At 41.7% G+C, this 72,089-nt stretch overlaps 1 protein-coding gene across 1 annotated transcript; it reads right to left on the bottom strand.

The window, feature by feature from the left end:
• Positions 1-45,579: 45,579 nt before the first annotated feature.
• Positions 45,580-47,992, bottom strand: LOC147460401 (uncharacterized). The gene is made up of 5 exons (XM_086511481.1): positions 46,619-47,992; positions 46,362-46,450; positions 46,140-46,176; positions 45,922-46,073; positions 45,580-45,825 (listed from the first exon to the last, which is right to left on the bottom strand). Exons 1-5 carry the CDS (start codon positions 46,868-46,870, stop codon positions 45,786-45,788), a joined length of 570 nt encoding a protein of 189 aa, XP_086367607.1. The 5' UTR covers positions 46,871-47,992; the 3' UTR covers positions 45,580-45,785.
• Positions 47,993-72,089: the final 24,097 nt, after the last annotated feature.

Genomic DNA, 72,089 nt, shown 5'->3' with positions numbered 1-72,089 from the left:
CCCGGATTCCTCTTTTGGTACTCCAAAAGTTCTGACTCTGTTCGCTGGGATCACCTTGGTGACCTTTTCCAAGAGCCAGTCGTTGATGGTTTGATTGGAGTCGCCTGAGACAGACAGGTCCAATCGGGTAGCCAGCAGGTAGAATAACTCCACCACCCTCAACTCTTCTCCCCAACGTATCTTCTTCAAATCGGTAGCCAGGCATCCTAGCTTCCGAGCGTTGATGTAGTAAACCCCTCCTACAAGTGTCCAATCAAGTCCCCATCCTCTATCGCTGCGAGTGGAGTGTGGCGGATGAGCCTTCATCAGTATCTCCATGACATCTCGCCTGAACTGGTAAACTGGGGATCTTCGAGCTTGCTCATAAATGAGCTCAAACACTTGGAACTTCCGATATTCTAGCACAGGGTCTTCCTGCAAAACCAATGCAAGGAATTCGGATCAGCTACCTATATACTTTCAAATCCTTTTAAATGTTCAAACAATACGACTTTATTTCTCAGCCTAACCTAGGCTCTGATACCAGGTATGAGGTCCCCAACCCGCCGTATCAAACGGAGGATCTGATGGTGAACCTGGTGGCCACTAGATCTATAACGGAAGCAAACAAAGTGGTTCAGGGTTCAACTAGCAGACGATCTCTCATCACAAAGTGAATCGAGTTCGAGCCTACTAGCAAAGAGATCTAGCTCCACCTCGCAGGGGAAGCGTACTTAAACTATCTAGCGATCCTAAGACCCACCTTCCAAGAGGAGAGAAACCTCGACTGCCTTTTCCCCATGTTTCAGAGGCACGTACACTTGAGACTTCGCCGCTCTAGGGGCAATGAGTATTAGTAGTATCGATTTTAACACTATGGGGACAGAGAGTTTCCGACCAATCGGGACCACCCTTCTCATAGGCATTGGCAACCTGAGCCAAGCCCCCACTTTCCACCCCCACACTCACACTTCCTTATGTGTCCTAATTACTACCACAATGGTTGTTCAACATAAAGATTCCTTGATTAGGTTCCGAATCACATTGTTCATTAAGACAACCCTTCAACCAGTATTGCAAACGGCACCAAGACAATATTCTAGTAAAAATTCTACTCAAACTTATTCATTAAAATTCCAATGTTCTGGAGGTACAACATCCCACCTCCAGCGAGAGTGTACTCCTCCCGTTGTCGCCTAGCTACCCATACAACTAGATATGTCCACCGCATAGAAAGCACGTCATGGAGACTCCCAACACATAGAAAGCAAGACGTGGGTTCCCACCGCATAGAAAGCAAGTCGTGGGTATCCACCGCATAAAAAGCAAGTCGTGGATTCAAGATCCCTTAACGAGGAACTCTGCCCCCTGTGATCAGTGGGGGGTCATGACTGATTCAACATTGGAAATAGAATGAACATGTCGAGCTAAATTTTTCCTAGTAGACATTCTTTTCTATTGCAAACAGCATACCCATCAATCATTTCTTTCCTACTTTAGACTTTAATGTACAAATGAATTTTATGCTGAGGTTTCCGTCAGATTTCTCCAACATTTTTGGGGATATGTTCATTCCTAGCTAAACGTGTGCAATGTTAAATTAAACAACTTGAATGAAATTATGACCTACCTCTTCCATTTCTTCGTTCAATGGCCCGTGAGATGGCCGGTGTTTGTTCGTCCATGGGAGCTTTTCCCTTTCCGTTCACATTGCTCGTTCCCGCCTCGCAGTCAGGGGCACCACCGAAGCGAGTTCTCTTAATCGGGGCCATTTTACTCACTACCTTAAATGATAAATTTGAAGAAAAGAGCTAAAGTCGGAGAGCATCATAACAAACCAATTGGCATATTAGAATCATTAAAGAATCCTCCTTATGCAAGAGATTATTTTTCCTTCGAGACCTAGCAATTTTAAGGTTAATACTTTACTTGCTATATGGGAACTGGCTCTAAAGTTAATCACTTGGCTTAGATGATTAAGAGATTCAGAATTTTTACTAATTGATTTACAAAAGAGATGAAGTAAGCAAACTCAATCATTTTCCTAGAGCAATTGAAGATGTAGAATTACCGCAGGCATGTGTGATAGAAAATTCTCTTCTTAATGGCCTAATGACGGTTTAATTTTCAGCTTTAATCACATCTTAATGTGGGATAAGATTGAGTCTAATTTAATTACAATACTATTGAATGATAAAAGAGAGAATTCCATCAAATCTACATTATTACTATCTGACAATCTATTAACTATGCTGCCTAGAGAGAGAAATATTTCCTAATCATGGATTAATCCTTGATTAAGGATGATGAATGGCTGCATAATTTAACTAATTGAATGATGATTATGTAATGGAGTATAGCTATGTAACTTAGAGAGCAGCTATTGGGAATTATAGCTAAGATTAAGCATAGTAGACGAAGAATATGGGAGAATAATGATAAGAATTAAGAAGAGCCGTAATTAAACCATAATTACCGTGATTAGGGGCTGAGAATCCTCTGATTTTTCTGATCAAATGAATCCTCAAGATGAGAATTTCAGCAGAACCTCCCTCCTTGCTTCTCCTTCAAAAATTGTGTGTGTGTCGGCAGCACCTCCCCAAGGTGTGTGTAGGTGTGTGTGTGTGTGTGTGTGTGTGTGTGTGTGTGTGTGTGTGTGTGTGTGAGCACACCTTTAAATAGGCCTCCTCAAGCTGAAAATTGAACCTGCTTGCTATTTGCATGTGGGAGCTACTTCAGTTAAGCATGGCAAGTCCAGTTGCCTACCCACCAAGTGTTCAATTGGCTTGGTTAATTGACTCTCACACTTAGTAGCAAGCTTGGAAACTCTCCCAAGACTCCCACAAGGACAAAAGGCGCCCCCTAGCTACTAAAGCTGACCTGGAGTGGCCTTGAACCTGTTCCCACACAGCCTTGGGCCCCCGGTACCATGAGCATGAGGATGATGAAGCATATTCCAAAGTGTGGAGCCATGTTTAAAAGAGGGATCCTTCTCACTCCTTGACGGTAGTGTACAATTAACCTCCACACATAGCTCTCCTTTATCGAGTAATGAACTACAGCAATGGAAGCATTTCACCATTGACAATGGGTACCTACTCCATAAGGGGAGAGTTTGTGTACCGAGGGACACAGACATTCGGCGCCAAATTCTTTATCAATGTCATGATAGTCCAAGGGCAGGGCACCCGGGGATTAGAAAAACTTATGCTCTCGTACAACGATAGTTTTAGTGGCTAGGTATACATGTCTTTGTTCAAGCTTATGTCTTGCATTGCCAAAAATGTCAAGTTAACAAAGCGGAGCGCCTGAAAGCAGGAGAACTCTTACATCCTTTGGAGATCCCTAATGGAAAATGGGAAAGCATCTCTATGAAATTTATTGTGGGTTTACCAACTACTGTAGGAGGTCATGACTTGGTATGGGTGGCCGTAGACCGATTGACTAGACTATGTAAGTTTATTCCAACCAAATCAACGATAACGACACCAGAACTAGCCAAGTTATTTGTGGATAATCTATATAAATTGTATGGTTTGCCAAGTAACATTGTCAGTGACCGTGATCCCAAGTTTAACAGTCACTTTTAGAGAGTTGTGTTTAAATGATTGGGTACACAATTGAACCTCAGTACAACTGATCATCGAGAAACGGATGGTCAAACTGAATGAGTTAACCAAGTGCTAGAGGATATTCTAAGAGCATACATCAGCAAAAAACAGTCAGACTAGGAAGAATACTTACTTATTCTTGAGTTTGCCTACAACAGTGCTAAGCATGTCGCAACAGGCTTTAGTCCTTTCATGCTCATGTATGGGTTTGAACCTAGGTCACCAGTTACAGTGGGGTTGGCAACCAAAAAACTCCAACAGGTTAAGGATTTTCTCCAAGACCACATGAATATGCTGAAATTTGCTCGTCAGAATGTCTGACAAGTACAGGATCGGTATAAGAAGTACACTAATGAGAAACGTCGGCATGTTACCTTTGAAGAAGGGGAGGAAGTATTTTTACGTGTGCCAGAACATTCAGAAAGTCTGAAAACTGGGCCAACACCTAACTTATCTCCCCGATATTTTTGGCCTTTCAAAATACTCAAGTGAGTAGGTGATCGTGCCTACAAATTATTACTACCTTCACATTCTCGTATTCATCCGGTGTTTCATGTAAGCCATTTACGTAAGTGGTTACATGGGGACGACAATGTCATTGACCAACAGATTTTGGTAGATTTTATTGAACCTCCTACCTTACCGCATGAACCTGAACGTGTTCTCCATTATCATGAGTTGCATACACATCATCATGTATGTCAACAAGCCTTAATCAAGTGGAAAGACCTACCGGAGGAAGGTGCCACTTGGAAAAACATTAGTGTTCTAAAGAAGAAGCTCCCCACTTTTGTTTTCGAGGACGAAAAATCTTCTTAAGGGGGGAGTAATGTCAAAACATCGGCAAGGCCGAACTAGACAAGGGCAGGGCCGGGTTAGGCACTGTGGAAAGGGATTCCAACTAGGGCAATGGGCCAGGGGCTATGCTATATAGTGGGTGGTTGGGTGGTGGACTCCTAGGTTCTAGTTCCCCTTGTCTAACACTTAAATTTCCCTAGCTCCATCCTCCTAATCTCTCTTAGTCTCGAGAATGGGGAGTGGTCAATTTAGGTCATTATCATCCAAGGAAGCATAAACATTGGCTTGTTCATCTACCTCAATTTAGGTCATTATCATCCAAGGAAGCATAAACATTGACTTGTTCATCTACCTCAGTTTATTGTTGTGGATATAGGTGGGTTGACGGTTGGCCCATGAAAATGAGTTGTAGGGGGAGTTCTTGCTTGGGTCAGGTTTCTTCCTCTAGCTCTGAGGTTTTTAGATTGTTCCCCTTGATTGGGGTGATTCTAAAAGGCTTCTTAGAATTATCAGTTTTAATCCTTCACGTTGTCTCTTTGCTCATTTCCTTACTTTATGGATCAGTGGCAAAAGTTTGTTTTATCAATGGCCATTCCTCATCTTCAAAAACCAATTGAATATGCAAGGAGAGATTTTGTGGAGCCATATGAACGTGTGCTCCTTGGGGACTTAATAATTATGTTACTATCACGCGAGTGTAGCAGAAGGGATTATTTATTTTCATTTTTTCCCACATTGTCACATACAAAAGGATACCGTAAGGTGAAATTTGGAAAACAAAATACGGACTGAATAGGAAAAAAGTGTATTTTATTTGTCAAAAATTTACAAATAGATAGTTTTAATAATAATCATTGAATGCACGTGATATGAACAATTTATACATAGTGACCCCTCCCCCCAAGGCGTGCTCTTCCCTCACTTGGATTCTTTAGTAGCACAAACCAAATGGTGGACGTTCTGAGGCATAATAAGGGTGATACTTTGGGGTGGGGAGCACTTTTGAAACAATGATTGCTTGGCTATGGTTATTGAAGCTATGGGTTTGAGTCCTCGATATTACTGTGTGATGAGGTCAATACATCGCGGGTTTCCTGAATGAGTCTTTTTGCTTGCATAGTACCTTCCTCATCAAAAGATATATCTTTACCCTCACTTTGGTTTACCTCTTAGAGGTTCCTTTAACTTCCCACCTCATACTAGAGACATTAGTGCAACAATTTGACAATGAATTCTTCCTATGGATGAAAGGCCTAATATGTACTCTGCTTGTGATAGTTGCTTTCGTGATTATTTGATGTATGGGCTTATTGACTTGTAAAAAGTCTATCTTTCTTTTATCTTTTAACAAGCTCATTGTATATTAAGATCTTGGTTCTTGTCTTAAGTCCTTCCTTCTTTTATTTCTCTTGGCAGATACAATAAAATTTGTTCTTAGTTTCATATTTGTGGTATTTTTGTAGAAGTCCTTGAGAGAAATAGAAATGTAGCTAAATTTATTTATATGTTTATTTTGCAATTCCATACAGCAACTCGAGTAAAGGATAACACTAATCTTGCTATTATTTACAAAAAAAATTGCACTACAAAAGGTTGCATTATTCGAGTGACACAAAACATAACAAGATGGAGCTTGTATTCATTGATTACATCGGCTAGGGAAGATTAATAGGATCACAAAAGGAGAAAGCACATTACAAAATGTAAGGAAACTGAGAAATAAGACATTCCTAGTCCTCCTAGGAATCATCATCAGTGGGATGACCCTTGCAATGGACCAAGACCTCCTGAACCATTTTGTGTAGCAGCTTAAGCTCATTCATGTCTAAAATTTTCTCTAGCTCCATCCTCATACTGTCTCTTAGTCTCGAGAATAGGGAGTTGTCAATTTCAATCATTAGCATTCAAGGTAGCATAAAGATTGTCTTGTTTATCCATCTCATCCTTTATTGCTGATCTAGGTGGGTTGACGGTTGGCCCATGAAAATGAGTTTTAGGGGGAGTTCTTGCTTGGATTGGGTTTCTTTCTTTGGCTCTAAGGTGATAACATTCATCTCATATGTAGCCCTTAACACCCAAATATTTCTACCTATCAATTCAACTATCAAATCAAAGGCATCACACTAAATTTGAGCTCTACCTTCCAGGGTCAGTTGGTGAGAGTTCTTTAATTTACCATTGGTTCAAGGTCACTGACAATGTTTTCCTAGTTATGACCAAGCACAACCATCAGTGTGTTCCCCAAAGATGAGTGTATTTACTAACTACACGAGTCTCTTGTTTCCAAGTTTTGTCCCCAGTTCGTAGATCAAAATCCCTTCCTCTATTCTTCAGTTAATTTAATAAACAACATGTAATTGGGTTCATTGTGTGTATGTGTGTGTGTGTGTGTGCGTGCACTTGCAAGGGCTCAAGATCTCTCTCCTTGTCTATCTCATTTGTGTGTGTGTGTGTGTGTGTGTGTGTGTGTGTGTGTGTGTGTGTGTGTGTATGTGTGTGTGTGTGTGTGTGTCTGCTTGCAAGGGCTCAAGGTGTCTCTTCTCGTCTATTTCATAACATAAAGGTCATCCCAAAATGATTTCATAATGTTTTGTTTCCAAAATCTACAATGGAAAAAGTATGTTGATTTTCAATCCTACATGACATTTCAACCTCAGACAAAAAAAGAGATTATTATCCATAGGCTTGAAATTGCACTTTTTGTGAAGTTTTGATGTCATTTAGGTCTTTTACAAAGGATTTTGAGTATTCTCAGCCACAAAAACTCAAATTTTCATGCATTAATCATAAGGGAGATAATAATCTCTTTTCCAACCAAAATTTGAAAATCTTCATCAATGATAATTTTGACTTACCACAATGCTTATACAGTTGTGCCAAGACCCATTTGTGGCCTAATACACAGTATTTGATGGACTTTTAAGCTTACCTTAGGAGTGTGAAACCTAAAACTCTAAAATCTTAAGGAATGCTCATTGATGATCATTTAGAGAGAGAGATAGGTAGGAAATTCAACGAGTTGTCTCACCACCCGATCGGGACACACTCCCATGAAACCCCAATTCTAGGGCCTTGAATGAACCCGAGCTCAAAATATACACCAATGGTTATCAGTAGTAGCCAAAAAGGACCATCCCCCCTATTCTATCCCATAAGTAAACACCTTCGTCGTCCTTTTTCCAAACATGTAAGACAAATTCCACACTTAATCTTATATCTTATGCTAGGGCTATCCATGTCAAATCTTCTTGATAAATTTTTTAATCCTAGTTGAAATTTTCATTAGGTCCATTCAATTATAATCCCTTAGTTCCTATTTCCTTTTAATGTCTACTCAAACAAGACCTCAAGAAATACAATGAGTCTCTTTGGAGGTTAAGAGTTTGTCTCAACGTAAGTTTCAAGTTAACCCCGTCCTGGAAAAATATCATTTGTTTTTCTTGCATCATTTGTCATCCATGGGACATCTTCATGGAAGCAATGGGAGTTTTATGTTCAAGCAACACGGTCGTCACTTTTGTGAAGATCCCCTTACTCCTCCCCTCCTCTTCGTAATTGCAAAACAAATTTGAAAGTATACAAACTTGAAATGAACAATGCATATACTCTCCATGATGATCTTTGCTTTAGTGTGGACCATGAATTGCAAATATAGAATTTTAGAATACACCAACTTGTAATCTTAAGGTAAATATTTTCAAAACTTTCTCTTCTTTCCTTGATTATGAAAGAGTTGATTGATTGATTTGGCAACAATAGAACCCTTCAATGAATGGTAGTGCAAGAGTAAAAATGCACAGGGTGAAAGGATGTTGAGTGTCACACTTTTTCATGTCCCGCACAATGCTAACTAGAACAATTCTGACATATGCTAACTAGTACAATAACACGAGCTACATCTCCAAGATCTATGATGTATGATATATCGATAGAAAGGTCTTGGAACAAGGAATCCAAATGTACAACCTCCGATAAATTTTGGTATTTTTTTTGTAAAAAATTTACTGGACGCCCAAATCTTTTAAGATGTCTAACTTGAAAATGCTAACTATCACAAAAAGCGCGACATGTTAACATGCTTTCACCGGGCATTCTTAAGAGTGGACATGTGGTTAGTCTAGAAAGAAATGCACATCCAATGAAGTATGAATGATTATAAAGTTCTTCTTTGATATGAGATTTAAGCATAACTCACTACCATGGAGAGGATTATTTTTGCAGCTAGGAGTGGTTTAAGAATTTGGGGTTTTCCCCAATTCCCATGTTCCATTTGCATCAAGTGTATCCATATCTTCATCCATAGATTGTGTCATTTTTCATCTTTGACACCATCCTCAAAACATGTGGGTTCTACCTCCTCTATAATCTTTGCCATAAATGCACAATGATGAGCCACATAACTGTCATAAGTCAATCTCTGCACACGATTTCTTACTCTTTCTGACCTACATGGTACACGATCACTTCCAGGTTCTTTGTCTCCTGTTTGCATCCTTCTTGCTCTCAGAGTTTCACAGAGGGTATGCCAAATTCCTCATCTAAATTTTTCTTAGAGCCACTATTATCACCATCATCATGATCATCACTCAAATTTGGCAGCTTAGGGACATCATCAATTTTTTCCTTCACTTTCCTTAATACATTTGAAGAGTTAGCAAAACTCACTCTTTCACACGGCCTGCCACTCCACAGATTCTCACCATGACTTGCACTAGGTGACCTTATGGCCCACTCAAGACTTGTGACTGTGCACCTATATTTTTTGTAGCCACATTCTCTTTTACATCAGGACCCAAATTATCTTTTACATCAACATACCAACTTTCCATTCATCAAAAACAACATCCTTGCTCACCCTCACTTTACCCGTTATAAGATTGTAACACTTGTACCCTTTCTGCTCAAAAGAATAGTCAATGAACACACATTTTTTGTTTTAGATCAAGCTCACTTCTTAGCTCATCTGCACATAAGTAATACATCCAAACACTTCAAAATCTGACACATTTGGTTTCTCACCACAAAATATCTCCTCTGGTGTCATATCATGCACTGCAGTAGTAGGGGTGTTTTTCATAATGTACACAACTATAGCAGCAGCCTCATCCCAATAACAATGAGGCATATTCTTTTCATTCATCAGTGTTCTAGCAACTTTTGCAATGTGCCTATTCTTCCGCTGAGCAACACCATTTTGCTGTAGAGTATACCTGCATGAGAACTATCTCTGAATTCCATTCTTTAAAAAAAAACCATTGAGTTCACTGGAGAAGTATTCTCCCCCTCCATCTGACCGTTGGCATTTTACATATTTTCCAATCTATTTATCAGCCATAACCTTAAAACCCTAAAAGTGTATAAACACATCATGCTTTTGCTTCATGAAGTAGACCCATACATTCCTCGTAAGGTCATCAATGAAGCTCACATAATATCTGCACCTACCCATAGACACAGTCTTTGTCGGACCCCAAACATCTGTATGCACTAAAATTAATGCATTCCTTCTTACATTCTTATAGCGAGGAAAAAATGTTTTTTCTTTCTTTCCAAACTGACAGGCTTCACAAACCTTTTGCATTTTAGCAACTTCGAATGTTGGCAACCTTGTAACTATCTCTTTAGTTTGCATCATTTTACGTCTCTCCTAATTCACATGACCAATATTCTTGTGACACATCTTAGTATATGCAACAACTCTTGCACCCCATGCAAACATGGCAACATTCACCTCAGACACATTTACTCCAAAAAAACGTTCTGCCCACTTTCTTTCCTTGTGCAACTAGCCTTCCATTATTCTTTTGCTCTTTGACAAATAGACCATTGGAGTTAAACCTAACATGCAAACCCTACTCAACCATTTTCCCAATAGAAACCAAATTCTTTGTAATGTTGGGTACATGAAGTATATCAACTAGGTACTTCACTTTACCATCTATCATAGACTATTCACATTTCCTGTATGCATAATGGGATGTGAAGTATCATCCCCAATTTCTACATAACAAGGACTTTCTAAAGTTTGCATTTCCTTAAACCATTCACTATGACTGGTCATGTGATTCAATGCATAAAAATCCACATACCGGACATTATCACTGGATTTTACCACATTTGCAGACATAGTACTCAACATGTGCTGCACCAAAAATAGCCTCTCAAGCTCATCTACATTTTTGCTGGTAGTTGCATAGCTATTTTGCTACCTTCTGTCTAAATAGTCACATTTAAAGTGACCATGTCTTTCACAACCCCAACATATTTTATTTTCATGCTGACCTGCATTATTGGGTTGCACATTTCCATGAACTCTGGGACTCCCCATGTGTGATGACCCTGAATGTTATTTTGTTGTTGTGTTTGGTAGTTGCCTCTTCCACAGACTCCTCCATAGCATGCACCATGTCCTCTTCCTCTTCCTCTATTTTTGAAAAGGACCTGTTCATAATTGTCTCTTATCTATGTAGCCGAGTCTTCCTCAAGCTCCTTTTCTTTCACAATCAATAAGGACACCAAATCTATAAACGAGGGATTATTCTCTTGAAGATGGATACCAGTCTTGAACTACTTAAACTCTGGACCTAAGACTCCTAGACACACTTCAAATTTGTCATCATCATCAACTGCAACACACATTGATGCAAGTGACTCATATATGCTCTTTATCTTCAATGAATAGTCATTGATGGACATATTTTTCTTTTGCATTGTATTCATCTCAGTCTTCAACTAAAACTTCCTTGCCTTTATGTTGGTCACATCCAATGACAACAGGGTGTCCCAAGCCTCCTTTGGAGTCTAATAATCTTGTATATGCCCAATCATAGTGTCCTATACACTCACAAAGATCCATTACATGACCTTTTGAGCTCCCTGGTTCCAATCTCTAAACATCTTTATCTGTGCAGCAATTAGACCTTCCTCTAGTAACAGTGGTGTTATCTTATTTTCTACATCAATGTAGTCCCAATAACCATAAGGAGATTGGTCATTCAGAAATTCCAAGCATGGAAGTTGTTCTTATCTAGCTTCTCACTAACAATATGGTTAAGTCCACTATTGTTGGATGACGTGTTTCCAACCAGCTTGTACTAGGTCTGATCTAAGCAGCCTGCTAAATGTAGTAAGCTACCACCTGTAACCACAGTATGCATACATACACCTGTTCCATCCCAAACAATCTCTTTGAACATTGCAGCCAAATCAAAGCTTTTTGCACCTCCCAAATGTAGATGTGCAAAATCCTGAACCTTAGTGTTTTGGAATGCGACCATACTCTAACTTCAAAATAGTGGTCAAAACGTGCCCAAAATGAAACTCTGGTTGCGAAATCTCAGTCCAAAGGATTATATAGAACCCTCAGATGCACACTCTCTAGAAGGAAGTTGTGTATGGGTTTCCTAACCTCACTCTTGTCTTATTACAGACATAGCAATAACCACAAACATAACGCTCAATCCATGGGACGAAGTTGACTTGACTAGTGCATGGAGGCTAGAAGAGGGTGTCAATCTCTTGGAAAACAACAGACAACTCGCATCTAACACAAGCTACACTCAAATGACCTAAGACATCAAAAGCTAGCCACTAATTGCCAAACAAACATGACCGTTACAGCATCAAATGACATCCAAATGTTATGAAACTTCTAGGACAAGTATATAAGACGTAAGCGTACATGCTTATGGTTTCAAATATCACTTTTGATAAAGTGAAAAAAATGCAATTATTAGCAGCAGGTGAGATTTTGACCTAGTCGTTTCTGACCCCGAATGCATCTAAATGACTAGAAATGATGCCCCAATACCCTGCCTATGCTTATTTTGTGATTTCCTAGCTTAAATTCTTACTTATGATGAAATTAGGCCACGGGTCGACGATGCCAAAAGCTACAATTTACCATGATATGTTTACGTCAATGCATAGAGATCTTACCTGTGGTTCCAATGCAACAGAAGTTGGTGTAGCCAAAGTTGGTCCAAGCTAGGAAGTGGTCTATGCCAAGCAAAGGTGGAAGGTGAGTGTAGTGCAGAAGGCTAGGGCAGGTGCCAAGGCCCTAGGCAGCCAAAGGGTAGCGGGAATGCATGCTTAAAGTAGCTTTTTAGGCCAAAAGTGCTGCGGGATGGTCCAGAAGGGATGGCAGATGAAGGTGCCCTAAATGTCAAGTCAGTTCTCTGGAATGTAGTCTTTGGTGTGCTCTAGATACCGGTCCACACAGCTCATCAAACAGAGCCCCGGTGAGCAAGATACTGAAGTTTAAAGCTCGAATGTGTTGCAGATCCCTGACGGACAGGGCACCTGGGAACAGGTGGCCCGGGCTGATGTCAGTGTATACATGTGTAGGGCTCAAGTTGTGGAGCATGCCTGTCTTCTTGGATTGCGAATCGGAGCTCTAGATAGCAAGTTATGGCCGTTAGAAGATTTTTCGGGGACCGGGTCTGAGCCCACATGGCCGCATTGGAAAATGCACCATGTGGTGTTTTCATGAGCTCGCCAGGTGTTTAGTACACAGTATACGGCATATGATGCCAGCAAGAAGTGACTGCACGTCAGATGGAGTCCGGAGCGAAGATATAGTGAAGTTGGAAAATGAGGTGCATTTCCCCGGATTGGGCTGCAAGTGATTTGGCCAGTTTTTGTGACCTCGATTCGATGTCTCCCTAGCCTAGGGATGAGATGAGAACTATGCCGCTTGGAGCTGGAGATATGAGATCTCAATGGGCCTTGACTATTTGGGATTTAGGTCACCAGGTGCCAGTTGACAGACAAGACAAGGAGGGGAGGAAAGTTGTTTTTTTCATGAAAGTTTTTTAAAAAAACTTTGAGGGGCCTTGGAGGCAGCCCACGAGCGACCGCCACGTGGTGCTCACAAAGTCCCACATGCGGTGTCAAGGTAGAAGAGTCCGGGCTATATTAGCTGGGGCGTGAGCCCCTCTTGAACATGTGAAGGGGAGTGGGCTCCTTGGGAGCTCGTTGGCTATGGCGGGCCCTTGCGGGCGTTGCTGTAGTGGCGGTTGGCGGTTCTGCGTGCGGCGCGAGGCAGACAATGGGCGCGCCCATGGTAATTTTGGGCGAGGAGACTGGTGGAGGCACCGGTGGTGCGCTGGCAAAGGGACAACACTGTTAGATGACGTGGCGATCCCGATAGGGGGCAACTCCCACGGCCCTTGGGGCCCCAAAATTTTAAAGGAGAGAGAGGGGGCAATAGCAACATTGCTATTGCCTTCCCCCCTCAAGTAAGAAAAAGGTCCCACATCGCGACAAGGAGCATACGGAGAAAGAGAGAGAGCTCGAGGGCAGTAAAGTGACCATGCCAATGCGTGTCCGGGCAAAAGCAAGGCCAAGTAGGCCAAGGGCAAAGGAAGCAAGAGAAGTCGGATGGAGAGAGAGAGTCAAAGTCAAGCATATAGGGCAGTGCAAGGTTGAGGCCATAAGGGTAAAAAATGAAGAAGATAAAAAATAAAAAAAGAATGCCTAGGGGGCAATAGTGACATCGCTAATGCCCCCCCCCAATTGCAAAGAGTGAAAAAGAGAGAGATAGAGCAAGGTGGTGCCCCCCTTCCCAAAAAATACAAAAAATTGGTGCCATATGGACCAATTAAAGTGCAATTTCCCAAATTGAACCCCCCACCCTATAAAAGTAAAAAATGGATCAAAAGAAGGACTTTTTTCTTGGCCTGTGGAGCCCGTTGGAAGCCTGCAAAGGGGATCTTTTGGACAGAAGAGTGTGCCTGTCAAGTCCTTTGCATTTTCTTGTGTAAATGGCCATGATGATGGCAGTGTGAGTCTCTACAGGTTCTTTGTGGAACGCAATAGAGTCGTTGTTGCCTCGTCTAGCTGTTGTTTCCCCTCCCCCCTTATCTTTCTCCTGCCTTCATGGTTCTCCTCGGTGCCGGCTGTGTGCCCCCCCGGTCCGACGGTTTTTTGAGTGAGAGAGTGATATTGAGTGGTTGTGAGTGTGTGTAAGGGTGGAGATAGGCCATGGCAACAGGTGTGCGTCGTGTGGTGGTTTGGTGAAGTGTGTGAGCAGTGGTAACCGAGCAGGTGCTGGTCTGTTAGTGTGAGTTGTGTGTTTGAAGGTGTTTTCCGAGAAGATAGGGGTGTTTTGGATACCCTGAGGTATAGAGAGGCCCTTGTGTTTGTGTCGGGTGTGTTCCCCCATTCCCCCTCTCCAACGTCACTGGAATGTGACAACGGACAAGGGAGATGGAAGCACGAGAAGGAGAGAAGTGAGCACCGTTAGCTCACACTGTGTATTTCTTATCCAAAACCTTAATAATAACTTTACAAATTGGCTTTTATACCTTAGCCAAGGTTTCTGTGTCCAAAAACTAATCATTTGGGAGTTGTACAAAATTGAATAGTAACTTTATTTTTGAGTTCGATGGCGGAATACTCGACGAACCTTGCTGCTAGATTGCTGATTACGTCCAAAAATCTTCGTATGCCATGTGAAGAATCTTGTGTAAAAAGCTTCTCAAATGCCAACATATTGCTTGATGGCAAGAACATACATTTGGCATAGAATCCATAAAGGACTTCTTCTGAAGGTTGTCCACTCAAATCATAGCACAAGCCTTAGTTACCTTCTAAAAAGGGCATCCATGGGGCTCCTGCTTGCTGAAGCTCATGAAAAACTTGGATGCATGTGAGCAAAATTTTGCAGATTTTAAATAGCATTGCACATGAGAGGTCAGGGAGGCTCTTGAAGAAGTTCATGGCGTTCGTTAGGGTTTTCACCATGTATTCCTCAATTGCCTGTCCTTGCTCTGGAACTGGAAATTCTGGGTAGTTGAGCCAAGGCGGCCTTTTCTTCTTCAATGCTTCATGTGCTTGCCATGTCCTTACCCTTGATACAAGACAGAATGTTGGGTGTTTTTGGATCTATAAGGTTCTCTTGTAAACAAAGTGAGGTACCTTGAGTTTTTGCTGAGCCAGTTCTTCCTCCATTTGGGGTGGAGAGCATCTGACCCCTCTTCTTGCATATCCTTGTAAAGTCTTTCTTTTACTTGTAGTAGCTCCACCTTTATCAAAGGATAAGGCAATGACTGTTGATATCATTGAGAATTGATTTGGTTGGGAGTGAGCTGAGTTACATTGATAGAGTGAAGAACCCTCAACTCCCAATCCATAGCCGCTTTCAACATCCACTTCATGAACAATCTGCTCTTTAAGTGCATCTTCTTCAACTTTAGAGAGTTGGACCATTGGCACTTGTTTTCCTTTGGTGATCGGTACGTGGGATTCAAAACCTCCTATGTGCCCTTCTGTTGACTGTGTTTCCTTTTCTGCAAAGGAAACTGATGGTATCTCTAGATTTGGTTGTACCTGCCTCCTCCTAAGCTTCCACATCTCCTTCTCTCAGTAACTCATTGGCTCTCTTTAAGTTCTCCATCTCTTTAAGCAACTACTCTTCTCTTTGTACCCTCATCAGGGCAAGGTCCCTTCTTTGTGCATGTTCTAGTCTTTGTTTATCTTTTCCAAAGTTTTGTAAACTTCATCTATCCCCTTGTGTGAAGCTACTGCTGGGTTTTCCCTGATTTTCTTTAAGGATGCCGCTTAGTCATTGATTCTCTATTTTGAGTATTGCAAAGAGGCATTTGCTACATTCAATTGTACTTGGAGCTTTTGTATTGAATGACTAGTGCTCAAAAGTTTATGTGTTACTTCAATCAGCTGTTGGTCCTTGCTTTTACATGCATCTGATAGCTTCGTGAGGAGATCCCATAATTCTTCCATCTCCTTTTTTTGCTTTTCCTTGACGCTTTGGTGTTGTTCTACCTCATTCTTGAGCTCTTTGATCTAGCCTTGAAGATTGTCAATGATGTTCATCCTGTCTTCAAGCTCCCCTTGGAGAGCATCAATCACTTGTTCTAGTTTGAGTTTTAGCACTGTGGCTAAGAGCTGCCGTTTGCATCTTTTTTGTCATTATCTGCATGTACTTTGCATATTTGTTAACTTGAATGATAACTTCATTCGTTGTTTTCCATTCTTCAGATTCTACCGTAGGCTTTTTAGAAGGTCCGATAGATTTGGCTTGTGGCTCTTTAGACGGTTCAATGAATTCTTCTTGAGGTTTTGTGGATGGTTCAACCTATTTTGTTTGTCGTGTTGTAGAGGGTTCAGCCTCATCTTTGTCTTTTTCCTTGGCCTGTTCTTGAGTGGATTCCTCCTCTTTTTTCACATCTCCTTTTGTTTCCATTCCTTCATCTGATTTGTCAATTGGTGAAGGGCTTGGACTAGGAAATGGTTGATCTTCTTGTTCAGTAGTGGGTGAGGGTGGTCTTGGTGAGATATCCCTCTGTTCATGTTGTGGTTCAATCGGTTTTGTAGCTTCTGCTTATTGTGTTTGTTGAGCAGTCAACTCCTCTCTTGATTTTCTTTGTGCTTCTAAAGCCTCCTGTATCTTTAGGGCTTTGGCTTCCACATACATCCTCTCAAGCAGATCCTTTGGATCTTCTTGGATCTTCTTCTCTCTAGGACCCTTGATTTCCCTTTGACTCCATGATCTGGGTTCTCTCCTGCAGCTTGTTGAATTTGTTCATACGTTTCTTTCTCTCTATTGAACCTTGCTTTTTTCTGTTGAGGTTCTTCCTTATGGGTGGCCACTGCTTTTCTTTTCATTTCTTCTCTCCTTGCCCTTTTTTCTTCATTGTTAGAACTCTCTACACTACTATGGGCTTTGGATGAGTTCTTTGCTAACTCTTCATCTAATTTATAGATCCCTTTCTTCTTAGATCTAGTGGTTTGTGGAGAGGGTTGAGCTATGAATATCCATGTATTCTGATCTGGGGCTGGCAGAAAGTTATCATCCATCCCAATGGCATGGTATGAAATCCGGGTTAGAACTTATGGAGCTCCCAGATATGTTACTCTTCCTTCCTTCTTTGTGCTCTTGAGTGTTGTAAGCACATACTGAGCATGATCTATTGTTTGTCTTGTTGTTGATTTCAATACCTTCATGAAGGTGGTTGCAACCACATGATTTGGAGTAGTGTATCTTGGTGGTCTCTTTGCGAGGAAGTGAAAGTGCTGGTGATAGAGATGGGCGGGATCCTCCACTTGCTTTAGAATAAGTTTGAAGAAGGTGGAGACAATTGTATCCATTGTGAATGTACCAGCTATCTTCCTATCTCTGGCCCTTATTGTCATACCTTCAGTGTGGGTAGTGCTTCAGCCACTATGTCTTTGTTAATGACCACTTTGACTTTCTGTCCTTGCTGATCCGTGATTTGGGCAGATCCATCCTCTTTGATTGTTGACAATACTTCATAAGCTCTCTGGAAGTTTACTCCACATGGCTCTTGATCGTAAAATTCTCGAAGTCCTAACCTTCTATTGGCTTCTTTTGTTTCTGGCTTCACGGCTATATCATAGACTTCTTTGGGTAGCATCTGCAACTCTACCTGATTTCCATCTTCACTCTTGAATCTGTTGTGAAAACTGTGGTGTTGTGTTCTTCAAGCTGTTCTTTTGATATGTAGGTTACCTTGGCTGTTTTCACTAATCTCGGATCCAACTGATATGGTGGCAACTCTTGCAAGTTTTCTTTCTAGGTCATTCTCTTCTTTGCTTTCTCAACAGAAGCTTCCATTGCACCTATTAGGATAATACAGTTTCAAAATTAGAAAATTCCACGAATTCCGCTCTATGCCCTGTGTCTGAATTGCTGGTAAATGATGTTCGTTTTACTTTAAATCAATTTTGGAGCATGCATAGATGCATAAAAACATTTAAAGATCAAACTTGATTGATGGGCTTGTCACATCATGTACTTTGGTCCCATAAGGTCAAAGATGAAATTCGGACTCATTTTGGCAAAAATGTAATAATCACAATTATTAACATTTTCATCAAATTGAACATTTTTTCTTGCCAGTTGGTTCTAGACATGCTACAGACCCTCTCTGTGAGATATGGGATTCTTTGGATCAAAAAGTGTGACAAATAACTCAAAATTTGGACATAACAGTATTTAGTGCATTTTTTTGATAAAATATGAGATTTTCCTAATCTTTTGGGCTCATATCTGACATGTGGCATGAGATAGATGTGTACAAGTGATAGGTGAAGAAAAATGATGATTTTCAAGCCAATTGTGGTAAGGCTTGGTTATGTCGGCATCACTTCGTGTTGTTGTCGACTCTGAAATCACCGATTTTTGTTACCACTTGGTTTGTAGATTTGTTTAGTCGCTTTTGAAGCCATGGACTTGTCCGCTACATAGTCCTGATGCTACTTGTCTAGTTTGGGCTCATTCGGAGGTAGTTTGACTCCATAAGTCAAATTTGATGCTTTGTGGTCTTTGAGCTATTTCCTGCTGTTAGAGAGCTTTCCTTGACTTTTTTTCTTGAAACCATCTAGGTAGCTTGTGTATAGACCTTGTCTATAAGCTGCTTGTGGAGTCAAAATTCAATTTTGGCATTTGGCAAAAACCTAGATTATTTACTTGGGGACCTTCTCGACCCCTGCCAAATGGTCATCTAATGATATGGAAGTGTTCTACTATCTAGGGGCATGATACAATTCAAGTTTTGTCTAAATTTGGTTGAGCTGTCAGGCCGCTATGGTCGTTTTTGTGTTGTACGAATCCGTACACATTTGGGATTCTAGGGTTTTTTCTTGGGCCTAGACCTGCTACCTGGCTGCATAGAAACGTCCTTTGAGGAGTTTAGAACTTACCCCTCATGTCTCGTGTGAAATGGCGTTGAAAATGGGCGACTGTGGACTCCGAAAATCACGTGCGAAGAAGGTAGAAAGCTCTCTTCTCCAACAATGACTAGTGGGAATGAGGTGATTTTGGGCCTCGTAAGATATCTATGCTCGAACTTCCCAAACTACTTTTTCCTAGATTCCCCTGTGAGTCCTAATAGGCCGTGAAATCTACATTAGACTCAAAAATTTCCTCAATTGGACTCCGTTACCTCATTCTGCAAGAATTTGCAAAAACAAGCCCTGGCAACCTAATTTAGACCTCCCGCTTTCGTTTGTCGTTTTGATTGAAAAATTTTGTGCCTGTCCATCTTGTTCTCGTGATCATCAGCGTATCTTCAATTTCTCCATCTGAGCTCACTTGCTATTTATTATTAATTTTTGACCTGTTTATTGAAAACATCAAAGAGAATAATAAAATGCACTAAAAAAGAAAATTGAAAGATCAACAATTAAGAGAATCCATTGAAAAAACTATTTTATTACTTTTTAGTGGATTTCTCCATTTTTTGCAAAAATTCCAACAAGGGTAGATAGCATGCCTTTAATACCAATGATGGGAGCTAGAGTTTTTGCAAAATGGGGCATAGATTTTGTCGAACCAATACAATTGCTTATAGAACTCAAGCTCAATATGTCATTGCAGCTACGAACTATTTGACCAAGTAGGCAAAGGCTAAGGCAACCAGGAAGAATGATGCTAGAACCACATCTGCATTCTTGTATGAGAATGTATTCACAAGATATGGACTTCCAATAGAAATTGTCAGTGATCAAGGAACTTATTCCCTCAATGAGGTAATTGAGTATCTTCTGAATGAATTTATGGTCATCCATAACAAATCCGCTCCATATCATCCACAAGCAAATGGACAAGCTGAGAACTCGGTATTGACTAAAGTGGTTAGTTCAGGATGCACTGATTGGGAAATGAATCTCCATGCTGATCTATGGGCTTATAGAATTTCAAGACAACTTTAAATGCTACACCCTTTAATCTTGTTTATGGTCTTGATGCCATACTACTAATAGAATTTCTATTGCCGACACTAAGGGTAGCTAAAGATCTTGAGTGGACCGGACATGAATTGCCAGAGATGCTTGAAGATTTAGAAAAGCTTGAGGAACAAAGGCTAACTGTTGTACACACATCTATGCACAAAAACAAAAGCAAAAACAATTTTTTGATTCACATCTAGTCACAAAAATCTAAAAATTTGGAATGCATCACACCTTTGAACATATTCTTTTGCATTTGCAAAAAGTGTTGGCCACCATATGCCTGCAATTAAAATTTCTCCAGTGGTGGTTTCACTAGAAAAGTGACCTCCCACTAATCCAGCATGTGCTTGTTCTAGAGTGGGTATATATTCATCTTCATTTGCATAGAGATACAAATGTTGATCCTTTCCTCCCTCATACAATTGGTTTCCAATAAGAGCATAGCCTCTTGCTTCAATTTTAATAGCTCTTTGGCGGCGTTTACTCATATCCTCTGAGAATGTTCTACTTGATAAGTAGGTAACTAGATAGTTACTCCACTTAGGAACGAGTCAAATTTGAAATAATGTCACAAGAGGTATGGGTGTTTGTTTCTGGCATTGAAGACAGTTTTTCAGGAATGAGTGAACATCACTTCTCATGGTTGGCCAAAATACTCCAAGTCTCAAAATCCGTTGTATAGTTTGGCCTTCCGCAAAGTGAATTCCTACTATCGTAATGTGTGCTTGATTTAGTAATTGGATTTTCTCCTGAGGATTAATACACAAAAGCAATAATCCATCCCGATTTCTTTTGTATAGCCTTCCGGCTAGTAATCGATACATAGCCGATTGCCCAATTAATCTTGGTGTAATAGGAAATGGTATTTGAGAATCCACTTGAGCTATACTCATCAATGAAACCATATTCTATGACCAACAACATATCATTTTCACAGAGAACAGATATGCATCTGGTCGATCATCGTCTACCCCTTTTGGTGGTTCTCTTGAAATAATCCTTGATAAATGATTTGCTCATTGGTGTGTGGTGCATTTATTTACAACTACAGTGAAATCAAATTCCAAAAGAATGATGAGCCATCTCACTATTCTCACTATGTTGCATGGCCTGTTGACCAAGTAGTACAATAAAGCTTGGTGGTCCACAAAGAACACAAATTTGTTGGCTAATATGTAGTGACTATAATTTTTTACGGCATAGATCATCCCTAATCATTCTCTTTCCATGGTTGTATAGTTCTTCTCTGCCACATTCAACTGTCTACTAGCATAAGAAATGGGAAAACCAATTTTTCGATCTTTTGGTTGAGCTAATATACACCCAATGGAAAAATTGGAAGCATCAACATGTATATGGAATATCTTATTCAAATCTGGTGCTTTCAATATTGGGGTTGAAGTGAGAGCTTGTTTAAACTTCATGAAGGATTCTTCACACTCATCAGTCCACACAAAGAGTGTAATCAGACCATACATGGGTTTTGCGATTATAGCATACATGTAAATGAATCGTCTGTAATATCCATAATGTCCCATGAAATCTTGAACCCCTTTGACTGTTATCAATCTAGGAAATTCAACAATAGCATGAATTTTATCAATATCAGTCGCTATTCCACTTTTTGACACTATATATCCCAAAAGTTTTCTTTGTATGTCCATAAAGATGCCCTTTTCAAGATTTAAGAAAATCCTATAAAGTCTATATTTTTTGAGTACTTTTTTGAGATGTTCAAAATGATCATCCCAGATTGATGAATGTACACATAAATCATCCATATATACTTCCAAGAAATTCATAACATATTCTTTGAATGCATGGCTCATCAATATTTGAAAGGTGGTAGGAGCATCAGTTAGCCCAAAAGGCATGACCCTATAGGCAAAAATACCCTATTCAGTTGCAAAGGCAGTTTTATACTGATCTTTGGGATCAACCAAAAGTTGAAAAGTCGTCTAAAAAGATGTAAGCTTCTTTTTTTGCAACTCGTTCTAAAACATGCTCGATGATTGGAAGTGGATAGTTATCTCTAATGGTGGATACATTCACTTTTTTGAGATTGACACACACTCTTAATTTTCCATATTTCTTGGGTACCACCACAATTGGAGACACCCAATCTATGTGTTCAATTTCATAAATGAATTTTGCTTCCTTGAGCTTCTCTATCTCTTCTTTGATCTTTTTGGAAAATGTTTCATTATAAGTGTATGGCCGTTGTCTACTTGGTTTTGCATCATCTCTCATAAGTATGGTATGTTGACAGATTTTTGGATCAACACCCTTGAGATATTTATAAGACCAACCAAAGATATCTTAGTATTCATTCAGTAAGCTTAGAAAAAGCTCTTCTTCGTCTTCAGTCAAGTCAGTCGCAATGTAGGCAAGTCTAGGCTCTTCTCCTGGTTTGGCTAGATCTATTTTTGTTGCATTTTCAGGTCCTTCATATGACTCACCCTCCTTTCTTAGTTCCCTTACAAACACCATATTAGTAAATTTGGGAGATTTTCAATTTTTACTTCAAAATGAGCTTGATATTTGATCACATGGTAAAATCTTAGCCAAATTTTTGAGAGCATGGCTAGAAAGATCGTTTCAAGTACTACCTTGTGGAAGGATTTGGCCTTAAAAAATAGTTTGATATTTGTCCACATGGCCAAATCTTCAAGACATTGGTGACTCCCAAATTGAATCTAAAGTCTCAAACTCTTTATTTTGGTGTTTACAGGTTGTTCCATTATGATCTTTCGGTCTTGGAGAGTATATTTCTTGTAATGGGATGGAACATTCATTACATCTTTACTCTCTTCCTCGGTTGTTTCCATTTCAGTGGTATACATCTCCTTTAAAGTTTTCTTCCACTCTTGATATTTTTTCTTTCTTTTAACTTGTGTCATGGATGATTCATCATCCTGATGCTTAGGTTTTGATTGAGTTTCCTTTCTCATTCTCCTTGATGTTTTTGATGTTCCTTGTTTTTTGTCTGAAGGATATCTCCCCGTGATTTGGTCTTTGACACAATCATGTGCATCTATATGCATCAAAAACTGTGTTCTGCTAGAAACTAATGGCATAGGTTTAAATTTCAAGTTTTTTGTTTCACTTTTTCCTCTTTACCATTTCGGTCTTTTTGGTTTTTAGTTTGGAAAGTCAAAAGACTTTTCCTCTCCTCCTTTTAGGAGTAGTTGGGCTCTCACGTGTTCTTTTTTTGATACAGAATCATCGGGTGTGGCTGAATGTTCTTCAAACTCGACAATAGCATCATAATAGAGTTTTGGAAAGACTGGTTGAGCTTTTAGTAAGTCCTTGGGTTCCTAAACTTCATCTTCAATGTGAATGGTTGAGATCATTTGTATGGGAATTATTTCATAACCATCCTCATTGCAAAATTCAGTAGGCATAGAAGTATTCACACACACATCCATTGTTGCCAAAATTTGAGTCTATTCAAATGGCTCAAACAAATGCTCCGGAAAGGGTTCAGGTACATATGCTTTATCTGTGAAATCCCTTTCTAAGATACATTCTTCTCATTTTACACTCCCATTTTTTGAGGCTACACACATCCAAATAGGTGTGTCTTTGTTTAACCAAGATGGAAGATTTGATTCAGCTGAAGATACTAAGTCAAATTCTTGAATGGGTGTTTTCATTACATCTCTATAAGTGTGATCTTTCAAATTGACCCTTGTGATTGATCCCACTTGCTGCAGGTACAGGTAATTGTTTCTCCAATCTTCAATGAGTTGTACTTTCCGCATGAATGGCCTTCCCAAGATGATTTTATAATTAAGTTTCTTTACAAAGGCTACTATCACAAAAATATGTTGATAATCAATTCCACAAGAACTAACTATCACTTTTTCAAGTAGTCCTAGGGGTTTTTCTATGTGTCCATCCACCAATTGTAATTTCATTCGAGTTTGTCTAATGGACGGTTTTTCCAATGATTCCCATACGGATTTTGTGGCTATGGCTATGTTAGCCCCACTGTCCAGTATTGCCATGGTTTCTACGCCCTGTTATCCCCAACTTCTCTAGAGGTTTTTGTAAATCATTCCATAGATATGGTTTGTTTTTTAACAGTTCTCCCAAGGTAAGAGTACATTGAATGGGTGTTGACATGATTGAATGGAAGTTCTCCACCTCTAGGATTTGTTCCGTTGTTTATACCAGAGTGGTCTTACACACTATGGACTCATCTTCATTGTCTCCTAAGTAAGAAGGCAGTGTTTTTAGAGCCAATGGTTTAGACATTCCTAATGCTTCAGAGCTGCAATCCCCATACAAGGATTGCATATCAATGTCCATATCGGGAGGTAAATTGTCTAACCAAACTTCCTCTATAGGAGCTGATTTCAAAGTTATGCTCCCATCATTAATCTCTCTCACTTTTTCTCTTATTGTGGTTGACTTTGCTCCCACATTGACGGGAATATGGTTGTTTTTAGATGAAGATTGGTGTTCTTGTATCCACTCTCGCAAGAGCGAGATTTGTGCATACTCATAATGGATACAAGTAGACTTATGCATGCACTATTTTTTATTGATGAATATTTTGATCATGAGTCTACTACATATAGTTTACAAGTGGTCATTGGTTACAAGTTCCATGTACTTTTGGTAGTTGAGGACTGCATTAGTGTGATGATTCTAGAGCATAGTGTGGTTACTCTACTATGGAAGATTTCATTGATACGCTTGAGCACTACCAGTTTTGGTGAGATATTAGAGTATTTTCTCCCCACATGGAGCTCCTTTTTTTTCAAGTTTGGTGCACTTCTCTTTGGCATTGTTTTATGCACATTGTTCTTGTACATGCTATAGAGACATAGCTTCACTTGTAGCAATTACTATGTGTGATAGTTTTTAGTCCATGATGATGACTCATGTGGGATAGAGGTCTCATTCATATCAACACTTGAGATGTTGGAATTGTGGTCATAGAGGGCACATTAGACATTGTTTCTTTAGACGCATGAGGCAATGATGTAGATGTATTCGTGATGAAGAGACAATTTTGATGACATAGACTAGAGATGTCACTTTGTATGCTAATGATGGTGATGTCACATTTACCTCTATTGTTCCTCTTGCTTTCATGTTTGATAGAGATACCAATTTCTCTCAATGGTTGCTATATGAATATGTAGCATTCCACATCACCTCATGTAGTGAGTGGTTTAACACTTTTGCTATTAGTTGTGTGCACCTAATTGACTGATTAGCATATGACATAGAGGGTGCAAGAGATGTATGCTTGTCATTACCGAGTGGGGCATCTTATATGTTATGACATGTGCATAATGTTCCTGAGATTACATAGAGCTTGATCTTAGTGAGATGCTTGAGAGATAGTAGATTTCAGGTACTACTTAGAGAGGAGTTCTTCCAGATGTGTTGCGATTTGCTAGTCATTGGGAGAGGAGTTAAGATTGGCTTAGTCTACCCTATGGATGTATCTGAGGTGTGAGATGGCATAGTCTTGATTAAATTAAAGATATGTCAATGAGAGACTAGACACATATATTTCACTAATGAACTTTAGAGTGATGTGTGCATGACATGCCTATAGATGCACAACTAGAGCAGCCATACTCTAGCAAGACGTAGCAAATTGATCCTCTTACAATAGAGATGTCCCCTATCTTGGCATATTTTTCTTTAAGTGGAAGATTATTGGGGTAAAAGTGGTGTGCCTCTTATCCTAGTTGGACACGCTGGATTGGGGAAAGGGGAACACACCCGGCACACAAACAATTTGACTCTCTATAGCCCAAGATAATCAATGCACCCCAATCCACTAGAGTTCACCTTCAAAACTCACACAATTGACAGGTGACCACACCAAATTTTTCCCGTCTACAACCATGCAGTAGCACACATTGCTCTGTCTACACAGAGGCCCAAGGAGGCACATACATCTCAAACACCTGCACCAAAATATTGAAATAGAGCAAAGAGAAGAAGGGGGGAAAGGGGGAAGAAACTCCACAGAAAACCGATATGGTTTTCTTCAATTATGGCAAAAAACACCAGCTACAACCTTGAAACGTCGACTATAACCGGCTCCGTCGGCACGATCACGACAAGCAACAAAAACCATGGGCAAACTCCGGCTTTTCCTTTGTGCAACTCTTTTCGCTGAGAGAGTTCAGGAAAAACCTGTAGATGGCACCCTCATTGGCACCAAACCTACCTCTTTGGCTCCTCTCTAAGCTCCAAGAACTCCTCCTTGAGAGTTGCGGAGAGCTCTCCCTCATAACTATCCAAAAACTCCCCTTTAGGGAGTGTGAGGACCCGCTATTCATCCCGACCACTTTTTCTATGTTTGGCCTTCCTTTGCATGCATACCACCCTCCTTGTGCTATTTCGAGAAGCCGGCCATTCACGACTCGTGAGAACACTCTTCAAGGCATGTGACCCCCGTTGTCACGTCTTCACCTCTTCAATTAAAAGGAATGGGCCTCGTAAACCGCATGGGACCTGGCCGAAATGATATTGCCATGTTAGCATTGCCACCGACACCGACGATAGTCCACGACCACTACAGTAGCACCCAAGTGCACTAAACACCGCCATCAACTACACCCATTGCGACAACACGTAGCATCAAGGCAACAGACCGCCATAGTTGGAGCTCCTCAATCTCTTCCTCACCACCTTGATACCCACTGTGAGTGCGCCATCCAATATATATACCACAATTCCGCAGCCTTTAGTTCCGCATATGGAGCTACCCCTCTCCACGTAGCATGCATAGAGAGATCCAAGCTCAACCTCCAAAAAACTCCATTAAAAACACTTCAAAATTTTTTATTTTTTGTTCCTACTTCAACTGCTTGCCACCTCTTACTCACCCAACCAATTTTCAAGCCACAAAAACATACATGTAGGCCCGGTCCTGACCGCAACTTGTAAAATCTCCGACACATTTTGTCCTTGCTGGGCCTATCAACTTAGCCGTCCAAAATTGGAAAAAAATCATATGGTACCCCTGCGATCACCACCAAATGCCAACTTCATCTTGCAGTATCTCCTTGATCCGGACTTCGTTCGGCAGGTCGTTGATTCCTATGACCTTCATTTGCTGCATAGAATGCATACAAATCCTCACGGGGCTAAAAAATCCTCAAATGGCACACCAATCAAGGCAGCCAAGTTGACACAGAACTGGTCCCCGGTGAAACTTCATCTGGAAATAACTCTCTCATCTTGGCTCCCATCACCGATGTGAAAAGACCAAAAGGCTCCAAAAATCAAGCACTACACACCCATAGCTTCAGATTAGCTAGGACTACCTGGCATTACCTGGCATGTCCATCTCTACAACCACCTTTAACTTCAAAGCACCATATCTTGCACATCGTGGCTCTATTTGACAAGCCTTCTGGACCAGCTCACTAAACATTTAAAACTCTATATTCCAAAGCCAAAACCTTGTACTTTGGACATCCTTCACGTGAAACCCTATCTGGACCAATCTGAAGCCCTTTTGGTATGGAAAACCACATAAAGCATACATCTATACTGCCACTTTCCTACCGAGGCTCTTCCCATTTAGTCTAGAACTCTGCCATGCATATGTAATCATACACATCACCGCATGTGCCCTCTTCTAGGATCGACACACCTCGGATGCACCAATGCCAGAGGAATCCGATCGCCCATCACTTGTACACACAATATTATTTACTCTCTCACACACATTGTGGTGAGATTCTCCACCTACATCCTATCTTCTCTGTGTGTGTGTGTGTGTGTGTGTGTGTGTGTGTCTGCACACACATTGCATTTTTGTACTCACAATTAGTATCACCTCTAGAGGTGTGCACAAGCGTACATCCATACTAGAATCAACATGCATAACCTTCAAGTATCCTATACAATGGCCTACATTGCTCCATGATGCATCATGGTAGTGTCAATCATTGCTCAGCTGACAACCCCAACTACAAGCACTCCCACTATAGCTGCTATGTCGAGTATCAACACTAAGAGGTTGTACATGAGAGTCCCAAAGTCTGATGACAATTGCATAATCTCTATCAACATATTTGTGCTAATTGCATCACTGCCATGTACAACGAACTCTACCAATATATCCGTAGTAGGTATCTTAGCACTCACTACATCACTAACAAAACATCACATATATACATGTGAATCTTGACTCCAAGGTAGTCATCACTCCCTCATCATTCATAAGAACTATATACAGAGGTCGTGACATCACCATATCAATCTCTAATATGAGCATGTCAAAGAACTCCATATTGCTCATCTGTATGGTAGGAGACATCTCTATCCTAAGAGGATCAATTTATTATGTCTCACTAGAGCATGGCTACTCTAAATCTGCATCTACAGACATGTTGTGCACAACATTCTAAAGCTCATCCACAAAAGATATGTGTCTAGTATCTCATGACATGACTGTAATGTAATCAAGACCAACCCAATCATGTCAGTGAGAGACTAGACACATATCTCAGATACTTGCATAGGGTAGAACAAGCCAGTCCAGGTTCTTCTCACAATGATTAGCAAACTACAATGCATCTTGAAGAACTAATATCTAAGCATTACCTAGAATCCATTTTCCCTCAAGAATCTCATTGAGATCAAGCTCTGTGTTATCTCAAGAACATAACGTACATGTCATAGCATATAAGATGTACCACTAGGTAATGACAAGCACATTGCTTGCACCCTATGTCATATGTTGATCCTATATAGTGGAATGCATGGATTTTGAGAGAGCCAGTGGACATAGGTTGAGACAAGTCTCCTTCCTAGACCTCTTGTACATAGTACTAGGTCCTATAGTAGTACCACTGATTGGCACATTCACCTTTAAGTGGGAGATTGTTGGGGAAAATTTTATGTGCCTCTTACCCTGGTCAGATGTGCAAGATGTGTCTAACCACCCATCACTTGTACACACCTTATTTTTTATTAGATAGAAGAATAAGGGGCTCTCTAACACACATTGTGGTGAGTTGCTCCACCCACATCTTGTGTTCTCTCTCTCTCTCTCCCCCCCCCCCCCCCCCCCCCCCCCCTGTGTGCACACGCACTACATTTGTGCACTCACAAAATCCCAAAAAGAAAGAACTGTTCCTAGCAGAATGCCCAATTTTTCCTTGGACATTACTCCAACCTACGAGGGAGATAAAAACGAAGCATTATTACTCAATTTTTAGTGTTGTTAGTTTCATAGGATATAGTGAAACTCTATGTACACATTGTATGGAGTGGTGCAAGCTCTCCATCACCATCTCCATAAGAATCTCTCTCTTTCTCATGGGAAGAAGAAGAAGAAGAATCTCTTTTCATGGTTTATGCACTCTATATGAATGTCATGGAAAAATCCTTTATGTAAATCTCTTTAGTTCTCTCTTATAAAAAATAAAAAAGCCTTTCAATCACTAATAATCACTTTTTGATCATGGTAAGAAGCTTTAAACTTCATAGCCATTATGTCTTTATCTCTCTACTTTTGTTTTCAAGAATCTACACTCTCCGTGGTTGGCTTTTTTGTACATCAATATGTATGGTCTTGCTAGATGTTTACAAGGATGTTACTTGCTTGTTTCATCACTTTTAGCACATTAAAATAAGCATATAGTGTGTTTATGATCATGTAGTTACATAAAGGCCATTCTTTGCTTTCAGGACACTAGGTAGTAGGGACACTATATCTCCTAAACAATTATGAATTAGGACCATTCCTTTAAGTAACAAATTAATAACACCATTTGAAGCATTATGATCACATACATGTATAAAAAGTGTTCTTTTCTTCCAAGTCATGTAGGAGGCAATAGGGACACTATTTTTGCTATATCTCCTAAACCATTATGAATCGAGACAATTTGTTTGAATGAAAAATTAATGACATCATTTACAAGGAGCATTTTATTTTTATGTTTCATAAAATATTTCCACTTGAGTGAAGAATTATGGTCAAATTATAGCTTATTGCCCAACTCGGGGGGTTCACCATTCAGTACCCCCATATTTTATATTTTTTTTCCAAAATTGAATATAAAAACCCCTTATTTTAATGTATCTCTATTAAATTGCTTAATTTTTTTACAGTTTAAAACCCCTCCTATTGAACTCACGTTATACATTAATATGATTTTCCAATAAAAATACTATCTTGCTTGAACGTAGTAAAAGATGGGTGACCAAGCCTTTTTGTGGGATATAATTAAAAGGGAAAAAACCCTTCTTTGAAAACTGATCGGTCCACTTTCCAAAACACAGTTGATTAGCCACCAACATTCCGCCCAAAACTTACAAATTTAAAAGGAAAAGGTGTTGTGGCCAAGATCATGCACATGAACCCCTCTCTAGTTTGCAGACCCTACCCTGGAGATCAATGCGTTATTGTCATCATCGCGATGAATTCTCCATTCTCCTGTCCTAGTTGTTCCCTTTGGCACCTGCCTGCTTTGCCACCAATGTAGACTTTGCTCTGCACCTCCCCAAACACTGCCCATGAGAAGAAAAAGCCTCTCTTTTTCTCTGCATCTCTCCCTATCTCTGGCTTTTGCTGCTATGTGTCTCCCTCCATCTCCCTCACTGCCTTGAGGTCCCCTTCCCCCCCCCCCAAAACCATGTAAGGGGGTTAAGGAAAATTTATAGCATGGAATTGGCTCCTCAATCCGCTAGTCTCCCTGTCTCTTTCCACAAAGGAGCGCTTGCAGATGGCATCCTCACGAGGTACCATTGACAAGCCCTCTAGCATGATGCACACATACCTACCCTTCCCCCTCCTCCCTCCCTCTCCATAATGAGACACAGAATCCCAAATCCCTTCCTACCACCATTGTTGGACCTGCACTAGTGGCGTTCCACCCTCTAGATCACCGTGAGAGAGAGAGAGAGAGAGAGAGAGAGAGAGAGAGAGAGAGAGAGAGAGAGAGAGAGAGAGAGAGAGAGAGAGACTCCAACCTCAAATTTTTGATTCGCAAACCACTACTCGGTTCATTCCAAAACTTTTTCATTAACGTGATCTAACTTGCCCTTTCTCCCCTGTTACTGCAGAAGCAGACCCCACTTCCACCTCTGCCCAGCTATTATGCAAACTTGTCACCGAATGATATCTTCTCAAATCCTCATGAATAAAGCTCTTATGTGTGTGCGCGTATGTCGCACGTGTCAATGCAAGGAACTTGCCGATACACCGTGTGCGCGCCACAAATGGCTCCAAGCACACAACAAGCCTAAACTAGTACGCTCAAAGAAGGCGATGGTGTGTCACTCACCGCTCTACACTTGCTTCGTGGAGGATTCCTCGTTGCAAAGAAGAAGGAGACACTGCTACAGCGTGCTCAACCGCTTTACCGCTGCCGTGCCATCGTCGCAATGCTCGATCGCACTCTCTCTCTCTCTCTCTCTCTCTCTCTCTCTCTCTCTCTCTCTCTCTCTCTCACGCATACAAACACACACAAGGAGATGAAGAAGAAGAAGATGGAGATGGAGCAAGAGCACTCTTCTATTGCACAAATGAGAGAATGAGTGGATTTTAGGTTTAGTTGACTTTTCTATGAGCTCACCCCATTCACACTTGGGCACCCATGCTTAGCCAACTAAACCCTTGAATGTTCCAGTTAGAGTGCGCCTCTCATCGACGATCACTCTTACCCTTTTCGTATTGGACCGACAAGCCTGGTACCTGACTCTACCAAATAAATAATATAATGTCCGCCGTAGGTTACAACGTCCGTCTCGTAGGTGATAGGGTGTCCGTGATCCGTGAGGGTTAACATGCCCCCCTTCCTGATGTAGATTCCGTCCTCAGAAAGCTATTGAGTTGAAGCTCGTTCATCGAGGTGGAAGAGCATTTGAGATGAATGTCCTTAGCCTTCTTCAGTCACTGCAAAATTAAACAACATTGGCACGGTAATTGCATTCTCATAAGCGATTAAAAATCATATGCAGTTTTAGGCAGACAATTGATTGGTAACAGAATTTTAAACAATTTGTCAGCAATAAACATTAAATTGCAATGTAATCGAATGCATAAACAGATGTAAAGGTAAAAAAATAAACAAGTTTGGGGTCGCTAATTTAACGATCGAAAGGCACCAGAGATCGACTATTAATACCATGGGTAAGCTTCTTAATTTTCTCTGGTCAATTAAGTTGTTTAATCGCGAGACCCAAGTATTTCATGTTCGAGGGCTGACTAGAGGTTATACCTAGAAGACCTTGTAGTTAAGCTACGATAAAAGGAATTTCTCATGAAATCATCGCCTGACTGATTACCTTTTCTTTGACCCCCCAAAGTCTTTTCACAGTGATTCAATTTTGATGTGTGTGCTTATTTTGTATGCCTTGGGTTTTTTGCTTTTCAAGGAAAAGCGCCCATACTGGGAACCTCTAGGGCTCTAGTACCATAGACGTTACATGTGAGTGAAGTATCCAATCAAGCTAAGATTTCTCTTCCAGCTTAAGATTTTACAATGTGGCACTTTGATTTTTTTCTTGTTCATTTTTAGCATTTTAATTTTGTAACTTTGGGGGGTCATATAACGCTGATACACCTCCCCAGGCTCATCACACTAGTAAACTCCCTTTATAATACTTAAGCTAAAGGTCAATAGGGTCAAGCCCACTAGAAAGCCCTAGTACATTTCACACAATGCTACCTAAATCGAATTAAGAACCTAAGTAACCATTGATTATTAGGAAGGCATTCCCCATGGTATTAAGAGAAGATCTCTAACACCTAACTTGGTCAAACTAGCTTAGTCGGACTGCTTGATTTTTAAATCTAGACAAGTGATTATGACAAAAAATTCATTGAATTTAATGTTTGGTACTAAATAAAGGCACTAAATATTATGCTACCAATCACAATCAAAGCAGACAAACATAGATGCAAAAAAGATAAGGGGCAATGCTAATGGACAAGAAACACCTGTTTGTGTTGATGGTCGCTCTTGATTTGAAAAGTGGATGAGAGAAAGATTCCATGAAGGTCCAAATCCTAACCACAGCAACATGTTTTTGTAGACACTATGAAACATAAGAATACCTCTAGGAGGCACATCAGTGGGAAAAAGGAACTTTGCTAATCACTCAACTCTAAAACAAAAACACTCCTATCGTACTAATTCTACCTACTCTCCATCACTCGAGTGATGAGGATCAAAGGTGTGTTAGGAAATAAGACGTAGCTAAATAGATAATTGAGTAGATTACTTAATGGAGAGAGACAGATTTATATACACGAGATTATAGAGTAGAGAGAGAGAGAGAGTACACACGATATACATGGTTCACCCAATGTGGGCTACGTCCACGGGAAAGCAGCCACTCAATGGCTTTAGTACTTCAAAACAAGAAGTAGTTTACAAAGGGATTATACCCTTAATGAAGCTCCCGCCTTGCTTCACTCTCACCACCTCACACTCACCTTGTTGCATCAACTTCACACTATAAAATGTGTGTAGAAATGGCCTCTTTTTATAGGCCAAAAGGGCTGCCCTCTCTTATGAGAGACAGCCATGTGTAGCCGCCCTTGTGCGAATAAGTCCAAATCGGACCCTCCAATCCGGCCATGTGTGGCCGCCCTTGAGAAGACAAGTCCGCTTTTGAATTCGGCCACCGGCCATTGACTTTCGACTACCGGCCACCGACCATTGACTTCCGACCACCGGCCATCGGCCATTGACTACCGGCCACTGGTCAACCGACCGGTTGACCAGAGTGAATGATGACTGTCAGCAAACACTCACCCCTTCCTTGGGTAGATCATACCGTTTGAAATGATGTCGTCACCCTTTGAAACCAGTTGTTCCAGTTGGTAATAGGTGAGGATTTTTGCCAGTAGTTTTCTATTACCTTAGGTGCCTCATCGAGTTGCAAGGGTGGTAAGGTACTCTCCCAGGATCGAACTTGAAGTGGTTCAGCTGGTTATTCTTGAACACTAGGAGGTGTGGATTCCTTTGCAGCTTCATGGAGGTCCACTATTGTAGGTGGAGGCTGTGGAGAAGCTTTTACCGCTATGGATGCATTACATGAGGAGCTAGAAGCTTCATGGGACTCCCCCCTTCCTGAGCTAGGTGGAACAAATCGTTCTTTCTTCGGTACCCAAACTAGCTCTAGAGCGGGTGTATAGCATTCAATGATTTTTTTCTTTTCGCGATTGTCGATTTGTTTTGGAGCTACGAGATTGAGTTCACATGGGTCAGGTGATAGGTAAGAACACAATCTACATTTTGGCACCCAGATTTGATCATTTCCTTGATAGTAGCCTTGGGCTTCCAATAGTCTTTTAGGAATCCAACGCAGCATTTCTTTACATTTCTTGGGGTGAATGGGACATCTCTTACCAAGCTCCTGTCTTTTAGCATGGGCTATGGTTGCTAAAGAAGTTTTAGGGACCCACTTGTATGTTTTCTTCGTTATATTAGGATGAGTCTTGTCAGAAGCTATAAGCATTGCTCGTAGCATATTTAAGGGTACAGGCATTTCATCCCCCTCATGTGTGACCCAGGTCGTCCCCCTGTTTCCCCAAGTGTCTATGGTTGCTGCTAGGTGGACCCAATCTACATTGCCCAACTCAGTCATCCCAGGTAGTACATCCATATAAGGATAATCTTCCCCAACATCAGTGTCCGCTTTACATGTGTAACAATACTGCAATGGGGCCGAGTGAACTGTGGTGTCAGATCTATGATCAATTATAAACCTGTTTCCTAGAGGATGTGCTCGAACCGTCACAAGATCCACTCGAATGACAGAATCTTGGAACTGCAAGTAAACATGGTTTTTAGACCACTCATGCACAATCTTTGCTTCCCTCATGAAAGGATGTCCTAAGATCATCTCTGATGCCATAGTGTGTTTGGAGAAATCCATAACAATGAATGTAACTCTTATTTTATGTCCAAAGACCTTGATCTTGAGGTCTTCTAGCATCCCAAAAGGTTTAACAATAGACCCATTGGCCATCTTCACTACTATGGTTGTGGTCGCAGGGTGAGGTCTTCCCATAGTTTCCCAGCAATTTTTAGTCACAATTCTAACCCCAGTGCCACCATCAAGGATTCCCTTCACAATTAATCCCTTAGTAGTGATTGGTATGGTCGCATTGGATTCATCACCCTCAAAGTATTGTCCCAACTTGTTAACAGGTATTTCTATAACAAGGTTCTCATTTAGGTTGGGTTGTGGATCTAAGTGTTCCTCCTCTATTGGCATCTCCCCAGCTCCATCCATCTGTGCAAATTGTGGTAGCCCAAAATTTAGTTCTCCATTGAGGAAGGCTCGAAGAGCTGAGACTAGCTCGGGGTCTTTATATAGTTTGGACATGATGGTGGTTCTAACTTCTGAAGACATGAAATCCATCAATTTGGCAATGTTTAACGGCACCTTTTGGCCTTGCCTCCCTTGACGTGGGAAAGATGGGATCTCCATTTCTTCGATAGGATCAGGTAGTCCCTCTGTAAACATTCTTTCCATCAAGAAGTGAGTACGCTCACTTTCCCATGACTTTAAGTCACTTTCTTCTTAGATGACACTAGGTATGTCCAATGGTCTATGGACTTGGTGAGGTTGTTGTTGCGTAGGGAACACGGTGTCTGTAATCTAGATCTTCCTAGGTGCTGGTTCTAGATCCCTTTGGGTATCTTCTACCAAACTCCTTAAATGCTTGACTCGCTCAATCTCCTGTGTAGGGTTTGGGTAAGTTCCTATCTTCTTTTTGGATCCTGGCCATTGTGGCTCATGAAGATCTTCCTTGTTAGTTTCTATGTTAGTGGTCGTTTTGGTCTCCATGGTTTCACCTGAATCAAAATCTTCTTCAGCATCGTTCATATATACGGGGTCGTCACCAGTCCCTATGTTGGTCTTTGAACTAGGGTCTGACTTCGTTGCTTTTTGCGATCTCTTTCTTCGTGTTTTTTTCTTTTTTTGAGATTGGGCAACTGATGCCGTGTCTCTTTCCTCAAGAATATAATTTTGTTTTTGGAGCATCCATCATGTGAGTATGTTTACTGGTACCACGGGTGTACTTGGTGATGGCTCCTCGGTAACTTCAATCAAGTTTAATGGCGTGATCTTCGGTGCATTTGGATTATTTGGACATTGGGCAATCAAATGATCTATGCCACATAGATTACACATGAGTATCGGCATTGTAGATGTGCTCTCTTGATTGGTTTGCATTAGTGTGGCGTTCTTTTGTAGACGTTCTCGCTTGATTGGTTTGCATTAGTGTGGCATTCTTTTGTAGCCTAATAGGACACTCGGCTACACGATGTGGACCTCCACACTCATAGCATTGAAGAGGTGGTCTCTTAGCAGGGTAGTTGATATTTTGGCCTCTTGCCGCAAGAGCAGCTACTTGATATACATGTTTGACTTGTCTCCAATAGTCCTCCATGTAGTATTGTGGACTTTCTTCAATCACATCCATCCCATAAGCGATATTAGGATCTATATCTTCCTCACAGCCTTCCAAACAAGCACTGGAGGTGGTAAGGGTGTTGTTTGAACAAAATTTTGGGCCCTAGGGACCATATGTTGTGATGTTTGTTCAAGAGGTGGGGCTAGCATCAATGCAGGCACTCGAGGTGTGTCTGTCCATGGTCTATTGGCCATCGCGCGCTTAAATACTATGCAATCCTTAGCTTAATGACCATACCTTCCACATGCATTGCAGTTCCCATTGAATTTTACTATAAAAGTAGGGCATTCATTGGTACTATGTGGTCCATAGCATATTGAGCACCATTGTTGCTCCCTTCTTGGATACATATGATTGTTTTGCGGAGCACAATTGTCTCTAAGACTCTCTTGAATAGCCTTGGTGAGATCTACTAAAGTCATCTCACGTATCTTTGGCTCCTTAGCAATAGGCTTTAGGGTCATTGGCTGATGCCCCGATGCTTGTGAGCTAATAGATTTAGACTCAACAGACACTCTTTCTCCTTGAATCATTAAATTATTCTCCAATTGGATCGCATTGGTGGTGACTACTTTCCAAGTGGTGATACCTCTAATGACTAGGCCATTGTAGATATCCTCATGTCGTAACCCCCTAATGAGTCTATCAGGCAATTGGTTATTATTGAAGCGCTCATTTGGATTACAACGAGAATTCAAATGCTTCAAGCGACTTATAAAGTCTCTCACCGACTCTCCTTCCTCTCGTTGGGCTTTTTGGAGCTGAGAGGCTACACCCCAAAGTACTCCCTCTCGTATGTATTCTTTTAAGAGCAGTCTCCTAAGAGTAGGGTAAATCATTTTTTCTTCCACACTTAGGGTTCTATACCAATCCCCAACCTTTCCACTTAAGGTTAGGCTTAAAGCATTGCTCTTATGTAGGTCATTGTGTTCTTCTAGAGAATCGTATATTTGTTCAAACACTTCGATATGCTTTCTCACATCCCCATCTCCACTAAATTTTTGTGTGAGCTTGGCTACTTGTACCACCTTACTTCTAGGATCTCTATCAGGCGCGTAACGCATATTCTCAGTAATAGATCGACTGATAGCTTGAGCAAATGTTGCCAAGTCACCTAAATGAGCAGGCACCGTGGGTGAAGGCGCTCCAGAGACTACATGTGGAGTAGGTATTGGCATTGAGCTTGGCGCATAGGAAGCCCTTGGGTTCCACGTTGGGTACGATGTTGTGCCATGTGGTGGTCCATAGTTCATATGGGTGGCCCTAGACATAGCAGACGTCGGATGTGACATGCTAATGCTAGCCAGTATAGTCCCATGGAATTAAGAACTTGTGTATTGTGGTTCTGGAGCATAGGTAGTTTAAACAAAGGGAGGGGTAGGGACTACATGAGTGTGATGACCCATAGGTACATACGATTGGTACACACTTGTAGGTACTGTTGCAGGCATTGAGCTACCATGTAGTGGTGCTTTACTAACAAATGAGGTCCATGGCGTATTTCTCGGCATGCCCATCATTGGGGTAGGCATGGTAGCCGTGGTGTCATCAAGGGAAAGATGAGCTAGACTTGGAAAGGTGAAGCTATCACTTGTGGGCTCAGATTGCACTGAGACCCTTGGAGAAACAACATATGGAGGATCCATCGGACTTACCGAGGGAGTCTCCATTTGCGATATGGTCGGTTGTTTAGCCTTTCCCGTATCCAAGAATCTCATGAGACCCGTTGAAGGCATGTTGATCCCCTTGTTCTGTCTCTCTAACTCAATAACCCTATGGATGACCTCACAAACTCTTTGTTGTTGATCCTCCACACTAGTAGCACCCATTGTGGATTGTAGGACATCTAACCAACCCACGTGATAGGTGTGACCTGTGTATAGGTCGGTCAGAGTCTCTGTTTGTAATTTGTACTCCTAGTTCTCATTTAAGAACACTCCATCTAGGATTGAGGTGCTAGGGGTGTCCTTTGAGCTAGATGCAATGTTGCTTTCTAGGGGTTGGCCCTTAGTGGTTGCTAAATCAGGAGCACTTGATTGCTCTCTTAGCAAGGATATTGACATAGGAGCTTTCGCTTTTAACTCTCTTTGTTGCTCCGCCTTGCGTAAGCTCTCGAATTCCTTTTCCCTCGCTGCAAGGATATATCGCTCAACCTCTTGCACTTCGGCAAAGCTTCTACCATCGGGTAATATGACCTCGGAGGGAAATAACTCTGAAGAGTCAGGAGGTGCAGTGAATGAAGTATTCATGTGCACATTCTCTAATGGTATAGGGTCTACGTTTTTCACGAATGGAGAATTTACTTCCCCACCCCCCTCATTTACATCATTAGCTCCATGTTCGGAGCGAGTGTCTCTACTAAAGGTTTCCTTCAGGCGGCTAAGTACACTCGGCCTGGACCGAGGACCCATGGTATGCATGTCTTGGCTCGAGCTATCGGGATTAGGCATTGGGAAACCCTCCATGACGTCGTAGTTAGAGGAAGAGTCACTAGCCGCTATGTTCGGGTCTTGGTTTGTACTACCTTGGGTCCCCGCCGAGGGTCCAGAACCTAAAGTAGGTGGATATTAAGAACTCGTGTAAGTCGAAATTCTCTCTAGTTGCTCAGTCTCTAGCACACGACTAGAGCACAGATGCATGTACCTTTGGTACCCTACAAACGTTGGCGAATAACCTCGAAGGTTAACCGCTTACCTTTTTTAAGCGTTCGTTTTCACTCGTGGTTTTTACGTTTTTAATGTTTTTTAATGTTTGATTTTTTTTATTAAAGTGTGTGATAGCTCGAAATGAGCGTATCACTTAGAGGGTCGCTGTGTGCTTTACAACACAATTTTCGGGCATCTGACGTTACGTTGGTCCTCAAAAAATCGATTTTTAGCTACTTGTGAAGCTAAAATTCGGGCTTGGGTCTGGGTGATATTTCCGATCCCGGTCCTACCTTTAAAATTTATTTATTAATTATTTTATTAATTATTTCTTTAAAAAATTTAATTTAAGGATAAGGTCTCCACGGCCTATGCAAGAGCACACACACACTCTATCTACCTACTTCTAACTAATACACCTACTCTTACACACTAACACACTCTATTAGCTCTCACTAATCTACTTCCTACTTACTGCACACAGAAAACTAACTACCTTAATACACAGAGAATAAACACAGTAGCTTTGAAATCTCCATTAACAAAGAAAACTAACAACCTTAATACACAAAGAATAAACACAGTACCTTTGAAAACTCCATTAACAAAAAAAACACACAGTATAACACCAAATCCCTCTTCTCAACACACTCACACTCCTTCCCTACCTTTTCTATAATTGAAATTGCACCACGGAGAAGAACAGAGTGCTACTCGAGCTTAATGCACGGCATTCCCCGGCAGCGGCGCCAAAAATGTGCGCGTATGTTGCACGTGTCAATGCAAGGAACTTGCCGATACACCGTGTGCGAGCCACAAATGGCTCCAAGCACACAACAAACCTAAACTAGTAAGCTCAAAGAAGGCGATGGTGTGTCACTCACCACTCTACGCTTGCTTTGTGGAGGATTCCTTGCCACGACGAAGAAGGAGACGCCGCTATGCCGCGCTCAACTGCTTCACCGCCACCGTGCCATCGTCGCAATGCTCGATTGCACACACTCTCTCTCTCTCACGCATACACACACACACACACACAAGGAGATGATGAAGAAGAAGATGGAGATGGAGCAAGAGCACTCTTCTATTGCACAAATGAGAGAATGAGTGAATTTTAGGTTTAGTTGACTTTTATATGAGCTCACCCCATTCACACTTGGGCGCCCATGCTTAGCCAACTAAACCCTTGAATGTTCCAGTTAGAGTGCGCCTCTCATCGGCGATCACTCTTACCCTTTTCGTATTGGACCGACAAGCCCGGTACCTGACTCTACCAAATAAATAATACAATGTCCGTCGTAGGTTACAAAGTCCGTCCCGTAGGTGATAGGGCGTCCGTGAGCCGTGAGGGTTAACAATGTGCAAGCCCCTTCAATGCTTGTGGTAGTGCAATCTCAGCTTGACTCTCATCCAGGCCCTTGTTACTCATCATTGAGGATATCATCCTCCTACCCATCTTCTATTGCACACACATTGTCCTACCCCTGTGCACTCCTTATCGTGATCAATTCCAATAACCTATGCTCTCATAGATGCAAACAAGAGATAGATTCTATGTGTGCAGACAAAGGGGAGAGAGAGAGAGAGAGAGAGAGAGAGAGAGAGAGAGAGAGAGAGAGAAATTTTGTTCTTGCATCCAGAGCCTCCCCTACAGACAAGCAATTGCCATCAAACTGACACAATGCACGAAAAAATCTAATCCTAGGCCCTCTTTCTCTCTCTCTTCCTTTCTCTCTCCACCACGTGCCCTTGTGCTCTTTTATTCTTGCATTCACTTTTTCTCTTAAGAAACAAAGAATCGTGTTTGATTCCCTTTAATGAAGCCCAAACTCAAAAAAAAAAAATGTCTTGCTCCCCCCGCATTCATCGTCTGCCACCTGGTTGGCGAGCCTACCCTTTCCTTTCTCTTTTTAGGGTATCTCACCAGATACCATTTAGTAAGCCCCAAATTCAAAATTGGTAGGACCTACTACCACAACACGAAGAGTGTTCTTGCAAAACTCTTGCAAGTTCTTCTCAATGCAAAAGTTTTGTTGTTTATGCAATATAGACTCCAAAACAAAAATTACTACTACTACCACCTAGTCGGTCTATCCCAAGTTTAGTAGAGAGAATCTTTTAAGATTCATTATTTGAAACTCTTTTCCAAAGGAAAAGTGGCATGGGCCCCTGCATTGCATCCTCGGGGGTTTTGAGTGCGTAGCTTGTCTCTATCACTTGCAATGTGATGCACGGATAGAGAAACCACCCTACTTACACTCGACTCTATTGTGTTGTGCTTGCTCGCCAGAGACACCACCCTATGTAAGATAGAGGGGAGGAAGACCTGCAAATAGCCACCCACCCTTAATTTATATATAGGCCTCTGACCCTTTGGCTATTAGCTATATATAGACCCCTATACTACAAGTGTGTTTGTCATTTTGCTAGGGCCTTGCCCTCCTAGTCCTACCCTTGGCAAGACATTAGTCCCCCCTTGGAGAACCGTTTCTTCCTCAAAAACAAATGTGGTAAGATATTCTCAAGAACACTAATGTTATCCACAATGGTGCTTCTTTGATGTCCATTTGTTCATGTGGCCAGTACACAGTTCAATAGGAGGTTCAATGAAACCGAGAGAAACATCTTGATTTTCCACATTGTTGTCCCTATGCAACTGTTGATGTAACTGTCTTAAAGCCGGCATAGTGTGTAGAATCTATCTATAACTCACTTGAGTATTGTGAATGAGTTACCACCACAACTAAGAGGTGTCTAGATGAATGACAAGGAGTCATACTTTCTAGAGATACTAGAACATTCAAAAATACCTCTTCTCAACTTTCCATGAAACTGAACTGCTAACATAACTCATCATCATATACAAAGTCCTTGACTTGCTGTCATTTTTTCCAGTAGGCAACCCCACCCTAACGATGATCAAGGTTGAAAACATGACATAACAAACTCCAAACTAGAAATGTAATCTTTCCATTTAATTGCTTCTTGTTAACGAACTATGGACCAAGATAGCTATCAAAGTCATTTGCATACATACAAGGCTTTGATTCAAAAGAAGAGAAGAAGATGGGAAGTAAAGCAACAACTCAAAGAAAAGGCACGTGCATGTGGAATATTTTGGAGAAACTTGAAGGGCAAGTGGGTTGAGAATTTTGGTAACTTGAGTCTTGTGGATATGTGCACACATTGTAGGCAATTATATGAGCCTAGCCAAATGCTGAAAAAGTGCATTTTATGTTTGACTCCCATGTATGCCCTCTTTTTTTACTATTAAGGATGTATGCGGTAGGCTTGATGGGAGATCTTCAAGGTATCAAGCCAGAGATGATCAAATGGATGGGAGACTTTACCCATGAGTGCTGACTAAAAAGAATATGCAGACCAAGTTCGTATGTTGATAGCATATTCAGAACTTTGGAAATAGCTATGTAAAATGCCCTAACCGAAAATCCTTCCTTCACATACATGCTCTTGTGCCATGAATAGCCAACATATGCTTATGTGGTGATACAGCTATCATGGTAATTTTAATTCAACCTTGCCAAACAATTATAGGTAATCGACCATGTCGAATAGTCTCACAAAGCGTACCTTAGATTATCCAATGGTGCCTCGAAGCAAGTGTTCTCCGCCCGCTTCGACGGTGGTGGTAAATAGTCTATGATGCTATGCACCTACCACAAGTCAAGCAATAGGCCACGCCAATTGCTGTGAGATTCTTTAAAAAATTCGGTTAGCCTTACCGTGATAGAAAAATTTAGCAACTGTTGTTGAGCGTGCCCTGTTGAGGTACACTAGAGAGAAGCCCTGCTTTTGACCCTGTTTCATACTCAAGCCATGCTTGACTCTGGTTTTCAACCAATTTGCTAACAATGTATTTAGCAAGGATTTGGTGCTTATGGTAAATGTCACCGGTCGTGCTTGTGCTTTGAGTGCGCAAAGCACACACATGTTTATTGCATTCCAGATAATAAAAATTATCAATTGTGTAACTTATGAAGCCCTTATGCCGACTTGCCTTTCCATTGGAATAGCACTTCTTTGGCTTGACACTCTCGGTGTGCATGGTTGTCTCCCTTGTATGCCAAATCTGCCCAACCCGTCAACACTTCCCTTGGACTTCATTTGTATTGCTGTCATGAATCGTACCCTTGGTCGTGTGGACCTCTTAATGCACCCTTGTCCTGGCCTTGCACAATTTCCAAATGCAAGTCTTCATGATCTCTGCAACCTTGCACCTTTCATGCCTTCTATGCCAGCATCTTGCAGATTGCCCGAGGTTTACTAGCTTTCCTTGCAAGGTCGGCCATGCCAAAGCCTTTGAAAAGCTCCTCATGTTGCACCATGTACACTTTTCCCATGACCTTTGCACCGCACCTTGTGCACCTTGCATGGCCCATGCATGCCAGTGCATGTGGCCTTCCCTCAGTACATGAAGTTCGAGTTGTAATTTTTGACCTTGAGATTACCGACCCTTTGCATACTAAAAGTTGAATTTTTTTTTTGGCAATTCTACAAGCTGCTATAATTTTTTAGTGCACCGTTGCAATGCCTTAAGAATCAAAGGGGCCATTGGGAGTCAACATCTTCGACAAGAGGCAACACCCTCAAAAATTACCATGGAAACGAGCCCCTTTAAATATGTAAAAGCCCCAAAATTTGGGCACTTATGTGTGAACAAAAAGCCTCCCAAAGATGGTGATGGCACTACAGCAGGCTGCGTCGAAAGAGAAAACAAGAGAGATAACTCTATTGTGCTACAAGCTGAGCTCCAGAGACAAAAAATGGTCTTTGTGGTTCAACGATCCCAACAAGCCCGAGTTCTCGCTGTTTTGGTGTGGTCGACTTTTGACCTTACCCGCTCCAAGACCGCCTGCACACGATTTTCGATCTTCCCCGCTCCGAGAGCGCTATATAGTCCCCTCGCCCTTTGGCTCTTAGCAATATATAGACCCCTATACTTCAAGTGTTCGACACTTTTCCAGGGCCATGCCCTCCTAGTCCTACCCTTGGCTTGACACCCTACCTACGCTTATTCTATCCCCTGCATGGTTGCAAGGGAAGAGAGAGAGAGAGAGGAACTCGGGGGGGGGGGGGGGGGGGGGGACTACAACAAAAAGTGACATATCATGTGGGTTCAGCTGTAGGGAATATTTTATTCTATATTTTCTCAAATTTTTACATACAAAAGGGTGTCAAAAAAATGATCTTGGAAAAAAAATTACAGGATTGGATAGGAAAAGGGTCCCTTTTATCAATGAGAAATTTATAGTGTTCTTGAACACACATGATATATAAATTTTACATATAGTGACCACCTCGGGGAGAGGAACAAGGTGAGATGGAGGGCTACGGACAGTAGAGACAGAGAGAGCCGATCGTAGTGACATGCAGCGAGAGAGAGGAAGACAATGGTCCCCATGTCCCCCCGCCCTCTTGATCTTTGCCTCATCCTATATATGCCTTGTCGCCTTCTGTGCATGCGGCCACTATACATGCCTTGCAATACGGTCCTCCGGCTATGCATTGTGCATTTGTTGGTTGACAACAAAAATCTCTCCACATCTCTCTCTCTCTCTCTCTCTCTCTCTCTCTCTCTCACACACACACACACACAGTCTTGAAAAAAGAGCCATCTTTTTTTTTTTTGCAAACTTTATTTAATGTGAGAGGTTAAACATTAGGAAAAGTTTGGACTAAAAAATGGGCCTTGTAAGAATTGTTGATGTGGCCTAGCTTTCAAAAAGTGTGGATTGGTAATTTTTTTGCACATAAGATCCAAACTTGTCGGAGGTTGGATATTTCGAATCTACTCTTCAAATGCTATCTATTGATATATAGCATGCATGTATCGGACATTGCCTTCATGTAGATCTAGAAAAAGGTGATTTTAGATTATCGTAACGGTAACAAAACCTGGCTGATTGAAAAAAAATGGCATAACTTTCATAGAAGTCATTCAAACTTTTTGGACCTTGGCTCTTTAGAATCCATTTTTCAGGAACTTTCCAATGATAGGTCATATCATGGGGTTCTGAGCAATATTTAGAGGGGTCTACCGGGTTGCTTTCTTTTGTACAACTTTGATGATGTGGCACTCTTAAAAGGCCCAAAAATGAGTTCAAAATTTTCCTAATGTTGGAAAAAGAAAAACTACAATAGCATCATGCTCCACTCGAGCCATGGTCAAGAAAATACATAAGTCCAATGTTCTGGCTTTTACAAGGAGCCACAACCTACCATACATCAAGCACGAGCCATAAACATCATAATGCCGCCCATACAATGACACCGACCGACAAAGGGGTTGCCACCATGGTGTGTGGCTTGCCACCCCAGCACACCATGTCCTCCAAGCTAGAATGGAAAAACCACTAACACATAATCCGTAATGTTGAACTGGCGAGTCCCGAGGTCCCCATCACCGGCAAGCCGCTCGAGGTGCCACCAATGCAAACAATACTGCCACTCCAAAACAAAATATGACACAGAGTTCGAGAGAGCCCAAGACCCACCGCCCCAGATCCGCAGACAAGCAGCCAAGATGTGCCACCGACAGAACTAAACAAGCCTTGATAGAGAAGAGCATCTCAGAACGTGTCAACCACAATAGCAAACCGCATAATCCATCATCGAGAACCTGCACAAACCATCCAGTACAAATGCAAAAGCTAAAATGCAACCACCCCATGAACTGGCTGAATGCACTAGCTTTGAGACAAACATTCAAACCAACCCCGAACCATCCTCGATGAACATGGCGAGCTTACGCCCCTGTAGGCACAAGGACAAGCCGCCGCCAGGCCGTGCTTCCAAAATGAAGGAGGTATGAGAGGGAGAGCTGGTAGCAGCGTCACCAGCCAGATCCTCCCAGCTAAGAGCAGATTCCTAATGCGAGGGCAATCACCATGCAGCAACTGTCGACACCATCTGAGACGATGCCTATGGCACCACCGTCCTCCCTTGGAACGACCTCCAACAGGGCCCCCACCTATGAGACACGCACGGGGCTGAAGAAGCAAAAACCCTAGAACCTCCTCGCTTTGAGAACCTCCTCACTCTCGACCAAAGAAAAAGGAGCCAGCTTAAAACAAAGCATTAGCCTTTCCTTTCATTCACAAGCATCTACGTAGATTCGCTTCAAGAGGAAATGTGCCCAAGATCAGTGGCACATACCTCGTCCTTTGCATTTGAATTAAAAAACTCTGATGTCTGTTGTTGATGTAGTGTGGTACATTGGAAGGCAATAGTTTGAGGTACGTGTCCTTGTCGAAGAACATGCAAAGCAAAACAAAAATATGTTTATATTAAGTTGAAATAGCTACATATGAGTAAGCAAGTGAAGTAGTTTAGGTTAGGCATCATGTGTACTCTATTTTGGACAATGGAATCAAAGGGCAAAGGGCAAGGGCATGTGAGATGAGCTGTCCTACAATCTTTCGATCTCGAAAATGGAAACGAGATAATAGATTGCTGATGGTAGATTGATATTGTCGCCCACAGGTTCGTTCTAGCTTCTCCTGCAGAAAAGCTGTTTTATTGTAGCGGGAGCCCTCAGATCCGCGTGCGCATGCTCTCATTGTCCCTTCTCCTCTCCACTTGTGCACAAACTCCTCGTGCTGCTGCCATCCTCTCTCTCTCTCTCTCGCTCTCTCGCGGCGCTGATCGCCCTCGCCCATGTCCATACAACGGAGAGCTTTAACGTTTCCGTGTAGCTCATAATTCAGATCTTCTTCTTCTCTATCTATCTCTCTCTCTCTCTCTCTCTCTCAGAGTGCTGGGGCGCCTGCCATGAGAGGCAGCTGGAAGGATTCCAGAAGCGGTGGAGGCAAGGAGCAGCTAATTGCAGAGAAAGAGGTAGCTACGGCAAAGGCGGTGGCGTGGCTATGGTATATGCGGGGTACTGGGAGCTGCAAAGGCGGCGCAGCTAATTGGGCGCAGCATAGCATTGATATTCATGAGGAGCAGCCATCATCATCATCATCGTGGGGGGCGCTGCGCGAGTCGCGCTTTAAGGCCGAGGCTGCTGCGAAGGCAAACTCAGCTTCTTCAATAAATAGATCTTGCATGAGCAGCTGTCACTACCCGCCGGCCTCCATCCCGGACTCTACATCTAATATCGGCTCTTATGATCGCCTCACCTGCACCTTGTCTTCCTCTCCCAGCATCACTTCTTCCGCCCTTCTGATCACTTCTCAACACAATTTCCACCATTATAACCATGTAATTCAACGTCATGAGTACCCACCCATTTCCCACAATCGTGATGGCCGGCCACTACGGTACCTTCAACGCTTGCTACATACCATCAAGAAAGCAGCTAGAAGAGCACATTCTGAAAAGAGTTCTTGTGCCCATAATGCCAACCGTGACCACCATGAGAGTTCTTGTGCCCATAAGAGTTCTTGTGCCCATAATGCCAACCGTGACCACCACCATCATCATCACCACCATCACCACCACTATCACCACCATTATCATTCTTGTAACTACGCCACAAACTGCGCCTACGAAGCTCAACCTCAGCAATAAATTAGAATCAAATGCCCACCTGCATTAAGGATCATGGTATAGAGGCCATGCGAACCTTTCAATTTACATGCAAGTGATTTAGCAGCATGACATACTCCGTGGGTGTTTACAAAACCCACAATAGCTCATTTTTCTCTCTTTACATGTTCCATTAGGTTGAGTACACTTATTTGTTAATTTTGTTTGATCTTCTAGCTGTCTCTAGAGCAAGAATGACCTTGCATTCGCGTGGAAATTGTAAGTACAACCTCATCCAGATTCCAATAGAATACTACTTTTGAAATGCAGATTAACATGTGTTAAAGGTACCCTCCCATGTGCAAAAAATACAACTCAAATTTAAACAAGTTTTGTATGATAAAGCAACATCAAAATTGCGCTATAGGAGGATGGACAACAATTTGCATCCACCACAATCATTTCCACAATTGTACTATTCACTAAGTGACAGAAGCCATTCGCATTGCTGATTCACTATCTCCCCTTACAATATATGGTCGATATGGTTTCCATAGCAAGCATCTTCTGAACTACTTTGAGACATCGTTACCACATTTATTTTGGGCATTAAAGAGCTTCAAATCAAGGTTCCCTCAAGCATTTGGAAGACTGGGTCCGAGAAATGGGATAGCGAGCACAACGGATAAATGCCAAGTTGCAATAGGCTAAAAGCCTTTGCTATGGAGCTCTGAGATGAGCTCGTAGTCCTCACACATATCGCTCAACCTCACGATATAATATGGATAGAAATAATACACAAGATGAAGATGGTTCTTAGGATTAGATGGCTCATCCCAAGACTGGTCAAGATGATAGAATGTACAGCTTTAGCAAGGATATGACTAGGTCTCCCCAATCTCAAATAAATAAATAAATAACCTCTCAAAACATCTTAAGTGCCCTAAGTGAAGGGCTAGTTTAGGAAATTAAAAGATCTATGAAGGTGGAAAGTCAAAAAACTTTTTGTGTCCGTATAAATAGGTGACCGGCCTCACAATGGCGCAATTGTGTTTTTCTTCTCCTTTATTTTTCCTTCAAGGTTTTTGTTTTCAAAACTCACAATTGTGAGTAGATTATATAGATAATACAAAAAAATTACAAGTCTTGCTATGCTCAAACCGAGCCATGAAAACTTCCCTGAGTCATCATTACATTAGCTAAAATGTTCGAACGTTCCATGGCTTCCAAACGTTTTGAAAATAGCAGCATCTCACTATTTGCATGACTATGAGTAGCGCTTGACTCTTGAATACCTTTCCTCCCAAGCAAAGGTCATTCTTGTAAAATCTTATTTTCCAGGTTTCCTGAACCCATTTGCAGATTTTACCTGCTGGGCCACAAATCCCTGGGCACTGTTTGAATAGGTGAGCGAGGTCTTCCCTAGCTGATCTACATTGTGAGCATTTGTCAAGACCAATTCCCCTAGCGAGTACCTTGATTCCAGTTGGCATGGCTCCCCAAAGCACCTTCCACACAAAAACCTTCATTTTAAGTGGCCATGATGGGTGCCACATATTGTTTACAATTGTCTTCCATCTTGCCTCCGACCAGTCCTTGTCCCATTGCTTATTAAACTGTGAGAACCAATCCTTCGAATACATAAGTGTATAGTATACTTTATTAGTTTGAGGTTTAAGGAAGTGTTTGTTCGTAGGCCATTGCCAAGCTTTCCACTCAAACTCGGATTCACAGTCCGGTAGACACACCTTGTTAATCTGTTCTAGAGCTCTATTGATTAGTAACCTTTCTGTTCCATTCAGATTAAAATGGAGAGCTAGCTGATCTGTTCCTTTCCAATTGCACCTGCTAATCCCAAAGTTGTCCAAGACGTAAAATACCTTTGTTGTTAATTTTCCTAGCAACCTCTCTCCAGAAAGGGGTCAGCAGGATGCTTCCGGCCTTCGAGAGCCAACAGGACCAATGAGTTATAGAATTATGGAAGTACCTAAACAACTCTCCCCATTCCAAGGTCTCCGTGGTCTTGTTGTATTTCTGAACAATTTCTCATGTCATACCCCCAAGTTTAAGAACGGCCCACCGAGGGGCAAGCAACTTCTCGTGCACTTCAAGCCCTTTCCACATACCACCTTCAAAGCGTAACTTAGAGTTATCCACCATGTCCTTAGCCATAATAGCCCATGCATGGTCCTGTTTTTTGAGTGCAACCACCAGCTTGGCACACAGGGCTTCTACACGAATGCTAGGATTAAGAATCCCAAGACCCCCTTTCTCCACTGGTCTAGCAACGGTCTCCCAGGGCCGTGAGCCTTTATTGTTGTTCTTCCATAGGAATCTCTTAATTAGTTTCAAGAATTCTTTCGAATTGCATTTGGCTAGCTTAAGCAACGGCCCATTGAAGGCTAAATAAGGGAGCAAGAAGGAATTTATCACCCTAATTCTACCTGAAACGGGGAGGAGCACATACTCCCACCTTCATATCTTACTCTTCACCTTCTCCATCGTCCACATGAATCTTTGCTTGTGAGTTACCTCAACCCCCAATGGGGCTCCCAAGTGCCTTAAAATGTTCCCTTTAGTTACAATCTCCCATGTCCACATTGAAGGGTGGAATGAGTCGTTCTTAGATAGAGAGATCAACCTTGAGTTTTCAATGTTGTACTTTGACCCCGATGCTAGAGAATATGCTTGCACAATCTCAAGGGCCTTTTTGATGACCTGCGGACATGCTTTGAGAAAGAGCAATGAGTCATCTGCAAAGAGCTTAGCCAGTAGTTGGTCTTATGCTTAGGTAGAGTTATTCCTTGAATTTGTCTTTTGGTTGCGCTACTTTCGAGTAATGTAACCAGAGGGTGGGATCCAATGGCAAACATTAGAGGGACAAGAGGGCAGCCCTGCTTAATAGATCTTTTTACCTCAAAGGCCCCCACAATCCTTTCATTAAAGATGACCTCCGACTAGCTTCCATCACACAGAGTGCTGACAAGCTGACACATCCGGGGCCCAAATCCTAGAGACTTCATGACATCTTCAATGAGCGACCATTTAATCTTGTCACAGGCCTTATCCAGATCCAATTGCAGCAGTACACACTCTTGTTTAGTGAGAGAGGCATATTCAATACTAAACATTCTGCCAAAATGTTGTCATATATTGACCTTCCCTTTATGAGGTTATGCTGGTGAGGAGTGAGGACTGTCTAAAATAGGGGAGAGTCGGAGGACTATAGACTTGGCAATGATTTTATAGGCAACTGACACCATTGTTATGGGACGCCAATGCTTCACATTGGAGCAACATACCTATTTAGGGATGAGCTTGATGAGGTCTCTTTTAATGCTCAAGTCCAACACCTCATCTCCCGTTGGTTCTAAAAGCAGAAGCTAAAGCATGGTATGAGACCTTGCAACCCCAAATCAAGTCCAACTGGGAGAGACTGCGAGCAAGCTTCCTCTCCAAGTTCGGGCAAGGTGATACTTCTGAAGGACTATGGAAATGTCTTATTGGACATAAGCAGGTATCACTTGAAGACTATCCCTCTTATGAAGCAACCTTTGTGAATCTATGGGGTAGGTGGGAGGCTACATTAGAAAATCATGGTGGTGCACCTAACTTTCTAAAAAAAGAGAGATTCATGGTTGGCTTGTATCCACTTTTAAAGGATAAAGTAGAGCTAAAATTCCCATCCACCTTCGAAGAAGCACGTGAGGTAGCCATCATCAAGTTTAGAAAACTATACTTCCAAGCACATAGAGCAAGGGGTTTGAATGAAGTGAGTGAGAGGGAGTCTTCACAAACCATGGAAGCACCAATTAGGGCCCCTCTTGCACAATCTTCACAAATAGGAGATAACTCTCAACAAGAGGTTTTACAAAGGCTAACTCAACAGCTTGAGAACCTCACTCTGAATCTAGTACAGGGCCTACCTCAACAACGACAACCAAGAGAAGGGAATCGCAATCAACGAAGACAAGCTCAAGAGTTGCGATGTTGGAATTGCAATGAAATGGGCCATGGCATGTACAATTGTCCACATCCAAGGCGACTTCCGGGAGACATATATCCCCCCAGACCGCCTCCTGTCACTGTGCAGCAAGAACTAGCTCAAGGCCCACAAATCCTTCGTCGACCACCACCACCAGCAAATATACCTCCCGTCCCACATGAGGAGAAAGAAAGAGGAGTCAACATCATCAAGCTAGAAGAGGTAATAGATGAGCATTCCCATAACTTTTGATGTTATGCCGGCAGAAAAACGCACAAGAGCACATGATAAGGATGAAGACATGAGAAGTGAAGGAACAAATTCAGCCAGAAGGGACAAGAAGAAGAAGTCAAAGATGGAAGAAGCTGAAAGTAGCAAGAAAAAAAGATCAAGGCGAAGGGAAATTGGTATCAACGACTTCCCATTGGGAAAGGAGCTAGAGCCCTACAACATCCTGGAGGATTTACAAACCCAAAAGCCAAACATTTCATGGCCTCAAATTCTACACCTATCAGCCAAAGTAAGAAGGCAATGGCCAAAGTTGGTAAGTACAAGAATTCCAAAAAAGAAAGCAAATCTTTCCATTAAGGTTGTGGCCTCAAAGCTACAAAAAGATGTGGAACCCATTGTGGATGCTTACATAAGGGCTAAAAAGGTGTCTAATGTATATGTTGATGGTGGAGCTCAAATGTGTGTGATCACGGAAAAATCAATGAACAGGTTAGGGCTTGAAATTACAAAGTCCTCTAATTGTCAAGCTAGGCTAGCCAACAACTCAAGTGTGAAGTGTTTGGGGATCATTGAAAATGTAAAAGTCTCTGTATGTAACATAGATGCACGAGTGGATATGTATGTCATGCCAGCTAAGGGGGAGGGGTATCCCATCATCCTAGGGAGGCCTTGGCTCATTGCTATGAATGCAGATCAAAAATGGGAAAGTGGTCGTTTGATTCTTAAGAAGGGTCAACAGGTGGTGTATGATTGGCGAGAAGGAAAGCAACTAGATATCAACTATGAAACCATGGCAGATGAAGAGAGCAAGGAGGAGAGTCCTTACTCAAGTGATGAGGATGCATCAACCAGTGAAGAGGAGTCTTCTTTTGAGGTAATGAGAATTGTATTCAACGCCAACACCCAAGATGTTTCTGTAGAAGAAAAACCACCTTCATCACACCTTGGGGATGTTTTGCATTCAGAGTAATGCCTTTTGGGATCACCAATGCTCCTAGCACCTTCATGAGATTCACAATATTTGTATTTCAGCCATTCTTTGGAAAATCTATAAGAGTCTTTATGGATGATTTCTGTATTTATAGTTGTAGATCACTTCACTGCCAAAAGGTTGAAGAGGGGCTTAAGAGGCTCCATCAACTTGGGGGACAACTCAACCCAGAGAAGTGTCATATCGGTGAATCTCATGTGGTTTTGCTAGGCCATGTGGTTTCTTCACAAGGAATTCAAGTGGATCCCTCTAAAGTAGAGGCCCTTTTGTCATTATCTCCACCAACAACAACTAAGGAGCTAATGACCTTCAACCACAAAGTGAGGTACATGTCTCGCTTCATCCATCTCCTAGCAGAAGCCATCGCCCCTTTGCATAGGTTGGCAAGCCCTTGTTGCTAATTTGGTCTGGCTTTTGCCTCATTGGACCTCCCCAAGTCAAGCCAATGGGTATTAAGCAGCATAAGTGATAGCCTTCTGACATGTGTCCCCCTTTCCCCTTTTGTGAGAGCTTTAGGTAATTAAATAATTAAACTAAACTCTCATTGGACCCCTTTGCCTCCTGGCCAATAGAAATCAGGCAAGCCATGGGGCTTCTGAATGCTCATTGGACCCTTTGGTAGACTGCCCAATAGTCTTCTAGGAGACTTAATTCTCATTGGTTTCTTTTATTAAATGTTTTTAAATTAATTAAACTACATTTACTCTAGCTTAATTGTCATTGGTCCACTTCAAGGGTCTTCCAATAGGAATTGGGCACACCTTGTGGGCATCTGGCCTAGGGAGCTGACATGTGTCCCTCATTCCCTTTGTGTAAAGGGAGCCTGTGTGTATGTGTGTGGCTTTCTCTCTCATCCCCTACCTTTAGGGCTCGCCCCCTCCCATGTAGGGATGTGCAAAGACTTTTAGGGCACACACAAAGCATCCAATTTTCCCTAGGGTTGACCTTTGGACACAACCTTTGAATTTTGGAACCTTAGCATTTTGGAAGTCTTAATGGGCTGAACCTTAGGGTCTTTTTAGCCCATTGTTCAACATGGCTCTTTTGCAGATGGCCCCCCCTTTGGATCCCTATTTTCCGTCCTTTGGATCCCTACTGTGGCCGGTCTGCTAGCTTAACCAATATTCTAGCTTTTTCTCCCCTGGCCTTCCCAACATTAAATGATCAGTTTAATATGAGAAAATCATGTAGGAGAATTAGATATTGATTATTATGACACATGATGCCTATCTATTTTGCAACCAAGGTGATGACCCCGGCCGAGAAGGGATACACTGAAATGGAGAAAGTGGTCTTTGCAATCTTGTTTGTGGTAAGGAAGTTTCGATCGTATCTTCTCTCTGTGCCATTTGTTTTTCTCACCTTAGAGCACAATCTACCATATGTAGTACAACACATGAGCCTCTCATCTAGAATAGCAAAGTGGGTTCTTGAACTCCAAGAATTTGAATACACTTTCCTTGTAGAAGATAGCACAAGAGCAGGACTTGCAGACATTCTCACCTACAAAGTGAGAGAAAGGGAAGGATCACGACTACAAAGAGAGGAAGGCTCAAAATAGCTCAAAGTGAAGGAGATTGATAATGCCAATACTTTATGCTTTGACAGAGCTTATCAACGCCAACAAGACAAAGCAGCAGGGGGGATCATCATTTTGAACCCACAAAAGGAGGTAATGGTTAGAAAAGGTTTCACTCTACCCAACGTTCACTCTAACAGTGAGGTTGAGTATGCTGCTCTAACCCTTGGGTTAGAAGAATGCAAAGAATTAGGCATACAAAGACTTATTATAAAAGGTGATTCTTTGCTAGTGGTCAGGCAAGTCCAAGGGACTTGGAGGTGCAAGAATCGTACATTGTTTGAGTGGCTTAGTAGTGTAAGAGCTTTGATGAAGGGTTTTAAAACAACACAGGTACAACACATTGTGAGAACTCATAACAAGGAAGCAGACTTACTCGCAAATGAAAATCTTCAAATGGCGGTAGGAGGTGTGAAACTATATGAACCCAAATATCAAGGTCAAGAGGAGCTAAAAGACATTATCTTCTTTCTACAAGCAGGTGAGTGTCCCAAACACTTAGACAAGGTGCAAAGACATAGACTAGTTAAGAAGGCCACACCTTACCAATTGATCGGGGATGATTTATATCACAAAGGGAAAGATTTGGTCTTGAGGAGAGTACCAGGTGTGCAAGAGATAGAGAAAATTCTTCTTTCATGTCATGATGATGTCTGTGGTGGTCACTTTTCTCAAGATATTACAAGTAGGAAGATTTTACAAGCAGGGTTTATTTGGCCGAGCTTACATCGTGATGTCCAATATTGGTGTAAGGCATGTAAGCCATGCCAAATTGCTGGGGATAGACGACTAACATATGAGCCTCGAGTCCCAATAATATCTTATGGCCCTTTTGAAAAGTGGGGTGTGGATGCAATAGGTCCCCTACCTCGTACTTCTACAGGGAAGGTTTTCATCATCATGGGTGTCGACTACATGACACGATGGGCGGAAGCAACAAGCACAACCCGAATCACAGTTGAAGAGGTATCAAAGTTTATTTTTGACCATATTTGTAGTAGGTTTGGAACACCCCTAGAAATCTTATCAGATCGAGGCCCGGGTTTTAGGGCTGACCTTCTGAATGATCTCTTGAGGAGGTTAAAAGTGAAACACCTACATTCCACACCCTACTATCTTCAATGCAATGGATTGGTGCAAAAAGTGAATGGAATGATATGTAAGATCATTTCTAAGCAGGTTGTGGACCGGCCTAACGATTGGGATTGCCATTTGACGGCTTCTCTTTGGGCATATAGGAAATCTTTCAAGGTATCTACCCAATTCACCCCTTTTCATCTAGTTTATGGACAGGAGGCACTTCTCCCCATTGAGGTAGAGCTCTCAAGCTTGCACGTTCTTGCAAGAGTGGCAAAAAAACCAAAAGAGGTTCTACATGAAAGGATCTTAGATCTCCAACGACTTGAGCTAGATAGAGAAGAGTCCATTGATCACTACATCACCAAAGCGACAAGCCAAAGGGACAAAATCAACAAGAAGCTCAAGGGGAAAGGATTGAAGGAAGGTATGTTGGTTCTTCGCTATGATAACCGACTTGATACTCGACTTGACAAAAAGTTTTTGCAAAGATGGGAGGGACCTTTCATCATAAAAACAAAGTTTGGGAATGGTAGTTACAGATTAGCAGATTTATCAAGAAAACTCCACAAGACTAGAGTCAATGGATGGAGATTAAAGCCCTACTTTCAACGTATCAATCCGTTGATAGGAAGTCATCTGCCTACATCGTCTAAGCTCCAAATTGGCATGGCTCCCTTTGGCTTGGCAAATGCTCCACCTATTTTTAAAGCTTTGATGTGCAAAGAAGAACCAGCTTTGGAATCTGAACATACCCAAGGCAACCCTCCCATCTCCGATTTATGGGATTGAGGTAATGAAAAGCAGGTCTAATGGAGTAAAAGAGTGCATGACACTCCTCCTATTGAAAAAAAAGAAAAAAAAAGGTGGAAAAGGAAAAATGACAAAAAAAAGAGAAAAAAAAGAAGAAGAAAAAGAAGCAACACCGTCCTCCTAAAGATATGAATATCTCTAGGCTTGGGGGAGGGCTAATATGAGTGGCATAAAATGGTAACCATCTTTTTGCAACATTTTTCAGCCTACTCAACGTCCTCTTCCTCATATGTGTATATATTTTTCTACGCTATTAAGTTATCTAGAGTAAATTCCCCCTCTTCGTTTAACCTTTGTGGCGACACATACATTGTACTCTTCCAAAAAATGTCACCTTAGTCATATATTTATATTACCACCCTTTTCTTTTTTTCTTTGTAAATAAAAGTAAGCATACAATAACCAACTATCTACCCCCAACTTTCTTACCTCTTGTGAATTAGTAGTAGAAAAATAATATATCCATCTTCCATCCCATATAGATAAATTACCATGGAAAATCAACTCTCCACTTGTCTTTACCAAAGATTATGGTCCATCTCTACAAGTCTTCTATGTCCCCTACATAGGTGGCCCAATATCTCTTAAGAATATACATATAGTTTTTCTCCTTTCAAAAAGACTCAAATTGTATATTCTTTTCACAAGAAAATAATATTGGGCCCTCCTCTATTTGTTTAAGCATCATACCCTTTTGAAAAAGCATGATTCCCCTTGGATGCATACAAGCAAAGGGCCCATACAAGAAGACTTGGAAGCAAAAGATTCCCTAGCCTATTGTGGACCTTCCAAAACGAATTCCTTGGTGCATGAGCATGAAGAATAGTCCAAATTCATATCAAACATGTTGAGAAGGTCAAATTTGCCTTTTGAAGCATGTCATTCCGAGCTACAGGTAAAAAGTTATGGTCAAAATAGTGTAAATCTGTCAGATTCGCAGCAAAAGGGAACTGTAAATCAAGTAAATCAAGAGGGTGAGATCTTATTTTTCCCCTACTCATCTTCTATAAGAGCAATGAATGTTCAAGGTCACTTGCATGTGATGGGACCAACCTAAAGATGCTTTCTAAATGCCAAGACAGACAAGTTGAGATACCCCGCAGGAGCCACCCATAGGGCCGCATGGTGGGGCCCACCTACATTGTGCACCCCTATGGAGCCTTCACGGTCTAAAATGATATTTTTGGTGAATAAATAGTCCCTTTTATGTCCAATATTCAATGAGTGGTCAAAGGATACTTAATTAGGGCTAATCACTCACCCTAATTAAGTGTAGCATAATCCCACTCCTACACAACTATAAATAGCCCCCCTTGGAGAGACTCAAGGACACACACCTATATTTTCAACTTCATGTTGTTTCTTGATCAATAGTAGAGAAAACCCCAACTCTCCCTCTTTCACATCCTCCCTTCTAACCCTCCTCTTTGGAGGAAGTGAAACTCTATCCTCCACTCTTTCTATTCTACAATGTCTTACTCCATCAACCCAATAAATCATTTGTAGCACCTCAATAACTTGTATAATGGTGAGTAGATTATATTCACAACCACAAAAAATTTACAAATTCTCGCAATGCTCGTGCCGACCCTTGACATCTCTAAGAGGTCACAAATACATCGGCTAATAGGGGAGCAACCCCATGGAAAAACGTAGGGCCTAATTATCTATGAGAGACAGTTTTTGTGGTGCCAATTAACATGTTCCATTCATCAGAGTTCTTATGTTTCCCAAGGGCTATGATCACCCCCTTGTTTTCTTGGATTATCTTTGTAAACTTGGCTATTTTCATGGTGTTGTTGAAAATACGATCGTTCCTAACTTTTTAGACCTGTTTGAAGTACCAAAATCTAACAACTTGTGTTGCAATAAGCAGCTCCTAATTTTTCATAACCTTCCCTCTCAAAAAAAGATCGCTCTTATACTTTATGTATATACTTTTATAGAGGCCCATCATTCTATGAACTAATCAAGATCAATGTAAAATAAAAAGTTACACCAGTATAGCAAGAGAAATAAATGATCTAAGAAAGAGAAAAACTTATGTCCAACTATTAGTATAAGCATGAGTGTCAATGTAGCTATGCTCTTCCAACTATAAATGTAGATATACCCTTGCACATGCCCACATCTATATCGATGACATATAGTTGCAACAATACCCACATTTCCACCCGTAGTTATTGTTCAATTATTTCAAATTAAGAATATTGTTCAATTATTTCAAATTAAGAATACCCATTTGGATGGCCCAACCGGACCATCCACACAAGTATCCTTATTTATAGACCCGTAAGTAACCAAACGAAATCAACAATATCAATCAATACCATTCATGTTCAAGCAATTTAATTCAAATTCAAAAACTCACAAATAAACACAAGAACTTAACATCTCGGGGAGGTTGCTATGTATAAATTGTGTATATCACATGCATTCAATCACTATTTTTAAAACTCTTTATCTATAAAATCTTGACAAAGAAAATATATTTATTTTTTATTCATTTGGTATTTTTTTAATTTCATTTTATGGTACCCTCTTGCATGCAAAAATATGAGGAAAAATAATAATAACCTCTTACATTACAATTATGTGATAGTCACATAATTATTAAGTGACCCCCCCCCCCACACACACACACACACACACACCCCTCTCCTCTTTTCAAGGTTAGCACACACCAATTCATACACTCATGTTCAACTAATTTAATGTTTGGTGAGCTTCAAATTGGGATTTCTCAAATCCTCCTTCTTCCTCAAATTCCACGGGGGTTGTTTGTTGAGGCTTTGCTTGAATTTCCCTCAGAGTCTCCAAGTCCCCCCGTGCCTCTGCCAACTGCTTCCTCAATTCTTCAATTTCATCATCTTTGGCTTTTTGAAGTGCACTATGTCCTATTGTCATGATTTGTCTATCATAATTTTCCTGAGCAAGGGCCTTTTTTAGATCTTGAACCTCTTGGTTTTAAGAGGTTGATTTAGCAGTCATGGTTGAGGAGGTGGGAGTCTCTTGTATAGCTAAAAGCTGGGTCAGAGTCCTGTTGACCACACCGCCTATGACTCTTGCAGCTTTTCATTCTGTTCCCTTTCTTTGGTTAGTTCCTCTTTGAGGCGTTGCCGCTCGACTTGCAGGGTAGTGTTTGCCTCATTAAACTGCTGCACCTCCTTGTAATAGTAGGATGCATTTTCTTGCTCTCTTTGCAACTTGGATTGGACTTATACCTGTGATTTCTCCAGTTCTCTTATTATTTGTTTTAGTTGCAAAATATTTTTAGCTGCCTTAGATGCGTCTCTTTTGGTATCTTCCAGCTCTAGCTCACGCAGGTTGTAGAGAGCCCTTTGGCATTTGAACTGGAGCTTGATCTGCTCTAAATAAGCATCAATGTCAAATGACTTGATCATTTTGGCTCCCTCCTCTACTATAGCTTGCAAACGAGGCGATCTTGGTTTCTGCTTGCTTCTTTGACCTTGATCTGATGTCCCACCCTCTTCATCCGTTTTTTCCTTTAGTTTCAGTACTTCTATAGCCGCTGAAATTGTAGTAGTCTTTGGTTGTGTTGCCTCTATTTCCTATTCTGTCTTTTCTTTCAATTGCACCTTCTCCACTCCTACTCTGGGAGGTCTACAACTTTTTATCTTTTCTGTTGCAGTCTCTGAAGGTACCTCCTTGTCCTTGGGAAAATAAAATTCCTGACCTTGTTGGTCAAGCGTGTCTTGCTCTACCTTCCCTTGTGGGTTATCTTCCTCTTTCTTGGTCCTAGTGGATTTGTCAAATTATTCGAGATCATCGACATGTTGTCTCTTTGCCTCTTCTTTCTCTCTTAGCTCCATCTTTTGTTTGAGTTCGTTATGGATCCGTCGCCACATGGCGCTGTCAATATTTTGATTCTCCTCGGCTTCTTATCTTTTTTGTTGCTTGATCTGTTCCAGAGCTGCTATCTGCCTATGTAGCAACAGAACGTCTTCTTCTTCTTTCTCATCATCAACTTCTGTTCCTTGACTTATTTTGTCTTCATGCTTCTGTTGGTGGATCCTTTCCCTCAATGTCTGTGCTTCTTCCATTGTTCTCCTTGCTTGAGTAATTGGGATGGCCTCTGCCACGCAGGCTGTTCTCTTCTTCAATCTTGTATATCCCAGGGAGAACCGACTGTCATGCTCCTCTTCTGAAGGCTGGTACTCCAAAGGGGTATCTCTTTGTTGAGACCCAGATTCCTGGATACTCGGAGCATCTGACTCTATCTTTTTGCTGTCAGTGTCCATTTTGATTGCACTTTGCCTTGTTTGTTTAGCCTCTGGTTTTAGCCTTGTGGATTGTCCAGCCACCGGTCTTACTGCTCTTTTATATTTGTGAATCAGATCTATCTACACTTCTGTGGGTGGTTGATCATCAATCATCCCTAATGCTTGATAGGAAATTCACGTCAGCATTGGTCCTGCGTTCATGTAGGTCTTGCTCTTTTTGCTCCCCTTTAGATTTGCTTCAACGATGTTGTCAAGGAGGTAATTTCCAAAGTCGTAGCTGACCACTCTTCTCTTTGCTAAGCCCATTTCCATTACTAATTCCATGTGCAATAGCTGTTCCATGTATCTTGGTGTCTTTTGTACAAGTTGAAGTGTTTCGATATGAGGCGCAACGGCAATTTGGTTTTTGAGTAGATCTAATCCTGATATGTCAACTTGTGTCCTGTTTGCTTCAGGAAGGCTTTGCCGTTATCTATTGATTTTGTCTTTTGCAATAGATTGTGCGTCCCTTACTGCAGATGGAGAGCTTCATTGATTGTTTCTGTTGTGATCTTAACCTTGATTGTTGCCCCATCGTTGTCAGTCAAGGTGGCTTCCCCATTGTACTGAATTGGCTTCTGGTGTAGTGTCCACATTTTCCTTGGGAAGATGGTGGTCTTCACTATCTCTCCTGTCCACGGCTTGAAATCTTCTGATGAATATGTTAGTCGGTATTGCTTCAAGTACCTGTTCGGTGATATGAGCCTTCTCATTTGAGGAGATATCTGTTATCTCATAAGGTGCAGCTTCCCACTCCCTTTGTGCTCTTCTTCGAGGCATCATGTTGTCAGTTTAGCATTGGAAACAGGGTTTAGTAATTGATCAGAATTGTTGGAAAGTTGAAGAAAATGCAAACTTTGACCATAAAATTCATATGGCTTGAAACTTCATGGCTTGGCTTTTTTTAACATACTGGGCGAGATGGTATGGATTTTTCTTTGGTTGGGCAAAAAGGTACCTGGATCGTGATCCATGTTGGGAGGAATTTTGATACAATTTCTTGCACATATGTTCCCATAGGTCTTCCTGGTACACTGTGTAAAGAATGAGGATGCAAGAGAGCTACACAAGACAAGCACAAAGCACGCAGAGATGGAAAGCTTCTTCTTCTTCTTCACAGAAAAGAGAGTACAAAATGACTAAGTGCTAAAGCTGAAAAGTAGCACATATGTACATGCGGTCACTAAGTGTGAACTCGCTAGAAGCGTACTAGGCTGGCACTATAAGTGTAGTCCAGCTGTAGAATCACTGGCAGAGATCCTCCGTGTCGGTCACCTAACGCGCCAGTGAGTAAATGCCGTAAGCGGCCAAGACCCGTAGTGGATGCCAGCTCAAGGTGTAGAGCTCGACATCTCAACACTCCCCCTCGAGCTCTGCATGTCGCAGAGTCCAAGCATAGTCCGGAAACGTCGAAGCTTCTCAGCTCCAAGGGCCTTGGTAAAGATATCCGCTATCTGCTCCTCTGTGCTGACGTAGACCAAGTCGATGTCGCCCGCCAACACTCGCTCTCAAACGTAGTGGTAATGGACCTCTATGTGTTTGGTCCTGGCATGGAACACTGGGTTTCTAGCCAACTGCATGCTGCTGAGGTTGTCACAATGGATGAAAATCTGCTGGTCCACCTGCACTCCCAAGTCCTCAAGTAATGTGCGTAGCCAAGCTACCTCGCACGCCGCAACTGCTGCACCTCTGTACTCGGCCTCTATGCTCGATAAAGCAACCGTAGGCTGCTTTTTGCTGCTCCAAGTAACAGCAGCACTCCCAAAAGAGAACATGAAGCCACTCATAGATCTCCTATCAACAATGCTACCTGCCCAATCTGCATCTGTATACCCATACAATGCTAATGGTGCATCTGCTGCATAGAACAATGCGTAGTCAAGAGTACCTTGCACATACCTAAGTGTGCGTCGTACTCCATCCAAATGTGGCTTCCTCGGAAGTTGCATGAACTGACTCTCCAAGCCTACTGTGTAGCTCAAGTCTGGCCTCGTGATAGTCAAGTAGATTAGACTACCCACAATCTTCCTGTACATGTTGACATCCTCAACAACATCACCCTTCTCTGCACTCAGCTTTGCATTCACATCCAAGGGAATAGAAATTGGCTTACAATCAGCCATACCATACTATCTCTGTGATAGCCATACACCCTCTGGAGTCCTGATCACTTCAATGCCAAGAAAGTAGCGCAACTCGCCTAAATCTTTCATTTCAAACTCCTGTTTGAGAAGACCCTTCACATGGTCAATCTCCATAGCATTGTCACCAACAATAATAAGGTCATCTACATATATGGTAATGACCACAATCCCCACATCACTCTCACGTACATAGAGTGAATGATCAGCATGAGCTCTCCTAAAACCAATACTGACAAGATACTTGGCAATCCTGTCATACCATGCTCTAGAGCCCTGCTTCAAACCATACAAAGCTTTGAGAAGTCTGCATACATAATTTGGGTAACCTGGATCGACATAACCAGGTGGCTGATCCATATACACTTCCTCTTGCAACTCACCATTCAAGAAGGCATTCTTTACATCCATTTGATGCATAATCCATCCTCTAGATGCAGCCACTGCTATGACAGCTCTCACTGTCGTCATCTTTGCCACTGGAGCAAAGGTCTCCTCATAGTCTATGCCATACGTCTGTGCATAACCCTTTGCGACCAGCCTTGCCTTGTGACGCTCAATGTTACCATCAGCCTTATGCTTGGTTTTATACACCCATTTACAGCCAATAGCTTTCTTGCCACTTGGCAATGGCACCAACTCCCATGTGTCATTTGCTTCCAATGCAGCCATCTCTTCATTCATTGCATCATCCCAATGCACATTTCCAACTGCATCCTCAAAACATGTGGGCTCCACATCCTGTATCACCTTAGCCATGTAGGCTTGGTGATGCGCTAGATACCCATCATAAGTCAATTTCTGAACTGGATTTCTGACTCTATTAGGTCTGCGCGGTCCTGGGTCACTCCTTTGCCCTCTAGCATCTTCTTGTACTTTCCTTACACCAGGTGTCCTGACAGCCGGAATTCCAAATTCCTCATCAAGACTTTGTTCAGAACCATCTGAATCCATGTCTACATGTGAAAAACCTGATGATGCATCAACCATAAAGGGAGGTTCATCAACCTTTTCCTTTCCTTTTCGTGATACATTCCCTGTACCTGTTGGTGGAGTAGCCTGCGTACGTAGTCTACCATTCCATGGTTTCTCAACAGAGCCACGAGAAGAGGACTCTTGTGGTCCACTCAAAACCTGTGACTGTGGCCTCACATTTTGTACAACCACATCATCTTTTACATCAGCCCCAATAGTGCCATGTGCATTACTGTACCAGCTGCTCATCTCATCAAAGACTACATCTCTGCTCACTCGTAATTCTCGTGTAGTAGGATTGTAGCACCTGTACCCCTTTTGTTCAAGGGAATATCCCACAAGAATACATTTCTCTACTTTAGGATCCAATTTCCTACGCAACTCATCTGGTACATGCACGTAAGCTATGCAGCCAAACACTTTCAAGTGTGCCAAATCAGGCTTTGTACCTATAAACTTTTCCTCAGGTGTTACATCATGCACCGCAGCTGTAGGTGTCCAGTTCATAATGTACACAGCTGTATTTACAGCTTCAGCCCAGAAATGATGAGGCATGTTCTTCTCATTCATCAATGCACGTGCAACCTCTGCAATGTGCCTATTTTTCCTTTCTGCGACCCCATTCTACTGTGGAGTATATCTGCATGTAAACTGCCTGTGTATACCATGCATTCGCAGAAAATCTGAAAAATCATTGGAGAAGTACTCTCCCCCTCCATCTGACCTCAATGTCTTGATTTGCATATCTGTCTCCTTCTCAATCATGACTTTGAAGTCTTGAAAGTGACCAAACACTTCACTTTTGTTACGCATGAAGTAGACCCATACTTTCCTTGTATGGTCATCAATGAAAGAGACATAATACCTACAACCATGTATACTTGCAGTATCGGTTGGACCCCAAACATCTGTGTGCACCACCTCAAGTGGCTTTTTACATACATTGCGCTCATGTGGAAATGAGCCCTGTGACTGTTTTCCAAACTGGCATGCTGCACACACTTTATGCATACCATCCACCTTGAATTTGGGCAAACCTTTTACAATCTGTTTTGATTGCATACTGCGCAATCTCTGCTCATTGACATGGCCAATGCGTTTGTGCCAAATGCCAACATCAGCCACAACACCTGTGCCCTGTGCAAATAATGCAGCTTTTACCTCAGGCATGTCTACATTGAGCGTAAACATTCTGCCCACACATTTGCCCTCTGTGATCAGCTTACAGCCATTCTGGAAATCTTCTACATAATAGCCATTTGGATTGAAGCGAACCTGCAAACCCTGCTCAACCATTTGTCCAACAGAAACAAGATTCTTTGTAATGTTTGGGACATGAAGTACATCTGCTAAGTACTTTGATTTCCCACTCTTCGTATTTAGAGGTATGTCCCCTACATGAGCAATGGGGTGAGCTGTGTCATCTCCTATCTGCACATAGCCTGACACATCTGGTTTGCGCATATCTCTAAACCACTCTCCACGAGACGTCATGTGATTAGAGGCACCTGAATCCACATACAAAACATCATCTTGGGTGGAATTCTCTGCAGTCATTGTATTCATTACATGTTGCATAACAAACATGCGCTCGTTTTTGCTGTCATCTGCATCTCTGCTAGTAGATGCATAGTTGCCCTGTTCTCTCTTTCTACTTGCTTTTCCCTTTGGACAGTCACGTGACATGTGACCTCTTTCACCACAAGTCCAACATTCTCTACTATCTGGAGTATGTTGCTGCCTGCTTGATCCTGCACCACGACCTCTTTGACTCCCCCTGCCTTGAGACTGGTTTCCCCTGCCACCTGTATTGTTTTGATTTGATTGACCTTCCAGAAATTGGCCCCTGCAACCCCTTGGGCCTCGACCACGACCTCTACCTCTACCTCTGTTGGAGTTAGAATAGAAGGCCTGTTCAGAATTATTTCTACCATGAGAAGAAGATGTGTCAAGGTTCTTCTCCTCAAGAATAAGCATAGAAATCAAATCTTGGAACACGGGGATGTCATCTCTTGTATTCATGGAAGACCTAAAATGTACATACTCATCTCCTAGACCATCCAAGCATGCACGGACAATGTCATCGTCTTCCACTGAGACTTTAATAGATCCAAGAGCCTCAATGATACTCTTGATCTTCAAAGAATAATCATTGATGGAGAGGTTGTTCCTCTTAACCTGATTTAGCTCCGACTTTAGTTGAAGCTTCCTGGCCTTGGTGTTCACCTCGAACACTCTGCCTAAGTTTTTCCATGCAATGGCGGGGGTTTCAGCATCCTGTAGATAGCCCATCATGCCATCTGTGATGCTCATAGAAAGCCAATACATCACTTTGCTCTGGCCTTGTTGCCAGTCCCTCAAAGCTTTCCTTTGTTCTGCTGTAGCATTTGCCTCGGGAATCTCTGGTTCCTTTTCATTGTCTCCTTCTACATAGTCCTAATAACCTTTTCCTTTTAGGAAATTTGTTATTCTGAACTTCCATGCAGGGTAGTTATTTTTCTCAAGCTTCTCAGTAACAATATGACTGAAACCGTCAGACATCTTGAAGCACTAAGACAAAATAGCTGCAATCTGCAAAAACCTGCAAATCTGTTGAACCTGCTATCGTGGTTCTTGTAACCCTTTCTACACTAAACGAGTGTCCACAATCAAGAGTACATACAACCACTGTACTTGTACAGTAAATCTCTGTATACTGCACTTTGGAGACCTGTTCAGAAACATGTAAAGAATGAGGATGCAAGAGAGCTACACAAGACAAGCACAAAGCACACAGAGATGGAAAGCTTCTTCTTCTTCTTCACAGAAAAGAGAGTACAAAATGACTAAGTGCTAAAGCTGAAAAGTAGCACATATGTACATGCGGTCACTAAGTGTGAACTCGCTAGAAGCGTACTAGGCTGGCACTATAAGTGTAGTCCAGCTGTAGAATCACTGGCAGAGATCCTCCGTGTCGGTCACCTAACGCGCCAGTGAGTAAATGCCGTAAGCGGCCAAGACCCGTAGTGGATGCCAGCTCAAGGTGTAGAGCTCGACATCTCAACACACTGGTGAATTATTTTCAAATTTGGACATGTTTTTTCTTAGTTTACCCCATTTCCCAATTTACATGTTTTTTCCGTCTTGACCATATTTGTTTTTTGGAACCACTTTTGGGCACCCATCCTTTGCCTGATATCTGTTATTGCCTTGATTTCCGATGTTTTGTGCCTGTAATTCATAGCTTTGCCTAGCTCCCTGTCAAGTTCCACCAGAATCTGAATCCATCTGAGGGGAAAATTTAATCCAGGCAAATTGCACCACTTTGCAGGTAACCTTTTTCTTGGTTTTGATCCTAAAAACACCTTTAAGTTACATCTCCTTGATGATAGGCTTTGATCAGAGTGTGAAGCTTCCCCACTGGCTAAAGCAGCAAATGGAAACTCCTTAAGAACTATGCTCCTAGCCCTACTCCATGAGTTTTTGCTGGAATCATACCCTTTTTCCTTTGAAAATGGCCAAAATACCATTTGCAGACTAGAGGTAGCAAACCAAGAGGATTTGATGATTTTAGGAGCAATTTTCATGATTGTTTCTTCAGCATCATTCATATTTTTTCATGCCCCATCTAGTGAACCACTCCTACAGTGATTTTGACAAAAAGGTACATGGATCGCGATCCATGTTGGGAAGCATTTTGCAATTCCAGCTAGGGGAGGTTGTTCCTAGCCACCTGTGGATGCTACTATACAATTTTTTTTGAATTTAGGGTTTGAGGAACATGGATTACGATCCATGTTCCACCACCTTTTGCAACTGTTTTTGCTTTTCTTGATTCTGCCAGCTACTAGGGGTCTACTATTGAAAGGTTTTGGGTTTTGGGTGAGTGTTGAAGTCCCCCAATGGCCATGATAGTTTGCAGATTTTGTGACTTTGGTTTGCTCTGATCTGTTGTTTTGGCAATGTTGATGTATTATGGGGCATACATGCATGCTCTTGTAGACTTAATGATCATACTTGTGGAATCCAGTATACTAAGAGCTACTGACATAGTTGTAGCGGGAAAAAACAAAGCCGAAAACCCGATGCTTTTGACTCTCTCTCTCTCTCTCTCTCTCTCTCTCTCTCTCTCTCTCTCTCTCTCTCTCTCTCTCTCTCAATGCAAATGAGCTTATGTTGCCCCATTTGACTATATGTTCCTAGTCTATCCGAGAACGCCCCATTCATACTTACCCATTGATCATATCTTGTTGTTCATGTCACCTGCAGTTCAAACCATTCTTCATTCTAATATTCGATCAACAAATGCCATTCAATCTTCAGTTTTGATCCTTTATAAGTTGGGTCAAAATCCATCTTGTGTTGAATCTTTCCATATTTGCCATGTTAGAAGCCCTTGCTTTGAAGTTCCAGTGTTTTCTTTTCAAAAGTCAATTTTGACTTTCCTGGCTCGACTTATCATTTTTTGTTGATTATCTGTCGTTTTTAGCTTTTTAGTAAAAGAAATTTATTTACAATTATTATTAGTTGGCAAAAAATTAGCCAAAATTAGTGTAATATCTCATACATACATATTCTTAACCCGGTATTAGATGGTGTCAGTATGGTTCAGTGGTTGTTGATGGCGAGGTTATGTTGAAGTTGCGTGGTCCGAATAGTAGTAATTGTAGAAGACGCGCCCTATGTTCAACGGTGACCTGCAGAAGTTGTGACCCTGCTTGTTGTTTTGATTGAGGGCTTTGTTTTGTTTGCCATTGAAATTGCTTTGGTGTGGATTTCCTTGAAGAGGCATCTCGTGAGTGAGTTTGTTTTGCTTTCCATACCCACTTGACGTCTTTTGGTTGTCGATGTTGAAGTTGGATTGGCCTAGGTTGCCTAACAAAAGCCTTGGGCGGTTTGTCGAGGTCGGATTTATGTTGATGCAATGTAGGCTGGCTTGCATTGCTTTGTCGTTTTTTGATATCCACAATTTCTTTGGATTGGTTTGCATGATGGACTTTCTAACCCAGATTTTCATGACCACCATTGGCGAATATCATTGAATTGGAGCAGGTGGTGATCGTAGAGGTTCCCATACATGGTCTGATTGTACAAAGGGTGTGGCAAACGATTGGTCCTCTAGTCTAAGATACAAGGTATTAGCCTGCTAGTTTGGTGTGGCTTGGTAAGTGCGCATCTATAGCACTCCCAGAATAACCGCATTGTTAAGATCCTGATCCTCGACCACATGAAATTGATGGGGATAAATTGTTCCATCAACGTTCATTGGTAATTCTACATGTCCTAGACTGTCCATTGTGCCTTTGTTTGCCACTTTGAACCCCATTGTGTTTGGCATTAGAGGTTCCCTTGTGAGTTTTTTGAAAGTGGAGTAGTTAACAACATGAGCTCTTGCCCCAGTGTCCATTAATGCTCGCTCGGTGATGCCAACAGCAAGCTGTAAACTAATGCATAGATCCATGCCACCTAACCATGTAGCCACCATTTGTATGGATGCTATCGAAATAGTATCGATACAATTGTTTTGTTGTGCATTTCTCTAAAGGTTTGCTTACTCCTTGCACTTTAATATTCTGATTTTGGCTTCCTATTGTGCATGTTCCCGAATGTCATGTGCTTGATTTCTGCGTTGTCGTGACGTGGCACGTACATAGTGTGAAATAAAAACATTCACCTCATTTTTGACACTTCTTGATGCATGGAAAGAAAAGCAATAATGTACATATCGTGATATATGCTAAAGCGGCTACTACGGTCGCTATCATGTACATACCTATCCGGGGAGTCGTGGCCCTAGATGTGGCTCATTTGCGTGTTTTTTCACTTGATAAGATGCTTAATTTGGTTTTACAATGTACATAGTTTGAGTGTTTCATGGTGGCACACTCACCTCGCCTACAAAGACTGATGCGGGCAAAAACTGCCAAAAATAGCAGCTAACAGGCACCGTTGCAGAAGTGCATGGAAAGTGACCCAAAATGGTATATTGATGAAAAATGATGCTTATCTATTCTTTTTATGCTTATGTGAGTGATCCCAAAAATCTAGGGATTTTCCTTACTTCGTTTGGGATTTTTCGCATCAAAAATGACATTTTTGGGTCAAAAATGAGCTGAAAATGGCCTAGTTTTGGTGTACAGTCGCAAAATGGCCCAAAAAATGACACATCAGCTCATATTTCCATGGGGAAGAGAGAGAAGGGGGCTTTTTACAGAAAAAAACTGAAATTTATCACTACTGTGTAATGGCTTCCATGGTTGCTCAATCTATGTGTAGGGCAATCCCGCCTCTTCCCAATCTTGTATCTGAGCTTGTGAGGGAGTGAATCAGGGTTTCCCCTTATCAAAATGGTGTGTGGGCTTCACTTTAGAAGCTCATAAATCTCTGAAAAATCAAAAAATTGTCTTCGTGAAGGTGGAAGCTCGAGCATTCCTTTCAACTGTTTGATGCCACGACTATGTAATTGGGGGCGAGGCTCATGATACCATGAAAGAGGTTTGGGTTTTGATTGAGAATTGTACTTGTATGAGCATTGAGTTTTCATGAATGAAACTTTAGTGTTTTCAAATGGTCTTTTAAAGTGAAATTGAATGTGATTTGGTGATCCTCTCATCATAATCTCGACTACGAAAACAAGCAGATTCCAAGCACGATAGGAAAGAGGATTTGTGACTTTGCTGTTACGAACGCTCTTAGATTTTTTGTCACCCTTAGAAAGACGGTTGGTGATTCTCCACAAAATATTTTTCACAAATTTTTTGTGACTCTCATCACACGAACTCTCACAGTCAGAGGTTTTGCACCTTCCCAGCTAGACCGTACACATTCCGACATTTCTGGTGAACCCGGCGCGAAGTTGCTGGGGTGGGAGTTTGTGAATTGATCTAGACACTTTGTTAGCCATGGATGAAAATCAAGAGACACGTGGGATGCACTTTGATCCTGCAGTCATGTAGATGTTTCAAGCATTGGCCATGTACATGCAACAACAACAAGCAGCAGAAAGAAGCCAGATAATTTCAACCACAAAAGCACTATAGTCCATTGTGAAGAGAATTGACCAGTTTGGTGGCAAGGACATCACAGAGTATCTACGAGATTATATGAAGGAAATGGAGTTGAACCGAGTGTGTGAGGATGACATGGTTCGAAGTTTTGAGCTAGTTTGTGTCCCAGAGATCAGAGACCGTATTAGGGCGATTCAAAATGCTCTTGGAAGAAATTGGGAGGAATTCAAGCTTGCTCTAAAAGAAGACTACTTTATGGAGGACTCTGAGAGGGTGACCAAAATAACTTTCTTAGATTGGGTTGCAAAGCCTAAAGAAGGTATTTCTGCTACAGATCTTCTCAGAGAGTTTGAGCGACGCTATGCTCAACTATCACAAACTGAACAAGCATCCTTGGATAGGGAGAAGGTAGAACTTTTCCTACAAGCAGCGGAAAAAGAAATTGAAGAAAAGTTAGAGCTTCTCTTGGAAGACAAAGATGCAGAGCAAGGTTTGAAGACAAGGTGGAATGATGTACAAGATGCAATCTCCCTGTTGGTGAAAAGACAATGCAGAAGAGACAAGATGGTGGTGAACAATGGTGCTCCAGTTTGTGCTATTACTGAGAAGCAGCCAAAACCTGCTATTGTAGCTTCTAAGGATGATGGGTCTTGAAGGAGTACGAGTGGAAGTGAGACGCGAGAGAGAGTGCGAGAAGAAGAGCACGACGATATGGTGAACTCGCTCTACTGTAATGTGTAGAGCATAGTGAGTTCTTATTAGGTTTTAACAAAAGAATATGTATACATACCTGGCGGCCTGCCCACTTACCTGGGCGACCACATTGGGCTTTATACCCCAACAACCTCCCACTTAAAGTCCAATGTGGTACTTTAAGTGTGAGAGAAGCTACTATACAAGCTAATATACAAGAGATGTAGAGAAGTGATGTACTACCCTACACCTAACTGCTTGCGAAAATGCGCAAAGCTCTCTGAGGGAAGTCCTTTTGTAAGTAGATCAGCAGCATTTTCTGTGGTGTGAACTTTGACAAGCTGAAGTTGCTTATCCTCGAGCATTTCCCTGATGAAATGATACTTCACATCCACATGCTTTGTCTTTGAGTGATAAACTGGATTGCGAGCCAATTGTATAGCACTTTGACTATCACAATATAACACAGGCATCTCTTCTTTGATTCCCAAATCTGTTACTAGTCGATTAAGCAAAATTGATTCTTTGAATGCCTCTGATGCTGCAACATATTCAGCCTCAGTAGTAGACTGAGTAACACAATCTTGTAATCTAGAACGCCATGATACTGCTCCACCAGCCAATGTAAAGACATACCCTGACGTAGACCTTCGGTTGTCT

Source organism: Adiantum capillus-veneris, chromosome 4 (assembly GCF_014529385.1).
Source record: "Adiantum capillus-veneris isolate H3 chromosome 4, ASM1452938v2, whole genome shotgun sequence".
Taxonomy (NCBI): Eukaryota; Viridiplantae; Streptophyta; class Polypodiopsida; order Polypodiales; family Pteridaceae; genus Adiantum; species Adiantum capillus-veneris.
Note: the sequence above shows the minus strand (reverse complement) of the source record. Positions and strands in the feature narration are given on the sequence as shown.

Coding starts and splice junctions, on each gene's coding strand:
- LOC147460401 (XM_086511481.1), bottom strand. CDS start 46,870: ATGGACATGGGCGAGGGCGATCAGCGCCGCGAGAGAGCGAGAGAGAGA. Junction 46,451..46,618: donor ATTTTCGAGATCGAAAGATT/GTAGGACAGCTC, acceptor TTCTTCGACAAG/GACACGTACCTCAAACTATT. Junction 45,826..45,921: donor TTCATCGAGGATGGTTCGGG/GTTGGTTTGAAT, acceptor TGGTTTGTGCAG/GTTCTCGATGATGGATTATG.